The sequence below is a fragment of the Colobus angolensis genome, unplaced genomic scaffold (assembly GCF_000951035.1).
Source record: "Colobus angolensis palliatus isolate OR3802 unplaced genomic scaffold, Cang.pa_1.0 Scaffold410, whole genome shotgun sequence".
Classification (NCBI taxonomy): Eukaryota; Metazoa; Chordata; class Mammalia; order Primates; family Cercopithecidae; genus Colobus; species Colobus angolensis.
Window position 1 is genome coordinate 1,461,491 of NW_012117489.1, and position 61,506 is coordinate 1,522,996.

Sequence of the window (61,506 nt, forward strand, 5' to 3'; positions counted from 1 at the left end):
CCCACCCCTCACCTCCCACCTCAGCCTCCCGAGCAGCTGAAACTACAAGTGCATGCCACCACGTCTGGCTAATTTTTGTTATTTTTTGTAGAGATGGGGTTTCACCATGTTGTCCAGGTTGGTCTTGAACTCCTGAGTTCAAACAATCTGCCCACTTTGGCCTCCCAAAGTGCTAGGATCACAGGTGTGAGCCACCACTCCCAGCCTATACTTCACTGTTTTAAAAAACTTTTTCTGGTTGACAGCATAGAAACAAAGCCTAAAAACAAAACAAAAGTAATTATGTCTTTCCAACAGAATCATTAATGCACATTTAGGAAGAATAAGTACGTGGAACAGAAAATGAAAGTAAAAGAATAGTCACCCCTGAAGTCAACCATCCTAATGAAAATTATACTAACAATAACCCAAACTGCAAGTGATTTTTAAGTAGGAAGCTGCAGGAACTACTCATGTTTAGTGGAAAAGTAAACAAATTGTAATAAATGAAAAGAAGAATTTATAAAGTGCTACTTTTACCCAATCAAAGCTTCAGTTCCATGACATGGGAATAATTATATGAAAAAAAAACGTTCCTGAGATTTTAGAATAACTATTATTGTGTTTAAATGGTGGATAGTTATAGTGCAATAATCCCAGGATGGAACTGTCTTTATTGTGGAGCAAGATTAATCAGACAAGTTTGTTCCAATGACATTAATTATTTGAGTTCTATATCTAAATTGACTTGTTCTGATTCTGTGAACCTTGTGTTAGTTTTTGAGGACTGCTGTAACAAATACCACAGACTGGGTGGCTTTAACAACAGAAATGTATTTTGTTACAGTTCTGGAGGCTAAGAAGTTGAAGACTAAGGTGCTGGCAGGATTGGTTTCATCTTGAGGCATCTCTCCTTGGCGTGCCATCTTCTCCCTTTTACTTCATGTGTTCTTCCCTCTGTGCATGCCTGATTCCTAATCTCCTCTTTTTATGAGGACACCAGTCATATTGGATTAGGGCCCAACTGTATGACCTCACTTTACCTCTTTAAAGATCCTGTCACCAAATACATTCTGAGGTAGTGTGGGAGTTAGGATTTCAATGTATCAATTTTGAGGAAATTCAATTCAGCCCATAACAGATCCCAATATCTTTTGAATTATAACTTTAATTCTTACAAACAGCAGATTCAAGAATAGAGTATGTTTAATTAAGGCACAAATGGTATTCTTGACTACAGGACACTGATATTTCGCACAGTAGTACTAAGTTACTATTCTGATTTAACAGTGTATCACTGTACATTTGATCAATGTGAATCTGCCCATGAGGGGTTTTTCTACTCTCAGGGGTCTCAACAAATCTGGATTTTGAGTCTGCAGGGTCCTGTGTCTGACTTTCTCAAAGTCATCATTTGTCTCTTGTTTCACTTCCCATTAGAAGAATCCACTACCTAAAGTACCGTACTAGTCTAGGTTCCCCAAGCCTGCCATAAATAAACACCAACATTCACCTGCTGTCACTCTATGGGGAGTACTATCTCTGAGAAACAGAAGTGAGGAAAAAAATGGAAGTGAGGCAGTAGGAGAAGGGAACACAAACACAGGTGTTACTGAGCTGGTTATAGTTTGCAACAAGTGCAGTTAATTGCTCAGTCTTTGAGGATATTTTCATGAAGGTCTTCTGAATTATTGCACTTTAGAACACACTATCTGGGGGAAAGGAAGGGAGATTTACCTGCTAGCTTCATTTTGTGCTGTATCTCCTTGTTCAAAGTTCACTCCTTAAGTAGGGTTGCCAGATTTAGAAAAATTTTAAAAAGTCCATGCTTATAATAAAAAGTAATTTCTTGTTTGTCTGCAATTCAAATTTAACTGAGAGTCCTGTATTTTACCTGACAATCCTACTCTCAGGATATTAGCACCTAAGCATTTCCAGGCAGCAGCTGGGGAAGCCAGAACCTCCACGGACAGATCTCGTGCACAGGTACAAAGGTCAGTTTCTCCTTGTCAGTGGCACTGTGTACAGGACTAATCAACATATAGCAGTATGGCGGTGGTGGTAGTGGCAGCAGCAGCAGAAACTCCTCTTTAGGACAACAGGGTAGCGCTAGGCCACTGGCCAGGAGGCAAGGCATGAGGCAGAAGCAGTGATGGGAAGGGCATGAGGAAGAGGCAAAAGGTTTTAGGCATGGCTGCATGGATGTGGGGTAATAAAAAACATAATTTTCTATAAAAATGAGTAACGATTTATTACAATTTCTCTTTAGTATCCATCATAGACCATATTATACTAGATACTGGGGATTTAGTAGTAAATAAGATAAAATTTCTGCTACCAGGGAGTTTACAGAATAGCTTGAATATTGTGTGTGTTCTGATTTAAAGATGCTTAATGAATGCTAGTAAAATGAAATAATGTAATAAAATCAATGTAAATGGAGGTTTTTCTAAATGACTACTTCAGTAAAACAAACAAAACCCCTCCAAAACTATCACGTGTATTGCTTTCTGGATGCTTCTGAAAAGAAATAACTCAGAAAATTATTAGAAGGCCTCCATCAAATACTGGAATTATTATTCAGTAAGAAAAAAAATCCACGCGTATACAACATTTCAAAACAGAAGTTAAAGCATTAAATTACTTTTTATTTAAATGTTTATAAGGCAGTATGAGAATGATAGAAAACGTGTAATTTGATAGCAATATTTTGGAGATTACAGAGTTTTAGTAATTACCAATTACACAGTTAAAAAGAAGACAATATATTCCAAGAAGATACAAAATATCTAGTGAAAGATCAAGGCAAGAAAATGAGTATAACTAATTGACAATGGAAAATCAATTTTAATGTGAATTGCACATATTCCTTTAAAAGCTTTCAAAAGTAAGAATTATTGCAGTCTAGTTAATTCAGACAGTGTTAAACGGTATCAGGATAAAGAACTGAAGGGCAGAAAGGATTGATTTTCACGTCATGTAACAAACCCAGATTTACAATGGCTTAAACGCAGGAAAAAGCAGTGGAAGTAGGGAAGTAGTCAAGGTCTTTCTGGTCTCTGATCTGCCTTCCTCTTTTTGGGTGTGGCCTTGATCCTCTGGGGACAGCTGCCAGGGCTCCTGTTATATCCACAATGCCAGCAGCAAGATGAAGGGATGAAAAAGGACACATGCTGCCTTCCTTTGAGGAGACTTCATCTCACTAGCCAACACTCAGTCACATGTACACCTAACTGCAAGGACAGCTGAGGAATGTAATGGGCAGCAGCTTTTAAAGAAGTAGCGTCAACAGGAAGACAAATTCCAGTTCCAGCTCAGTCTGAATATCTGCAAAGCTGCAAAAGATCTTTAAAGACAATTTCAAGAGAACATTTCCTTAAAGCTGGCAATTTGGAGATCATACAAAAGCATCTGCTTTTGTGATTTAATTTAGCTCATCTGGCCACTGGAAGAATCCATACAGTTTGCCTTAATTTTGGATGAATGCACGATGGAAATTCAATAATTTAGAAAGTTAAAAAAAACTCAGTATGTTAGGCTGAACAAAACATTTTTAGTATCATATGGACAAAATCTCTGAAAATTAAGCACTGTATAATTTTCTCATACTAAAAAAAAGTGAAGAACCCATTCATTCATGTAAAATTCACTGTTTAAAGGTAAAAACAGATTGAGTTTCCACTGAAATTATTACATTTCATTTAGGGCTCATCATTTGTACTGAATATATATCAGAATTTGTTTTACTGATTGATGAACAATTGAAGGTAGGGCATCTCATTTCACAATATAAATCTTAACACTGTGAGGTGTGTTATACTATGTATGTATCCTGCTTTAAGTCATGGATTTACAAAATAATTTCAACACATTTTAGGCTGTTTACTTATTTCAAAACAGGGATTTCATAGACTGACACAGGTATAATTAGTTCAGTGTTCACAGTATTCCTAAATAAATATTTACTTATTACATTTATGATACTTTAAAATATCACATTAGAAACTTTAAATATTTCATAAATAAATCTCTTTTTTGGGGGGGAACTCTGTACAGAATTTATTATGAAATAGCTTAATGGCAAGTGGTAATTTAGAAGAATTAAGTTATCATATTAGATAGGAGATATATGAAAATATTTAAAAATTGTGTATATTCTTGAAGCCCTTTTACACAAGTAATTTCTATAATTTGATTGTAATGAAAGTATAATATACCTTAAGTTATTATTATCAGATTAATTTTTGAAAGTAAAATTCCTTAATCAAGCCAAGGTTATGCTGCTTTATAAGAAATTAATCAGGTAGTTTAACACTAGAGCTCATTAGCCAACCTGTATGTAGCACAAAATAATCATCTCTGATAAATACCTATAAATATATTTTATTCATACTTTTAAATATTTTACAGTTTAAATAAAAACCTGACATGTAGACAATCTGGGCTAAATTTCCATGTATGTTTTGAAAAATAATGTTAGCATGAATATATTAATATTTAAATATGATTTTAAATATTCTTAATAGAGGAGACATATGAAATATTTACATAAAAGCTAAGTAGCATGATACAGCTCATGGTTATTTTCCTCATAGGAAAAAAGTTACTTGATTTTTTTTTTTTTTTTTTTGCATAGGATTAAGACTGAGTATCTTTTCTACATTCTTTTAATTTTCTAAAGGGCACTTCTCAAAACACAGACCAGGTAGCAAATCTCCACTGCTCTAAGGTTCTCACCACCACTTTCTCACATCTAGCAATAGTAGAATTCAGTCCTACTTCTGAGGCCAGAAGAATGGTTCAGAAAAATAATGATTATAAAAAAATAACAATTAAGAAAAATAATCACATAGAATTAAAATAAAGCAACTAAACATCATAGTTTTGCATTTTTAGAAAAACATTTAAACATTTAGAATTATATACATTTATTCTAAAACTTCAAAATTATTCAGTTTTTGTAGTACTGAAAAGAAGATAGTGCCATTTGAAACAACAGATGCATCTTTTATACATTTTCACAAAAGTTTGTTTTTCATATTTTTAAAGGCCTCATTTATCTGTAACAGTGATATTTTTAGAGTATTGGCTACTTAATACATACATGCAACAATATATGCTTTAATAGTCATCTAACTTTTGGGAATATTTCATTTTGTTGTCACATTAAATGGTTAAGCATAGTATTAACTGGAATTTAAGGAACAAGAAAATACTGAAAATATGCTGTTATTTTCATTAGTTCACTATAAGAGAATGTTTAGGTATTTGCCCATAAAAGTTATCATTGCCCAACTGAATTCCTACCAAGAACTAACAAGTGATTATCAAGTGGGGAGAAATATAATTAAAATAAAGAAAATAGAGAGCTCAGTTAGAAAGTACAAGATAATAAAATTCACCAAGAGGAGAACATTAGAGCATCATGAGTGAATTACCAAACTGACAATGCAGTTGTAGGAAAAGAGCCACTGGTGGGAAAGGTAGTCTCTACTAAATAAAAGTCTTTTTATTGTTGGCAGCTGGATTCAGTAGTACTTATGTGGGTAAGTTTAGAAATGTTATAATTTCAGGAAGAGGAATGCATATAATTGTATCTTGTCTATAATTTTCTATTTTAATAAGGAAATAGCAAATGGGGGTGGGGGGAATGTAGGACATTCTACGGTTTGAGCAAAATGCAATTAAATGTGGAAGGACAGCACTGAAAAATTTTATGAATAATCTGTATGATTACATGTCTCTAGAGTAGATTTATAATTAGCCACTTACCCTAATATCCTTCATGCTTGTAAATTGCTACCTAATGAGTGGTTATGCAGGCAGGAGAACTTCTCAGGAAGAGAAAAGGAGAAGACCAGGTCTACAGAGATTTTTGAAAGACTCTATGGGATCTCAGCCATTTGTTAACACTGCTAGGGCCCTTCACTGCATAGGGAGGCATATGGACTGCCACGGGTCTCCAGGCTCATGTTACAAGCAAGAATAGGGTAACTGTGAATTACCCTACAAGCAGTCATAAGTTTATTATAATAATATTTTTATACAATTTTTGGATGCACCCAACCCACTCTAAAGAATGTCAGTAACTTTATACAAAAGAGGAAGCATCTAGATTGGCATTGTGAACACAATGCATAGGGGTGCGGCGGGAGCTCTAGAGCCTAGTGGTTAAAACCATGGCCTCTGGAATATGACTACCTGGACTTGAATGCTCACTCCACCATTTATTAACTGCATGACCTTTGGAAAATAACTTTTTATCCTTTGGTCCCTCATATGTAAAATGAAGATAATAACTACTTATCTCACGGGGTTGTTCTAAGTATTAAATGGGATAATACAAGTAAAGTACTTAGAACCACACCTGGCACATCACAATCCCTCAAAGAACATCAGTATAATCCCATACCATAGCAAGTGGTGACTGGTTAAGGTGCAACAAAGGTCAGCTGACAGACTATTTGTGTGCAAACTTGGTACTTTTGTTCTAAGTATGAACTATTATACAGTTCCCAGGATTGGTACTGTATTAAGAGATAGCACTTTTGGAGGCCAAATGTTACTGAATCCTCTTCCTGATCAGTATATTAATATGAAAATGAAACTGCTCTGTAACACAATAAAGAATAAAAACTTTCATGAGGTATGTATTATCAGTATGTATTTCATGTCTCCAATATATTTTAAATATAATTTCAGGTTTAATTTGTCTTTTTAAGTTGTGTCTGTTCATATAATCACATTGCTTCATACAATTAATTTCATCCTTCAAATCCTATTTTATGAGAGAAATATAGGAATGCTATCATGCACCCTTACCTAGATGCTAACATAATATGTCCTTTCTTAAAAATAACATATAATAATGCATTTCTACTTTTTAAGTTGAATATTAAAATCTTAATCTTCAGAAAAAATGTATATCCATTGAATTATTTTAAAAGCTTAAAATTCTGCTGGTTTGCAAATTGTTTTTAAAATTGTATCTATATTATTAACTGTAAGTATTTTTGCCTGATTGTGAAATATAAAGTAACAATAGGGTTACAGTTGGGCAAAACAAAACAAAACAAAACATACCTAAATTACAATAATATATTGACTAGAAAAATTCACATGGGCAAACATGACATTTGTGAAAATTAACTTCAAGAAAACTCTATCACTAATTCAGCTGAAATCTCATTTAACAAGTTTCAACCCACGATAATTTGACAGCATACTTGTAACTGAATGTAGAGGTCATAAAAATAATGGCATGAGTAGAATTTTATATGGCAGCTGTGAACACCATTTATCATCACATTACTGTGACCCTCTCTGGGGAGACATGAGGAATTGTTCCTCCAATACCTTCTTCCAGAAATTGGCTCTTTTCCCAGCCTTTTTTAATTCGTTTTAGCTTTCGGCTTACACATGGAATGAATAAAATGATCTTACCCAGAATTACAACTGAGGGCAAAACAAGAGCAAGAACGAAGTTTGGTGGTGTATAAAATCTGTAGTACTCTTCTTCAAAAGCTCGTTTCCATCCATAAATTAAAACATGGAAAGTACTTATGAGCAGAGCGACATATCCAAGTGTAGACTTGGGCCAGGAGAGAAAGGAAAAGAAACAAAGAATAAGCAACAAATGACTGAAACCCATAAATTAAGTTCAAGATATACCATGTTTATATTTTGATAAAACTATTTTGTCTTAAATTATCAAGTTAACCTTTGTCCTCTACTGAATTAAACAATATTAATATTTTTATATATGCATATATATGTATTATTTATATGCACACCTTATGTTACACAAATGAGGTGCGATTGCATACACTTCAATATTCTTACTACTTCATTTATTTTATCAAGAACATTTTCCTCATGTCATTAAGTATGAAGATGACATTAATACTGTATAATATTCTATTGAATGGATGTGCATAATTTATTCAACCATTCCTTTTTGTTGATAATTTACTGTTTTCAATTTTCCTCAACTATAAGTGTCATGTTAGGCCATTTTCCATATTTTGATTTATTTTCTTAGGACTGGTTTCTAATAGTAGGATTATTGGTCAAAACATCTAGCTTTTCCTTAAGGGTACTGATACATACTGCTAAACTCTTCTTTATAAAAATTATTCACATTCCTACCAGTTGTGTATTAAAGAAATGTGTGTGTGTGTATATGTGTGTGTGTGTGTGTACACATACACATAAATACAGTCATGTGCCACATAAGGGCATTTTGGTCAACTATGGACTGCATATACAACGGTGGTCCCATAAGATTATATACCCTATTTTTACTGTACCTTTTCTATGTTTAGATATGTTTAGGTACACAAATATTTACCATTGTGTTACAATTGCATATAGTATTCAGTACAGTAACATGCTGTACAGGTTTGTAGCCTGGGAGCAATAGGTCACGGTTTGTATAAATATGCTCTATGATCACATGACAAAATTGCCTCATTGCTCAGAATGTTCCCCATTGTTAGGTGACACATCACTGTTAATACATAAACAGATATATGATAAAATTAAATAAACTCATTTAAAATTATTAAAATTAATTAAATTAAATTAAAATTAAATGAGCATCCTCATGGGCACACGCACACATATACATACTGGTTAATAGGCAAGTATGAAAAATCCTGCAGTATTAATATAAACAATAATTCAAATACAGAGTTTAGTAAGAAAACTTCAGTTAGGCACTTTACAGGTTAAATTCTAAAAGATCACCATTCTTTAGTTTGCTAAATTATTATGTTTAAGACTGCTTACTTTGAAAAATAGTCTGTTATATAAAAGTAATATTACATCCGTATAATGATGTAATGTCTAACTTTACTGAGAAAATATCAACCCTCTGGCAGGCAAAATATTTGCAATTACTCATCTAAATTTATAATGATAATTTGCATCTGCCTAGAACCTTCTATTTCTTTTCAGGTATGTTTAAACTAGCTGTTGGGAAAGTACTCTCCCTTTTCTTCAAAAAGGAAAAATAAATTCAGATAAGCATTATGGCCCTGCTTTGAATGAGATTTTTACATGACCTTAAAAAAAAAACAAGCAAATAAGCAACAAAATGAAACAAAACTTAAGTGTACCACCAAAGGACATGAATTTGTCTACTGTGCTGTAAACCATTTGGATACAACCAGTAGAGATTTTGCAAAAATATAGGAAGGGTCTATGTTTCAGTTATATATTTTTAAAATATGCAACCTTATTATTTAGATATTATTGGAGAGAGTGAAAGTTTAACTTATTGAAGAATACAATGGTGGTTTGAAATCCCTTTACAGACATCCATACATATTAGTGTACTACTGATACACTAAATACCTGTACTAACAAAATTCTTAAGGCTGGCTGCATGTTATAATCCATTAATCTAGTTACCTAGTTTGCCACTGCTTGTGTTCGTATGTGTGTGTATATATACACACATTTCTTTAAAATATTCAGATTGACACCCCCACTTGAGTTCAAATTAATAAGATTTTTCTGGACAGATCAAGATGACTCAAAACATAAAATAATTTTTCATTAACTTGGCTAATAATAAATTGACTTTCAACATTAAATTTGATCTAGGCTCATCCTTCCCCACTTTCATTTTTTTTTCTCTTTTAAGATGACTTTTCATTCTTAACATAGTATACTGGAAGGCAGTGCTGTCAAAGTCTTCCAATACAATCATATACTGACTGGTGTTTCACTTACTTAACCAGAGCAGTCCTAAGCTGGCTTCCAGCATAATGTATCTAGATGCATAAATATACTCTCAAAGGCACCCTTTTTATAAGGAAAATATTTAAAATTCATTTGTTCTTAACAAGGAAATCCTATCCTGCACAGTCCTTCACCAAACAAAACCCCACATACCTGAATAAAACTGAATTCTCTCCAGTTTAAAGCATTGCTCACTGAAGGGATAGAAGTGACTGCCAGGAGGGAAAGTAAGCCAAGGCTCATTATGCCAAAGGAGATATACATTTCAATTCTCCAAACTTCTTCCTCATTCCAAGAGTTTTCAATATTTGCATGAACCTAACAAGAAAGCAAATGTGAACTTCCTTTGTTTAATAGAACATTAACTGATTCAGCACAGAGTTCACTCTTGGCATAAGAAGAACCTGGTCATATATGGACATATTTAAGTTGTACTAATTCAGTCTAACAAACCATTATAGAGAACATGTTACTGGATGATACTGCTCCAGGTGTAGGGGAAAAGAGAATTAAACAAAAGGAGGACAAAACTTTCTCTTTCCTTGTATACGTGCTAGAATAAAGGGGCAAAGCTTTGCCATCACATTTGTAATACATCATCATTACAGGGACTCTGGAGTCCAACACCATAAAATGCCTAGTGGTTGGTTCTAGGGTGACACAAAAGAAGTTACTGGAGTTAAACTTAGTTTTGAAGTACTTTTACAAGCTGGTTTAAACTTGGTTGAATATCTGGGATACAGTCTGGCCTTAGTTCAACTTGGATCTAGGCAGGGAATTTCTAACTACATCAGTATCTTCTTCCATCACATGAATAATATATCTCTGCTTTGTCTTTCTTCTCATCTTCTCTTCCTAGAAAGCTATGATTTCCCTGGCTATAAAGGCCAATGGAGCTCAAATATTTCTCCACTTGAACTGCCTCATTTAATATGATTCCCAACTCTCCGACTGTGTCATTTATATACAGTATTTTTCCAAACATCTTTTACTTACATTGATAATGTGTATATAATCAAGTCAGACAGTTAACTCTGAATTTGTGGTATTTTGTGTAGGGACTACCTTTAGAAGTTCTATTTACACGCAGAATATAATTAGAGTATAAATCAAGTATTGGCCTCCATCAGCTAAAATTTTTTGTTTAAATAAGTATCTATTAATGGAAACCAGATTCTAACTTAACAACAGTTTAACTTTGTCCAATTCCAGTTAACAAAACATACTTAAAATTTAACAACAACAAAAAGCTGCTTCTTAACCATTAGTTCCCTGAGGCAATCATACCATTATCTTGAAAGAGGCCCCAGAGTTCCTACCATCTTCTTATTTGATATCTATACAATACAAAATAACAGCATTACCCAGTGTACTCAGAGACTACAACCTGGATCTACCTGCTCTTCCAGCTCATTCATTCATCCCACAAATGGGCTGTTTGAGTGTCCACAATGTCTAGGCTCAGATCTAGGCACTGGGTATGTATTAGTGAAAAAGACAGACAAAGATCCCTCTTCTCATGAACTTACATTCTGATGGGAGAAGGCAAACACTGGTAAATGTATTTTTAACATGGAAATCAAGTGTGTTAGAAGATGGTAAGTGTTATTAAAAAAAGAAAGGTAGAGCAGGGTAAGTCAGCGGGATTTGGAATACTGGTTGGGGTGGAAGCAGCAGCATTTAAAATGGTATCCAGCGTAGGACTCACTGAGAAGGTGAGATCTGGGCAAATGACTGGAAGGAGATAAGGGAGCCAACTGAGCAACTATAAAAGCCTTAGTATCTCATTAAGAGAAGTGTTGTTTTTTTTTTTTTTTTCAGAAAGTGAATGGCTTAAAGGTTATCAATCTACTAATTAGAAAAATATTATTTTAGGTTTTATTGTTGAAATAAGCTTAAGTACTAGATGCCACATACTTGGACTATGATGCCTTCGATCCTTACAAAATGCACATGCTTTTACACATTTGTTTTGGTGCAATGTTCTTGGCTTTCATTGAGAAATGCTATACCAAACAGCTTCAGGGAAACCCCTTAAATTACATTTGTGGTTTGGGAATTATGGAGGAAAACCATAGTCTAGCTCATCATCAAGCCCTTTCCATGAAGTCCTCCCTAAGTTTTTTTTTTTTTTTTTTGAGAGCTAAGTGCTAGAAAAGCTTCACTCGTGGAACTATTATCTTTTCTGGTTTTTGATAACAAGAGCTTTGTAAATAATAGGGTCTCCTTTCTCATTGTGTTGAAAATCTCAAAGCCAAAAGAGAAGCTGTGTAGACACTCTCAGCAGAGGTGTATTCGACTTTTTTCTTCTGATCTTGTCTTCCTGTTCTGTTTTGTATTTTTACTTGTTCTAATTTTATTGTATATATTTACTGAGAGTTGCCTCATCATTTTGTGGAGCACGACCAATTATAAAACATTAAAATAATGAATTGTTGAATACTGAAAGCACTCATTGCAATTATAACATTGAAAAAAGGGGAGAACCCAACCCTCTACATTTCTGCTTTTATTCTGTAAGGAAAAGGATGGTAGCAGCCTTTACTGGAAATAATTTTGAATTAGCCACATAATTCTTATGCGAAAACATTGTTTAAAGAACAATTCTTTCCCCTCCCATAGTATACGAAAATCAAATTTCCATTAAAAGGCATGTAAAATTTATGTTTTATAATTTATACTAATAAAAAGTATAAAATAAAAAACTATACTAGCATCAGATAAATAACAAGCACGTTCAGTACCTGCTGATAAGCCATGTTGAGAAACAAATATCTCTCTGACCTTCTCATTGGTAAGCAGAGGCTGTAGGCAACATGGACCACAGTGAAGAAAAAACTTAGTAATCCGAGCTGTTTTCTACACTGCAACCAGGTTTCCAACCAAGGCGGAAATCTCCTATACTTAGTGCCATAATAAAGTTGATAAGCAGCTGCCAGGAGACCTGCTAGGTATACCAGGGAGAGCAAAGTAATGGCAACTATAGGTAAGGTTTTATTCACAATCTCAATAGGAATTTTGTAAAAGTCACTCTGTTGGTTTCTAGCATATGGATGAATCACATCTCTGACAAAGGAATAAAGGAAAAAAAATGTGGCCAAGCTTATAGCTACCACCACTGGCCCTCTCCAGAGAGTAAAGAGTCGTAGGGGTAAATTTTCAATCTCTCTGGCTGATGATAAGGATCCCAAGTCAACGGGAATGAAATTCAACTGGCGGGCAAGTTCAATAACCTGTTGTCGGGCTTGAATATTGTTGCTGCATATATAAACCTGTGGGAAAAATAAAAAGACTCAACATTACCACTGTTGTTTATAAAAATGGTAGCAATCGCATGCTCCACTTATGGAGCATCACCTGTGATGACCTTGAGTGATACAAATGGTTAAAGTTCAGGAGATAAGGCATTTATGAATGTATTAACCTACTATTAATAGGTTTTAAACAGTGTCATGAAAACAAAAAAGTCCTTACCACTTATGATAACAGGACAATAAAATGCAGGAAATTGTAGCTGCAACCTCGAGCGTCAGAGGGGATCCCTCAGGTGGGAGGGGGGCAGGTGGAAAGAAAAGTGTACTCTTCTAGGCCACATGGTTCAGCAGCAGCAGCCAGGTAAGGCCTCCTCTCCAGGGGTTCAGGTGGACTTTGAGCTGCTGGTCATGCTGCTGCCCCACTCCACCTCTCTAATTCCCACAGGAGACAGTGTGGGGCTGGCACTCCCTGCTGTCATGAACAATATGTAGTTTTAGGACTGTAGCAGTTCTGTCTAGTAGTATGAGTGCAAACACTGCCCTTTACAGATATTTAGCATGACTGGAAGTGGGCATGCACTTTGGATGGCCATCTGCAATTAAAATCTTTAAATTATGTCATGATGCTGTATTTTTAAATAAAATTTAGTAAGATTTTAAATAAAATTTAGGCTTAGAAACCAATACACCAAGTATCTCAGAAAAACCATAATAATCTCAGGTATACTATTTCATTGGTCAGTATATTAAATTCTTTCATCTCTAAATAATGATGATATACCTGGCAAGTAAAAAAATTATAAGGCTTAGTTAATTTAAATAGAAAAGCAACTGTCCTTTTCTAAGACAAAGATATTACTTTTACAGAAACTCTAATGGCGTGATGGGTGGAGGCAAGGGTAGGCTTTCAAACTATCGAAATCTGTTAGATACTATAATATAGTTGAAAATTCAACAAGTATTTATTGAGCCCCAAGTTCATTACTGGAGTGAGCTGCTATTACTAATGGGTAGGCCACCTCATTCAAGGCTAGAAAAATATTGCTATAAAGTCTCCAAGTAATGTTTGGGGAAAACAAATTCCTAAATATATCCCTAAAGATGTTTGTATAAGGACTCTAAAATAGACCACATAGAAATATTTGCATGTTTCTATTTATGTAATGGTGACAATATAACACTCTTTGGATTATTAATCTCAGATAACAGCCAGATGAATGACAAATCCTATTTGAATGAATATTATATAATCATTTGTGAACTTTTAAAATAGAGATCCTTTTATAACAGAAGTAAGAAAAAAGTATTCTAAATTAATTTATTACAGTTGTGACAATGGTGGAATAAATTTTTTAAAAAACTCATTTGGAAAAAATGTTGTATAAATTATAATATGATATAATAAGTCTAAAAATAAACCAAACATTCAAAATAAAGGCACAAACACTACAAAATACAAATTTAGACTATTTTGTAGCTTATTTTGAATTTCATCACTGTTCCACATTTTTTTCTGTTAAAAATTTAAATTTGGTATAAATATGGGTATATGATTAAATTCAGGTTTGTCTCACAGGTCCTGGTTCTAATTTGCTTATTCTATATCCACTGCTAAACTTTGGTGGATATGCAAAAGAAAAAAAAGATTCAGAAATAGCCTGTAGAAAAGTATATGTTCTTTTACTGGTCATTAAAATAAAGACTGGAAAGTAAATGGTTATCATGACTCTGATATACAGCATACAATGATATAATACTTAAACTTATTTTCTAAGGAATCGAATCAACTGTCTTTACGGACAAAACCAATAAAGGTGTTTATAATCATGCTTAATTATAATGCTCAAGCACATTAAAAAATTTTTTAAACATATTTTATGTGTTTATTTATGAAAGCTCATTCCACAATGGTTTTGACCGAGCGCCCCATCTGCTTTATTCTCAAGTTGAACTGGATGAAGTTCACATTATTTTCCCAGATTTCTACATCATTTTGGGAATGAGAATGTGCCCTTACAAGGTCAGAACATTAATCTTCAGGTGCTCATAATTAATTTTCAAATGATAATCATTGGAAAGTGTCAGAATTTGGTTTTAAAATGTTTGATATTTGCTTAGCTGTTTAACTACAAAATACCAGATACATAAGAATAAAAATGTAAAATATATACCTGCCGGCTGGCATCTTTAGGTCCTAACTGAAGTGCCCAAGCTGAGACAACATTAAATCCTTTGACAATCAAAGAATCTGGGAATAATGAAGCCAAATATTCAGCATTGGATTCTGGGTACTGGTTTATCCTCATGTTGTTGCTCACATCAATCAGGATTTTACCCACAAGCAGATGTCTTAGGTCCCACAGGGAGGTGTAATGTTCTCTATGTATAGCAACAAATATTATATTTGTTTTTGTGAGAGCATCTTCATGATGGGTGACATCTACCACATGAGGAAAAAATTCAGAAGCAAACTTAGGATTTCTACTTCCTATGACCACATGATAGCCACATCTAATAAGTCGAATGGTCAAGGATTTGGCAAAATCTCCACTTCCAATTACACCTACAGTGACCTTCCTTGCATCTTTGATACCATTTATGCCATTAGGTAAAAAAGTTTCACTAAGGCTCTTAGGGCTTCCCATCATAGAGATTGATTCCATGATACAGGCACTTCCAAGATCACCAAGAATATCCTAGGGGAGAGAAAATAAAATGTTCATCAGTTACCTATTGCTGAACATTAAAACACTTCTAGACATTGTAATAATGTTCTGTATTTCTAGAGGTAAAATATTTCACCACACTTTAACATAGAGCACAGTAAGACAATTTGTAAGCTAAAAAAGGATCACTATTCTGGTTTCTCTTCATACCATATAAATCTTTCGTTTTTTAAAAAAGCATCTCAATAGGAAAATTAACTGTCACAAAGGTGATGTGCTAAAGTGGAGCTTCTCAAATTTTAATGCGCACACAGATCACTTGGGAATCTCATTAAAATATAGATTCTGATTGAGTAGGTCTGGAGGGAAGCGCGATATTCTGCATTTCTAATGAAAGCAATACCAATGCTGGTCTGAGGACCCCTCTTTGAGCAGCAAGGCACTAGTGATACAGGACAGGAAAGTCCCCAAATTGGGGTTTAACTCAGGAGGGTACTTGGCTTTGCCTGGGAAAAGGACAAGCTGGTGGTGTTAAACAGCAACGTTTACTGAAGCAGCAGTTTACAGCAGCAACAGAGGTGCTGCTCCTTACAGAGTAGGCCTACCCCATAGGCAGTGTGCCTAGAGTAGCAGTTCAGCAGCAGCTCTGCACTCATATTTAAACCTAGTTTATTTATATGCAAATTATGGGGTGATTTATGCAGAAATTTCTAGGATGAGGGTTGTAACTTCTGTGTTGTTGGGATGTTGCCATGGAAAGGGGTGGCAACTTCTGGGCATTGCCATGGCAATAGTAAACTGACATGGCACACTGGTGGGCATGTCTTATGGGAAGGTGCTTCTGCCCTGACCTCAGTTTGGTCCAGTGTCTGAACCTTGCCTGAGTGTCTGAGTCAAGATCTGCCTCCTACCTCACTAGAGCACATGAGAAAAGGGACTGAGGTTTTCACTCAGAACTTTTTTGAAAAACACACTGTAACAAGCATGATTACCCAGCTTCTGAGCAGATCGGAGGCAGCAAATCACAAATGCTGCCAGAGGCAGAGAGGACTGTGATACTAAGTGACGGATCACAAGACAAGAGAAGAAAGAAAAAACATTTTTTAAAAAGCCATTTAAACCAAAACTATCTAGAGTCATTTGAGGTGGAGGTTATAAAGTTCCCTATATACTTCAGTAGCTAGTGACTTTATCATTAAATGAGAGCTAGATAAATCAGCTAACAATGAACCCTGGCACTTAAATAATATCTTAAGAAAAATAGGCATCAAAATATAACAAAAGAGTAAATACCATGGACTTCTATCATTCACTGTAGATCTTACAATGTATCATTGAGAAAGATAGCTTACCTATGGAAAAAGGGATTAGTAATACGCTTATAGTCTTAAATTATATAATATTTATGAAATCTTTTTCTTTCTCTTTGTAAGAAACATGGCGGTGCTTTGGTCAAGGACAGGCAGAGGTAAGCATCCAGAGTGAGTTTACAGCACAGGCATATAACTTCACTTGTTATCATAGCCATGTAGACATAACAGAGAAGCTCACCACCATCGCTATAACATAGGGAAAACTCATCACTTGGCTCTAAGCCACTATTGTCAGTAAAAGGTATAATTGCCCTGCTGACACTGTACAGGCACTCTCGTGCCCAGAGAAAGAGAGAGTCAGAGCTGTCTGTCTTTGTAGATGGACAGGGGGAGCCAGGATACAGCTTGGCTTGCCCATGCCCAGAGAGAGAAATAGAAATAGTTAAGGTGCTGACTCCTAAGGCAAGGGAAAGCAGGCCCCACAGCTGTGTGTGGGAGCCACCAGACTAAGCAGCCGAGACAGGATGGACGGTGTGAGAAAGTTGTTGATGAGAGTTGCTGTTGAATAAAATCATCTTTCACCTGCCTACAGCTGTTTGAGTATTCTTTCTGCTCATCCACCCACGCTCTTTGGACCTCAACATGACGCCGTTTTATTGGTTGGCTGCATAAACTATGATGCAGTTATTCTTCCTGGAAAAATCTCTCAAATTATTTTTTAGTTGAGAGACTAACATCTGAAATGTTCATATTTGGAATAATTTGCTCAAGAATACAAATCAGGTTGCCATGAATTAGTGTCAAAATTGGGTCTGAAAGAAAAATACTCTTCCATTCTACCCGCATTGCACAATTTCTTTTATGCTCATAGCAGATGTGGACCACTTCAGAGGATTTAATGGACTTTACAGGCACAGGTGGAATGTTTCAAAAATATGCTGGTTTACTAAATGAAATTTGAAATGACTAGAGCCAGGAAAATTCAACTTTTTACCCTAGAAATGAGTCACATCCAGTAACTCCAAATACATCAGTATGTTAAACTTTAGAAAGACAATAATTATAGTAATATTACTTAATGCTTATATAGGACATAATGTATTTCAGCTCTCTTGTGGTTTTTATGTATTAACTGATTGAATCCCCACAACCACTCTAAGAGACAGGTACTAACACTGTCATACCCACTTTGTAGATGAGAAAACTGAGACCTGCAGAAGAAAATTAATTTATCCAAGGACATAAGACAGAAAACAGGGGAGCCAGGATTTGAATCCAGGTAGTCAGTCCAGCTAAGACATGTGTTATTCAGGTGCATGTACAGAGTTTAGGAAAGGGTGTTTTCTTGGGGTTATAAGTATCAAGGTGTAACAATTATGGTTGTACTCAAATTAGTATGTTATTTGAGTACAAAAATTTGTCAAGTCTTATTTTGTGTTCTAACATGGTCATTCTTAGAGAATGTCCATGTGCTGATGAGAATTTGTATTCTGTAACCGTTGTATAAAATGTTCTGTGAATGTTTGTTAGGTCCATTTGGTCTAACATATGGTTTAAATCCAATTTTTCTTTGGTCATTTCATTTCTTCTCAGCATTACCTAGGAGTAACCAATCCTGGGAAAGAAGAACTTTTACTATTTTTAAATCAATTACATGTTTCATTTCACACCTTTCAAGACAGACCACTCCCTTGGTATGGTCCATGCACCCAGAAGGGCAGGCAGGAGTCAGAAGGTACCAGAGTAGGAAAAAAACTGTAAATATCCATTTGGAGATGTCACTGGCAATGTTGGGAATCAAGAGTGGTTAAAGAAACCAGAAGTAATGAAAACCATGCTCATTTCATTCAAAAGTTAATGGTAATCATGTGCATTATCTAAGGGTGAAAAAGGTTGCTAGATTCACACAAGGGAATCCAAGTTTCCTATATCCCAGCCTGGAGTTCTTCTGAGTATATACTGTAGCATCTCCCAAAATATAAGAATTGCAAAATCTTTAAATCTAACAATCATGATGGTCAAGACTTTTTCAAACAGAAACAAAAACAAAACAACATTAATTATCTGCTTATTTTACAAAGCAAGTTCAAACCCCTTCTGTAAATCAGAATGTGAACAGGTAAAAATTTTAGTTTCTGGGGGTTCCTTTATAGGTGACTAGTCATTCTTCTCTTGCTGTTTTTAGAATTCACTCTTTGTCTTTTACTTTTGACAATATGGCTATAATGTGCTGTGGGGAAGACCTTTTTGTATTGTATCTTTTTGGAGATCTCAAGTTACCGGTATCTGGGTGTCTACATCTCTCACTAGACTTGGGAAGTTTTCATTGTTGAATAACTTCAAATGCAAATGGATTAAAATTTCCACTTAAAAGATATAGACTAGCAATAGATAAAAAATCACGACCCAACTGTATGCTGGGTACAAGAAACCCATCTAACCTATAAAAACACATATAAGACTGAAAGCAAAGGATGGAGAAAGATATTCCATGCAAATGGAAACCAAAAGTCACTATACTTATATCAAATAAAACAGAGTTTGAGTCAAAAACAGTATAAAGAGACAATGAAGGTCATTAAATAATGATAATGGATCAATTCTAGCAAGAGGATATAACAATTCTAAACATATATACACCCAATAACAGACCACTCAGATATATTAATAGAAATAAAATGTTATCAGATCTAAAAGGAGAGACAGACTCCAATACAACAACGGTTGGGGACTTCAACACCCCCTGCCAGCATCTGACAGATAATCTAGACAGAAAATTAACAAAGAAACATTGGATTTAAACTATACGTTAGACCAAATGGACCTAACAAACATTCACAGAACATTTTACACAACGGTTACAGAATACAAATTCTCATCAGCACATGGACATTCTCTAAGAATGACCATGTTAGAACACAAAATAAGACTTGACAAATTTTTTAAAAATCAAATTCATATCAAGTATTTCCTCAGACCACAATGGAATAAAACTAGAAGTCAATAACATGAGGACCTTTTGAAACTGTAAAAATAAATGATTAAACAACATGTTTCTAAATGACTACGGTGGCAAAGAATAAATTAAGGAAGAAATCACAAAATTTCCCTCAACAAATACAAATAAAAATGCAACACACCAAAACCTATGAGATACAGCAAAAGCAGTGCTAAGATGGAAGTTTATAGCAATAAGCACCTACACCAAAAATCATAACAATTTCAAATAAACAACGTAATGATATACCTCAAGGAACTAGAAAAGCAAAAACAAGCCAAACCCCATATTGGTAAAAGGAAAGTAATAATAAAGATCTGAGCAGAACTAGACAAATTGTGACTTAAAAAACAACACAAAGGATGGATGAAACAAAAAGTTTTGCTTTTTGAATAGATAAAATCGATAAAGCACTTGCTAGACTAACCAAGAAAAAAAGAGGAAATACTCCAATAAAAAATCAGAAATGGAAAAGGAAACATTACAACTGATACCACAGAAATACATAAGATCGTGAGAAGTTATTATGAGCAACTACACACCAACAAACTGGAAAACCTAGAGGAAATGGATAAATTGCTACACACATACAACCTACCAAGATTGAAATGGGTAGAAACGGAAAACTTGGACAGACCAATAACAAAAAAGTTGAGGCAGTAATTTAAAAACTACCAATAAAGAAAAGTCCAGGGCCACATGGCTTCACTGTCGAATTCTACCAAACTTTCAAAACAGACCTAACACCCATTCTCTTCAAACTATTCCGAAACATTGAACAGGAGGGAATTCTGCCTAACTCATTCTATGAGATCAGCATTAGCTTCATACCAAATGCAAACAAGCCTCAACCAAAAAGAAAACTACATACTAATATTCCTGATGAGCACAAATACAAAAATTCTCAATAAAATACTAGCAAACCAAGGGCCAGACATGATGGCTCATGCCTGTAATCCCAGTACTTCAGGAAGCCAATGCAGGAGGATCGACTGAAGCTAGGAATTTAAGCCCAGCCTGGGCAACATAATGAGACCCTCATCTCTACAAAAAATTTAAAAATTAGCTAGGCGTGGTGGCACACAACTGAAGTCCTAGCTACTCGGGAGCTGAGACAGGAGAATCACTTGAGCCCAGAAGTTGAAGGCTGCAGTGATTTATGATTACATAACCGCTCTCCCTCCTGGGCAACAGAGCAAGACCCTGTCGCCTAAAAAGTGTGTGTGTGTGTGTGTCTGTAGAAGCAAACCAAATCTAACAACTCATAAAAAAACCACATCATGATCAAAGGGGATTTATTCCAGGGACACATCCCAGGGATACAAGGATGGTTCAACATCTGCAAATCAATAACTGTGATACATCACCTAAAGAGAATGAAGGACAATAACTATATGATCATCTCAATAGATGCAGAAAAAACATTTGAGAAAATTTAGCATCCCCTCATGATAAAACTTTCAACAAACTAGGCATAGAAAAAATATGCTTCAACATAATAAGGGCTTATATGATCTACATAATAATAATAATAGCTATCATTATTTTGAAATAGGGAAAAGCTCAAAGCCTTTACCCTATGAACAGAAATAAGACAAGGATGCCACTTTCACCACTTCTAATCAATATCGTATTGGAAGTCTTAGCCAGAGCAACCAGGAAAGAGAAAGAATAAAAGGTACCCAAATTGGAAAACAGGAAGGTCAAATTGTCCCTCTTTGCTGATGATATGATCTTAGATCTAGATACACCTAAAGATTTCACAAAAAAAAAACTCTTAGATCTGATAAATAAATTCAATAAAGTTGCAGGATACAAAATTGACATACAAAAATCGGTACCATTTCTGTACACCAACAAAGGAACTTGCTGAAAAGGACACCAAGAAGGCAATCCCATTTACGATAGCTATTAAAAACAAAAAACAAACAAACAAAAAAAACTAGGCATATATTTAACCAAGGAGGTGAAAGTTTGCTACAAGGAAAACTACAAAGCACTGTAGAAAGAAATTAAAGATGATATAAACAAATGGAAAAACATTCCATGCTTATGGATTGGAAGAATTAATATCATTAAAATGGCCATACTGCCAAAAGCAATATACAGATTCAATGCAATCCCTATCAAAATACCAATGTCATTTTTCATAGAATTAGAAAAAGCAATCCTAAAATTCATATGAACCAAAAAATATCCTGAATAGCTACAGCAATCCCAAGCAAAAAGAACAAAGCTGAAGGCATCACACTACCTGACTTCAAAATGTATTACAAGGAAATAGTAACCGAAAAAACATGGTACTGGTATAAAAACAGACACACAGACCAATGAATGCAACAGATTAAGAGAATCCACACAAAAAAAATCCACACATTTACAGCCAACTGATTGTCAACAAAGGCACTGGGAATATACACTGGGGAAAGGATATCCTCTTCAAATACATGGTACTTGGAGAACTGCATATCTGTATGCAGAAGAATAAAACTGGACTCCTGTCCGTCACCATATACAAAAATCAACTCAAGGTCAACTAAAGACTTAAACATAGGACCCAAAACTATATAATTTCAAGAAGAAAACATTGGAGAAATATTTGAAGACACTGGTCTAGGCAAAGATTTTATGGCTAGGACCTCAAAAGCACAGCAACAACAACAACAACAAAATAGACAAATGGGACTATATTAAACTAAAAGACTTCTGTGCAGCAAAGGAATCAATCAACGGAGTGAAGAGACAACCTACTGAATAGGAGAAAATATTTTCAAACTATTAATCTGACAAGGGACTAATACCCAGAATATACAATGAACTAAAAAAAACTCAACAATAAAAAACAAATAATCCCATAAACATGGGTAAAGGTCATGAATAGACATTTTTCTGAAGAAGACAAACAAATGGTCAATAGGTATATGAAAAAATACTCAGCATCATTAATCACCAGGGAAATGCATATCAAAACCACAATGAGATTTCAATTTATCCCAATTAGAACTGCTGTTATTGAAAGACAAAAACAACAGATGCTGACAAGGATTCAGAGAAAAGGGAACCCTTATACGCTGTTGGTGGAAATGTAAATTAGTACAGCCACTACAGACAACAGTATGGGGGTTGTTTCTCAAAAGACTAAAAATAGAACTACCATACAATCCAGTAATCCCACTACTGGGTATTATCCACAGGAAAAGAAATTAGTATATCAAAGAGATACCCGTCCTCGTGTGTGTGTGTGTGTGTGTGTGTGTGTGTGTGTGTTTTTGCGCACTATTCACACTAGCAAAGATATGGAATCAATCTACATGTCCATCAACAAAAGGATAAAGAAAATGTGGTATGTATACACAGTGAAATATTATTCAGCCTTAAAAAAATGAAATCATGTCACTTGCAGCAACATGGATAGGAGTGGAGGCCATTATGTTAAGTGAAATAACCCAGGCACAGAAAGGCAAATATCGCATGTTTTCACTCATGTGTGGGAGCTAAAAAAGTGGATCCCATGGAGGTAAAGATTAGCATAAGAGATATCAGATGCTGGAAGGATGTGTTGATGGGAGGAGGGGATGAAGAGATGTTGGTTCATGGATACAAATGTACAGTTAGAAGAAATAAGTTCTAATGTTCAATAGCAAAGTAGGTTGCCTATAGTTAGTAACAATGTACTGTGTATTTCAAAGTGGCCAGAAGAGATGACTTGAAATGTTCTTAACACATAGATATGGTAAGTACTCAAGGTGATGAATTCCCCCAAACCCCAACCAGATCATTACACATTGTACGGATATAACAAATACTCATGTGTACCCCATAAATATGTAACATGTATCAATTTGTTTTAAAAGTTAGTGTAAGCAGGCTTCTTCAAGAAATAAATCCTACTTCCCTCAATGTTCTGAAAACCCTACTGGCCAGTGAGTGTGACCTGAATATTGCTGACCTGGCTTTGCACCATGCTTATGGCAGTGAGGCAGAGTCACACTGTTTTGGCACATGGAGAAGCAGAACTGCAATCTCAGAGTTGCTTCTGAATGTAGCTACTGAAGCAGTGTTTCTCAACCCTAAGTGCATGCTCTAATGATCTGGGGAGTTTTAAAACACAGTGATCACAGGTCACCCCCACCACCCAGTTTTCATTTAATTGGTCTGGGGTTCATCCTGAGCCACAGCATTTTTTAAAAAAGATTAGCAGATGCTTTATTACGCAATCTAGATTGAAAATCACTCTACTAAAAGATTCAGAATTCAATCTAATACTTTCATCATTTGGCGATAGTAGATGTGGCTTTTTGACCTTCACTTATGTTAATTTTTATGTTTGTAGTAATGAAAAATTACTCTTGCGAAAGAGTAGCAAGCAGTTACCTTTGAATACAGGACGCTGAATAACACGCATGCAGTTCTTTCCCCTTTTCCACTCAAGGAGGAGCAGTATCAGAAGGTCCACTCACTATTTTGCAATTTCCTCTCTTCACTTTCTGGGAAGCGAAATGCCATTCCTTAAAATGCGTCACTCCTTGCACAGCACACTTTGTTCCTGTTGTTTCATAATATTCAAAATTCAGAATGTTTCTATGACTATATCTCTTCTTTCTGTTCTATAAGGGGATCCCCTTCCCGGTTCTCCAGACATCACAATCCTGCTGACCTGAGCAGACCAGTGTTTCCAAGGGAACGACTCACTAGAAAGGCACTTGTCAAACTTTAATGCAAATATTATCACCTGGGGATCTTTTTAAAATGCACATTCAGATTCTCTAGGTCTAGAGGGAGGTTAGACATTCTGCATTTCTCACAAGCTCTCAGGTGATGCCCATAGTGTCTCTACCTTTTCTTTTGATGTTATTCATAAGGAATCCAAATTAAATAACTGACAAAACTATGTCATTTATAGGCTTGGTATGGTAGCTCACATCTGTACTCCCAGCAGTTTGGGAGGCCAAGGCAGGTGGATCACTTGAGGTCAGGAGTTCGAGATCAGACTGGCCAACATGATGAAACCCCGTCTTTACTAAAAATGCACAAAAATTAGCCAGGGGTGGTGGCAGGTGCCTGTAATTCCAGCTACTTGGGAGGGTGAGGAAGGAGAATTGCTTGAACCAGAGAAGCAGAGGTTGCAGTGAGCTGAGATCACACCACTGGACTCCAGCCCGGGCAACAGAGTGAGACTCAGCCTCAAAACAAAAACAAAAACAAAAACAAAAAACAACTATGTCATTTATAGAAAGTTGTGTTTTCATGGTGTAGGGGTGAAAGAGCAGGCCTAAGCTTCTGCAATCACTTTGATCCTCTGAGTCTCGATTTCCTTCGTTAAACGGCAAATAGGTTATACTTGACTCTGGTGGTAGTTTCCAACACTAAATAAGTCTTGAAGCTGTGTGATAATGGTAATATCACCACCCTATATTTAACACTTCAACTTCGGGAGCTCAATCTAAAAGTGCGTGTCAAGGACCTAGTTTTCCTGAATGGGCATTTGACTTGCTGTACACATTTAATACTTGAGAATGTATTATTATGATAGGGAATTCAGTTACACTCAGCTAGACAGCCTCTTAAGATTTTCAGTTTAGAAGGATTTCCTGAACATTCCTGAAGCTGAATGGCAGCTGTTGTGCTATGTTAATTTTGAAAAATAGAACCTAATTTGTTTCACACACAAATAGGGCATTTATTATTGGATGACAGCAACTCTGAAAGGGCTGTCCGCAGAGGTTTTGATGATATTTCACAACCTGCTGATTTGGAGAGGCTATCAAGAAAACATAACTCTCCAGGGTCATGAGGTGGGGTGGTGTAACCTTCACTTTGTGAGCCCACATCTGAACATCTCTTCTTCATCGTCTCTCCTGCAAACACCCAGCTCCTTTGAAGCTCATGGTACTTCATCATACCCTCTCCCTGTCCTTAATGCTGTCCTCACTGCTGTCCTCTACTGATTTCTAGTTTATTCCTTATGACTGCAGACTCTGGCTCCCAGTATACACATGGTCATCCTCTCTACCCCAATAACTATCATGTTTTTCCTGGACTTTATCATTCAAGTGGATGAACCATTCAACTTCAGGGGCTCTTATTTCCTTGACTTATTCATTGGAGGTAATGAATTTTTGCCTCTACCCCACCTTAGTCATTCACTTCCTAAAATCTCCAAGCACTATCTCCAGGACTTCCAATAATCTTAGTTTAAATGTCCACACTGATAATTCTAGACAGCAAAAGAAATCTGATCTCTTGACCTCGACCTCTCTAATTGCTTAATATCCTGCACTCTCCGTCAGCCTGCTCTGGTTTCTCTTTAAACCGAGACTAGATTTATAGTCACTCCCTTGAAAAGATCCTCAACTCTCTTACTCTCCATCATCTCTGCTTGGCAAAACTCTAGTCCTGGAAGAATCCAGCTATCCATTTTCTCTGTATCTGTATCCACGTTGGTGAAGGTTTTTGGGGAAAAACCAGAAAACTGAGCTCATTAGTTTCACCTTAAATTAACAATCACCGACTTTACCTATCAAAGACCAGTCTATCCACTTACGTCCTGGAGAGCCTCCCTTTTTTGCCTCCCCAGGGGATATGGTTATGACATCTTTCTGTGACATCTCAAACTTCACAGGTTCAAACCTGAACTTTTTCCACTCAGACCTGGTCCCATTTGCCTGAAAATGTGTAACTGCCACCATTACCCACCAGTTGCTCCAATCAGAAAATTGTGAGTCATTCTTGAGTCCTTGCTGTCTCTCAGTTTTGACATAAAATCCTGCACCGACTCTTGTTCTCCAACATATTTCATAAATCCCTCTCCACCAATACGAGGCTAGTTCAGGTTTCTATCATCTCACCTGAACTCTGCAAACATTTCCTAATGGGTCAGCCTACTTTCTCTTTGGACCCTTTCCAAACCATCTCCACAGCAGCTAAGATCATCTTAAAATGTAAATCGTCATAAAAAGTCTCTCCTTAAAATCAGTGCTCCTTGTACTTAGGACTACAGCCACCTTCCTATCACATAAAAGGTCCTGAATGAGTTTGCCCGCGCTTCCCCTCTCTAACCTTATCTGTATTGTTCACCCACAGCATCCTCTTCTAGAAGGAGAAGAGAACAACCACTTTATGTACCTTGGGAACTTTTCATATACTGTTCCATCTCTATAGCAGAATAATTCACTCAGTCCTTGTTAAATTTATTTTGTAATATTTTATATAATTGTTTCTTTTCTGTTTACTATTTCTCTCATTGAACAATAAGCTGCACGAGGGAAGAACCATGTTTGTCTTGTCCTTGATCACTGCCTCCACATTGTCTGGCAGTGTAACTTAGGATGCCATAAAAATGCATTTGTTATGTAATGCATCAAAAAAATTCAGGACAAAAAGTGAATAATTCTCTAGATCAGACTTCTCTTTTTGTTGAAAAGACATGTGGGCCCTGAAGGGGTAGGTGATTTATCAATGTTATTGTTATGTTAAAGTCTCAGTTACCTTAATGTCCTGGTTTCTGGCCCAGCAGGAATAAATACATCTCCTGATGTCCTACGTCCTCTATCACACCTGGAGTCTTACTCTTTTCGCATTTTTGGTGTATCCTCTTTCTCACTTTTCTAACTCATTTACAATCCTTTCTTTAAAAATTTGTCTTCACCTGTCCTGTTTTTTTTCAGTATTAAAATACAACTATGCTCATTCACCACATTTTCCATAGCACCAGTACAATAAAAAGTGACTTGGATAAAGCTTTTCATTTCCTTACTGCAAATTTGCTCAAGTTATCATTCTCAACATTGTCTCATTTCCCCATACCCTGACAGAGTGACTAGCTAAGAGGCAGAAAGTGCAGCCATCCCAATGGCAGCATATACAGTTACTCTTATGTTTCTAAACATCCTGCAAATTATTTAGGACGGGTGCTTTGTTTTGTTTTGTTTTTCCATTAAATAGCCTCAAGCTTTGAAGCAACCGAGAGAGAATCGTAGTAAAAAAAATTATAGGGTTAAAGAAAGAAAAAATAAACAGAGATCAATAAAATGAAGAAATAATCAAGTGGAGAAAAGGAAGGATGGGGAGGTGCTTTCGAAAACAAAGAGGGTTCCAAACAGCGGGGCTGTTAAAAGGACTAGAATCTAAGTCAGGAGGTTGGGGGTTGGGGTGGGGCAGGAGTCTGAATTCTGTTTCTCCTATAGTGATGAGCAACAATTAACTATGGCCTGGACTGTCTTTCCATCTAAAAAACTAACTTCCCGAGGAGTAAAAACTGACACCAATCCTTCTCCACGGGGTGGGAGAGATAATAAATGGAAATCTCCCAACAAAAATGCTCTTTATCTCTCTGCTCTATTTTAAGAGCAAGATTTTTAGGGCATAATTTTCAACAAGTTTTGGCTGAGGCTGAACACAAGGCTCAAAGATAATTTAGGACAGTCAAAGAAGAGGCCAATTACTTTCTAACAGAAATGGCCTAAACACACCACGATTACATTACTCGGAAATAAACAAAATGACTGCTAGAAATACCTGTTCGCAAGCAGCACTGCACGATCTTCCATGAAATGCCCTGCATCAACCCAAAGTAGCAGGGAGACTACCAAGGGGGCGAAAGTAACCTGCCTGTCCTTTCTTGCTGGGACCCATCCTACCTGGGACAATGTCTCCTGGCCTTCTTTCTCTTGGGCCCAACCTCTAGGACTTGCCCTTAGCTCTAGGAGACCAAGAGGAGGAGGAGGGGGAATCAGTGGAACAGACACCCTTCTCCACCCTTCTCACTTTCCACCTCAAGGTGCCAGGAGATCAGGGACCCCGCAGTTCAGGGCGGACGCCCGCAGAGGGTGCGGAATCGGGGAGGATGGATGCAGCTCGTGGCGCCGACTGCATCTTGACCCTCAACTCTGCCGCCGCCACCTCCTTTCACGCTCCTCCCCGACCCGCTCACCTCCGCGCCCCCCGCGCCCTCCACGCCGGGCAGGGGCGAGCCTTGCAGCTCCCCGGGAGCGGCGCCGATTCCCCAGGGCCCACCCGGGGGCCAGGGCCTACGGACTGCACCTCCGACCGGCGGCTGCAGGGTGGCTGCGGCGGCGGTCCCGCTCCAGCTGCTTCCCCGCCTACCCAAGCTGGATCGCATACAGCCAGGGACGAGGAAGGAGGGAGGCGCGCGGAGGCCGGCTTGGCAGTGACGCGCCGCTAGGGGCTGCGCTTCTGGACAGCTCGTGGCACCCAGGGGCAGAGGAACGCCGACTGGAGTCGGGAAGAGCAGTGGAGAGCGGGGGAGGAGTCGAGGAGCTCGGAGGGGGTGGGGGAGCTAGGGAGGGCCCAGAGCACCGAGGGGGAGCCAGCAGTGAGTGCACTAGGGAGCCGCGCGCGCACACACACACACACACACACACACACGGCTCCGCAGCTTTGCGCACCCCTCTATCGGGAGCGGCTGAGTATCCGCCTGGCTCGTCTGCAGGGTTCCTCCCTGGTCTTCCGGAGATTCTGAAGCAGCTCTAGAAGAGTAAAGCCCATTTTTCTACTCCGTTTCTTTTTGTACTGTGGGGTCACCTTTCCGCTCTAGAAATTGCTTTTCTGACGCGATTCCTACCCCAACTCTCGCCAAAGGGCCCTGATTCCCACCTCCCCAGTCTTAGCTTCTGACAAGCCTCCAAGAAACTGCGCTTTTTTCTTTTGTAAGTGTTCTTTTGCCCTATGTTTGCCCCACCCCAAACGTCTTTTGACTAGACTGTGTCCTTGGAATAAAATGTTCCGAAATACCTTTTCATGAAAACTCCCTCGGATAGGAGGACCCTCACAGACCATGAACTGCAGAGATTATTCTGTTGACTTTGACCTTCACTCTAGCTGGTGCCCCGCGAGCTTTGGTGTGGGGGAAAGGAAAGTTAGGCCTTGAGTCAGGAGACCTGTGTTCCTGCGAAAGCCATTTACCTTCTGGGGCAGCTATGGCTTTGAATGTTTCAGGGAATCCCCTGAAAGTACCTTTGGCTCTGGGTTTCTGTACATTTTCTCCCTGCAGATTACCAAGTAAAAGTACCTTTTATCTTTTGTGTAGAAGTTGTCAGTAGAAGAAGCAAGAAATCTTTATTCCCAAATGTAAAGTCAGTTTACCAAAAATTCTGCAATTTGGGGAAATTTTTTTTCTTACATTAGTAAAGTACCATTTCAACAAATTAAGTTTAAAAATTATCCCTCTAGGTGGTTTATTAACCAGACAAACAATAACAACAACAACAACGAGAAGGGGTCTTAGGTCGATCACTGGGGCACTGCACTTTCCCCCTTTGTAGTCCATACACAGATTAACCTTTGCAAATGCTGCTTTGGAAATACATCCTTTGTTTGACTTGAAATGTAACCCCTCCCCTACCGCCAAATATTATTAAGGTTTAAAGTTTAGGCAGAAGCTAAGGTTTTAACAATGTGTCAGAGTGTGGAACCATCGACAGCTGGTAGAATACTTTCCATTTTGGTTACTGGAAACAAGTCATTAAATCTAATATCAATTTTAATAATTTCGCTTCAACAAAACTGTCAAATAATGAGATTCATGGAGTTTTTTCTAGTAGTTCTTCTGGAGAACTTGTGGAGAAAATTCATGAATCTTAGCAGTTAACGAAAAGTATATAGCTTTTCCATATATTGTAAAAAGCTATAGAATTATATAACTTCCCCACGGGGTTATTAAAACAAATTGCACTTTCTAACTTCTACAACCATAAATTATAGTGTAAAACATGTAGGTAAGCCATATATTTTAAATATTTTTAAAACCTGTCTTATCATGGGCTTTGACTATTGAGAAAATAAAGTAATGTGAAATCCCTTTTCCCAAATGAGAATCAGTGAGTCAACAATTTGCAGTTTCCAGAAGGGATATCTCTTTTTCATGCTTGAACTACTAAAATAAGCAAATATCTTTGATGGAAAATCTAATGTTACCAAATGTGTTCCAGAAGACTGTTGGTGTTAATGCAAGGCACGATTCCTTTAACTTCCATGGTAACTAATTTTGTCATTGTTTTTCAGTTGGAGATGCAGAGTATGAAAATAATTTTGCAAGACTTTTCCAGGTCATGAGGTGCTCTCTGAGAAATCTCTTCTGTTCCCTAAAGTAGTAAGTGACTCAACTGAAGCGAAGCAATAATTATTAAACGGATCTCTAGTGGCCTAGAGGCATTAATACATTTTTCTTTCCTTTGAAGTTATTATGCAACTGAATGACTTTAGAGTGGTAGTTCTCCAAATGTGTGACTTTAGGCACTAGTTTGCCTAAATGCTGCTCTAGGAACTCATTCACTATAAAAATATTTTTTGAGCCACTTCTATATGCCCTGGCTGGCACTCTACGAACAGTGGTCAAGAAGACAGATATATTTACCTGTCCTGATAGAAGTTACAGTTTGGTGAAGACGATAAATTAGTAACAAGTACAAAAAAGATTTATACAGATTTATTTACACAAAATAAATGTAAGTCGTGATGTAAATAGATTTTGAGATAAACAATAAGAGGAATCTCATTTTAGAGATCTACAATGTATGTTAATAAAGGCTCTAAAAATCCCTATAGTAAAAACATTTAACTTAACCTATTCCCCAAAACCCCAAATTTGTTTTGAACAAATTTGTTTGTAAGCAGCACTTATAATAAAATAGAATAATTTTTGTGAAATGTTGCTTTGTTTTGAAACCAAAGAATTTAATAAACATAAAATTCTGTTAACATCCCCTTACATCTATTTGTCAATGTACATTCATATACTTCAATAGATTTATACATATAAATACAACCTGTTTGAAATAGACTGTGTTTGCACATGTTTATAGCAGCACAATTCACAATTGCAAAAAATATGGAACCAGCCTAAATGCCCATCAACCAAGTGGATAAAGACAATGTAGTATATGTACACCACAGAATACTACTCAACCATAAAAAGGAATGAAATAATGGCATTCTCAGCAACCTGGATGGAATTGGAGAAGATTATTCTAAGTGAAGTAACTCAGAGTGGAAAACCAAACATCATATGTTCTCATTCATAAGCTGGAGCTAAGCTATGAGGATGCAAAGGCATCAGAATGGTATCATGGAGTTTGGAGACTCAGGGGGAAGTGGGGTGAGGGGTAAAATACTACATATTGAGTACAGTGTACACTACTCTGGTGATGGGTACACCAAAATATCAGAAATTACTAGAAAAGAATTTGTCCATGTAACAAAAAACCACGTGTTCCCCAGAAACTATTAAAATAAAAAATAAATTGTTTAAGTATGACAAAAAAAAAGAAATACACTGTCTTTGAACACAAAATGATACAGAAGGATTTATAAATCTATTAAAATGCCGGAATGTACATCTGTACAAAACACATATTTATAATTAACATTATTTCATGAACATATTTCCAGAGATCAACGTGGTCTAAAGTCTTATAATTCTTAATGGCTATATAATTTATATATTGGTATAGACTAGTTTTCTTTTTCTTTTCTTTCTTTCTTTCTTTTTTTTTTTTTTTTGAGACAGGATCTGAATCTGTAATCTAAGCTATGGCATGATCAAGGCTCACTGCAGCCTCAACCTCTTCAGCTCAAGTGGTTCTCCTGCCTCGGCCTCCCAGAAGCTGGACTACGGGCACACGCCACCATACCTGGCTAATTATTTATTACTTGTAGAGAGGGGATCTCCCTAGGTTGCCCAGGCTGATCTTAAACTCCTAGGCTCAGGCGATCTTCCCACATCACCCATCCCCCTCACAAAGTGCTGGGATTACATGTGTGAGCCACTGTGTTTGACCTAGATTAGTTTTCTGAATCCTAAATTTTAGGAAAGTACATTTTCTGATTCTTTAACTATTATAAGTAAAACAACTTTAACCTCCTTGAACAAATTACTCTTTGGGGTAATAAGTGATGGGAATATTTTCTTGGGATATATTTTTAAATGTGGTTTTCTTTAATTAAAGGAAATTTTATTTTTCTGTTTACATAGTCTCATATTTCTTTCCATAACAATTGAAAAATCATTATAAAAATATGGATGTACTTTTATCTTTTACATTCAGCGTCTCATTGACACTGAATTTTATGATTTGTATTTGTTTAAGTTGATTAAGGAAGCTTCAAAATGTGTATAATTTCAATATATCCCTAGGAAATAGCAAAAATACCTGACTGGATAGCTTCGGTCATAAATCCATAAAGGGCATCAAAGCTATTTCCCTCCCAATGTACCTCTCTGCGAATTCTTCTAAACTAATTTTGTGGTAATTTAAAAAATTTATCTAAAGTTAAAGGAATTTTCAGAAAATTTCAGCTATAAGCATTGGCTCTAGATCTGCAGTTGGTATAGACCTGCGAAGTTGACTGACAACCAGTGTTAGAAAGAGGAACCAAAATTTGAATAGGAGCTCAGTGTAAAGATAGCTGTGTTTGGGGGATCCCTGTAGGAAGGGAAAACTTTTCAGGCATTTAAAAGAATATATCATGGCAGACTATCAGCAGGGCTTTGGATTTCTTCATAGCTTTGAAGTTAGCAAGACAAAATGGAGACAGTCAATCTGACCCATGTGCTTCCAGCATTTGATGACCTGGGCTGAATTCATGGATATTGCCAGCTATAGATTTTAAAATTGTAGAGTTTTTCTGATGATAATGAGACTCTCCTTAAATATAAACATATAATCATGTCCTAGTGTCAAAACATGTCTTCATATTGATTTTTAAATCTTCAAACACTGGTCAAGCCCATTCCCTCACTCAAAGAGCACTCAGCTCCTTCTGTCTGTTGCTAAGGATTTAGTCTATGCATAGAACAGTGTTTACATTGTAGGTATTCTTGAGGATATTAGAGCTCTCTAGCAAATATTTAAAATGTATATTTTCAAAAAACAAATTATAAAACATTATAATCTTAAACATTTCATCAAATTTGATTCTGGATCTCATGGAGGACCACCTTGTAACTGAGTACAACCATGCAATTTCAAAGCCCCTGTTTTTTGCATTTATCATTGCACTGGTGTTGTATTAACCTGTCACATCTTAATGAGAGAACTCTTTCAGCTGAATAAAAAGACAAATAACCGAATTACAAAATGGCCAAAGAATTTGAATACACATTTCTTCAAAGAAGATATGTATGGCTAATACACAAGTAAAAAGCTGCTCAATATCCTTAATCCTTAGATAAATGCAAATCAAAACCACCTGAGATACCACTCACACCCACTGGGATGACTATAATCAGAAAATCAGTATCACAACATGAAGTCTTGGTGAGAAAGTGGAGAAATTAGTATCCTCATACGTTGCTGGTGGGAGTGTAAAATGTGCAACTATTTTGGAAAACAGTTGGGCAATTTCACTCCTAGTTATATGCCCAAGGGAACTGAAAACATTTTTACACAAAAACTTGCTCTCGAATATTCATCACAGCATTATTATAATAGCTCAAAGAAACAACCCAAATGTCCATTAATTGATTAAAGTATAAATGAAATGTATATGATCCCATCCACAAATGAAACATTATTCAGATATAAAAAGGGATTCAGTGCTGGCATGGATTACAACATAAATCTTGAAAAATTATGCTAAGTGAAAGGTGCCAGACCCAAAGACCCACATATTTTATGATTCCATTTATATAAAATGTTCTGAATAGGAAAATCACCACAGAAAATAGTTGAATAATTGCCAACCTACTGACTGTTGGGGAAGAGTGTGGGGCATTGCTATAAAGGAATGCCTAGGCTGGGTAGTTTATGAAGAGAAGAATTTTTTTGACTCGGTTCTACAGGATATACAAGAAGCATGGCCATGGCGCCAGCATCTGCTTCTGGTGAGGGCTTCAGGAAGCTTCCATTCATGGCAGAAGGCGAAGGGGAGCAGATTTCCCATGGCAAGAAAGAAGGAAAGAGAGGAGGGAAGTGCCAGGCTGTCTTTAACAACCAGTTCTCATGGGACGAAGAGTGAGAACTCACTGACTCCAATAAGAATGGCACCAAACCTTTCGGGGTCTGCCCCTCCATGACTAAAACACCTCCTACTAGGCCTCACCTCCAACACTGGGGATCAAATTTTAACATGAGATTTCGAAGGCAGGAATATCTAAACTATATTAACTGCTTAATGGGTGTGGGATTTCTTTTTGGTGTGATGAAAATATTCTGGAATTAGTGACGATGGCTGCACAAGTTTGTGAATATAGTAAAAGCCACTGAACTGTACTCTTCAAAAAGATAAATTGTGTAGTATGTGAATTAAATCCTAATAATAAAGAAAAATAGTAATCAGGAATTGTAAGAAAAAACTTGAGAGAACAGATGTAGACTTAATTTGTAACAAGCCATTCCCTTAAAATGAAGACCAAATGACATTAATTTGTGATGTACCAATATATATTTAGCAGTTGACAGAAGAGAAAAACAAGTGGTGGGAAAAATTAGTCACTATCCAGCTCATTTTAATTTATGTATGTTAAAGCCAGAAGATCTACAGTTAAAGTCAATACCATATTCACATTGCAAGGAGCAATTTAATTTCTGTAAAACAGTATCATTCTTCACATTTGCTTGTCTGTTAACTTTTCTGTGAAATCCAGCTCTGTTATCAGTTTTGAGACATTGGACAAGTTGTTTAACTTCTTCCAGTTTTTGGTTTCCTCATCTATTAAATGGCGATAATAATCATGTCCACCTCCTTGGGTTGTGAATATTAAGTAAGTTGATATATGCAAAGTGCCTAGATTTTATAATTTGACAATTTTGCAATTTGTTTTGGTTTTATAGTTGTGTGTAAGCTCTAATCATAAGAAATTTATAATTCATTTTATATTTGAACATATTTATGCAAATTTTAATTTAAAAATTTTAAGTCAACAGTGTAGTCACTGGGTTTTTTTCTCTTCTTTTTTCTTTAACATGAGTCATATTTTATTCAAAGTTGGGAAACACTAGTCTACTATATATAGTATAAATATAAATACTATACTGTATAAATACTATACTGTATATAGTATAAATGTAAATGTATACATATATAGTATAAACATATTTATACTATATATAGTGTATATAAATGTATAAATATATAGTATAAATCTAAATGTATAAATATGTATAAATGTATAACTATATAGTATAAATCTAAATGTATAAATATGTATAAATGTATAACTATATAGTATAAATCTAAATGTATAAATATGTATAAATGTATAAATATATAGTATACTATATATAGTATAAATATAAATGTATAAATACATAGTTACTTAAAAACACTGATCAGTTCTGTGATCAAAGTTCTACATATATAGTATACTAGATATACATATATTATATAGAGAGAGCATATATATGGAATACTATATATAGTATGTATAGTATAGTATATAGTATAGTATAGTATAGTGTATACTATATACTATTAAGTAAGTTGATATAGCAGTGGTGTGATCACACTTCACTGCAGCCTCAAACTCCCAAGCTTAAGCAATCCTCCCTCATCAGCCTCCCAAGTAGCTGCGACTACAGACACAAGCACTGCTTTATTCTTTTTAAAAAATCACAAATACATTACTTCATGGTTTCATACCATTTCATCACCTTTTTGATGCCCATTGTTAATACCTGATAAAAGAAACCAGCTTTAAGAAACAAATACAACTTTTGTTTCTAGAAACATAAATGTTTGATCTTCATGACTGTAAAGAGATCAGAAGATTAGTAATGGAGGAGATATTAAAGCAGGAGCTGATTTTAATCTCTCTTTTATTATCTTTTAAAGTACATTTAACATAGTTAACTTATTTTAAAACAAATTTAAGTGAAACAGAAATGTCCTTTGAAACTTTGGAATTTTGTGACTCTAAATCCAACTATCTCTGAAAAAGAGATTGCTGTTTATTTCTAAACAAATGTTACCAGAATTGATACAGGGTTTTTAAGCAACAAATTGCTTTATAGTACCAGTTTCATACAATACACCAAACTAATTTCTATCAGATATTTAAGTTTTAAAATTTCAAAGTCACATGGAAAAGAAAATCAGAAAAAGCAGAAATGAATGTTTGTCATATTGCTGGTGGACTACTTAAGGTTGAATAGATGACAGCAATCTCAAAGATAAAGATTTATAAATTTGACTAAATAAAATTTAAAGTTATATTTATTTTTTCCAAAACATAAACTGAGTGAAAATGTTTACTCTAAACTTAATGAAAGATTAATGTCTTAAATATTTCAAAATAGCTCACACAAATTCAGACGAGAAGCAACAGTTTATGCTTCAATAAATGGGCAAGAGAATTGAGCAAACATTTTAATAAAGAGGAAATAAAACTTTAATAAAAGAGACACTGGGATAGGTACTGTGTACAGACTTTCCATAGTCTTTTTATTTTTTCCTGTTTATTAATTTTGAACAATCAAGTATTTCTCTCTAAAAGTAAATCACCAAAGAATGTACCATTCAAAGGACTTTAAAATTTGTGGTGCATCTTAGTCAAGGCAAAAAATAAGAGGTAGGTCATTGACTTAAAAGTGCCAAGAACAACATTCTCCTGTTCTTGTTTTTATTATACAATTACATAATAAAATAATTCCCATACTTTCCAATATTTGGTACGTATGCTTAGTCTTATTATCTTAATTCCTAGGTTATTTTACAGCAGTCACTTTACCCATTTTATGAACATCATCAATGTTCTGAGGCCTTCTTTTCCAGGATTATGCCATTTAGTTTTTTTTATTTCAAAATAACAACTAATAACTTTTACCCTTTGTTTTTTTTTCACACTATTAATTTATGTTTCAAATATTTATTGGGTGTTTGTCTGCCACTCTCTAAGGGACTGGGGATGGAACAACAAGCAATAAGACAAAAAATATCTCTGTCTTCATGAAGCTTACATTCTACTTAGGGCTGTCAATCATGTGCATCATGTTCTGCCCAAAGGTACCTGTCTGAGGAGTTGAATGGGGAGGGGGGCACTGGAGGTGAATAAAATTCATCTTTTACTCTGCTCCCACCCATGCCTTTTTCTTTGCACAAATGTAGTTGCTAACCAAATCCTGTGCATGGAGTGGGATGGGCGTGTGTGTGTGTTTGTGCAAACATGCACATGCCTGAATCATTTTCTAATTTGCACCAAGATGCCAAAGATGAGGCATCAATTCTATTGAAGAAAGACAGACAATACATAAGTTGTGTAAATAAAAATATAAGCATGTTTGATGATAAATGCTACAGGAAAAATAAAGTAAGGAAGGGAAGTAAATAAGGAATGTGGCCAGGAATGGCCTTCAAGGTGACATTTTAGTGGGAATTGAGAGATAAGTAGGTGAGCCATGTAGACAGCTAGGGGAAAATGTCCTAGTAGGTGTGAAATCAAGTGGAAAGACCCTGAGGCCAGACAGGAGCTGTGTCCACAGAGCAGTCAGATTGTCTAGAAAAGACCGAATGAGACCGACTAGTGGGAGATGAGGTGAGAGAGCTTGGACAGAAGGTAGGATGTGGGGATGCAGTTGGGCTGAGATTGTTTAAGGTGTTGCAGGCTAAGTAAGGAATTTAAAAGAATGAGATGCGAAGCCATGGAAGATTTTAAGTAGATGTGATAGAATTTGATTTACATTTTAACAGACTAACTGTGGCTACAGTGTGGTAAATAGATTGAAGGGAGACAAGGATGGAAGCAGGGAAACTAGTTAGGAGGCTATTGTAATAATGCACATGGAAGGTGAGAGTGGAACAGATGAAGTGAAGGGGTGGCCTGCCCCTCCACACCTGTGGGTGTTTCTCGTTAGGTGGAACAAGGGACTTGAGAAAAGAAATGAGACACAGAGACAAAGTATAGAGAAAGAAAAGTGGACCCAGGGGACCGGCGCTCAGCTTACAGAGGACCCACGCCCGGCACCAGTCTTTGAGTTCCCTTAGTATTTATTGATAATTATCTTTACCATCTTAAAGATAAGGGAGTGGCTGGACAATAGGATCATTGTAGGGAGGAAATCAGCAGTAAGACATATGAACAAAAATCCCTGTGACATGTATAAGTTTAAAGGAAAATGCTGTGCCTTGAGATGCATATGCAAACATCTCCATAAACCTTTTATGGTTTAGCAGCATTGCTTCAGCAAGTCCCACCTTATTCCTAAAGGCGGTTTTCTCCTTGCTCAGTAAACAGAGCATACAATCGGGTTTTACATGGAGATGTTCCATTGCCCAGGGAAGGGCAGGAGACAAATGCTTTTCTCTTACTTGAGATTAAGAGAATGGTGATGACCTTTAACCAGCAAGCAGCCTTTAGGCACTTGTTTAACAAAGACACATCCTGCACAGCCCAAAATCCATTAAATCTTGAGTCACCACAGCACACGTCTCTTGCAAGGACAAGGTTGGGGGTAGGGTCACAGATTAACAGCACCTCAAATACAGAACAAAATGGAGTCTCTTATGTCTACTTCTTTCTATATAGACACAGTAACAGGCTGATCTCTCTTTCTTTTCCCCACATGAAGGTGGCAGGAGTGGAGTTGGGGAAATGTCGGATTCTCAAATGTATTCTAAAAGTAAAACCAACAGAACTTGATGGTAGATTGAATGTGGGGTCTGAGAAAAGAAAAGAGTCAAAGATAATGGCAAGATTTTAGGCCTGATTAACAGGAGGACTTGGAGTTGTCATTCACTGAGAAGGTAGAGATTGTGTCAAACAAATTAGGATGGCAAATAGATCAGGAATTCAGTTTTGGGAATGTTATGTTTGAGATGATAAGTGAAGAGTTGGATATTTGAGTCTGGGGTTCAGAGGAGAAGACTAGTCTAGAGATATTAATTGCAGTTATTGGCATATAAGATATACAAACCATGAAATCACCAATGGAATGAGAGTAGTTAGAAAAGAGGAGAACCCCTCTTTTGTTTGAAGGATTGAGTTTTGGAGTATTCCAGCGTTTGGTAGTGAGAGAGATAAGGAGTAAGGATAAAGGAAACTAAGAAGATGCCACTAATGAGGTAAGAGAAAAAGCAGGACAATTGAGTGTCCTGAAAGCCAAGTGAAAAGAATATTTCAAGGAAAGGGGAATAATCAGCTGTGTCAAATACTTTTTATTTTTTCCTTTTTTTAGAAATGAGTTCTTACTATGTTGCCCAGTCAAGACTTGAAATGCTGGCCTCAAGTGAACCTCCCACCTCAGCCTCCTGAGTCGCTTGGCCTTTGAGTGATCAAGTAGAACGAGAAATGAGAACAAGATTTAAAATGTGCAGGTCGGGGGCCCAGTAGCACATCCCTATAATCCCAGTACTTTGGGTGGCTGAGGCGGGAGGATCACTTGAGTCTAAGAGTTTGAGGCTGCAGCAGTGAGCTATGATTACACCACTGCACTTTGGCCTCAAAAAAAAAAAAAAAAAGAAGAAGAAGAACGTTATTGGTAACTTACCTGACAGGAATTAGTTCAGAGAATGGGAAAACAGAAACTGGAGACAACTCTTCTTAAGAGTTTTGTTGTAAGCTAAAGAAGAGGAATCGTGTGGTAGCTGAAGGAGAAGATAGAGTCCAGAAAGAAAGATATTTTAAAATGGAAAAACAATCCTATATATGTATGGTTATGGGAATGATCCAGCAGAGATTGAAAGACTGATGATTTAAAAGAATAGAGAATTGAGCAAGGTCATTGGGTAGGCAAGAAGAGATGGTATTTAGTGGATAAATGGTGAAGCTGGCCTTGGCTAGGAGAATGAACAGTTTAGCCTCAATAGAAGAAAGGGTTATAGATGGGTCCCTCATACAGTGAAGTGGGTAGATGTTGTGGGGGGCATGTGGAGGTTCTCTTCTTTTATCTCTGTGAAATAAGATGCAAAGTTGTCTGCTGGGAGTGAAGAAAAAGAAGGGAAATTTAGGGAAAGAGGAAAAGGCATAAAAAATGAAGCTAATAAAAATCAGTTAATAAGAAGGTGGAAGTAGGCTGGGCACAGTGGCTCATGTTTGTAAACCCAGTGCTTTGGGTAGCCAAGATGGGGGGTTATTTGAAGCCAGGAGTTTGAGACCAGCCTGGGCAACACAGCAAGACCCCCTCGTCTCCACAAAAAATAAAATATTAGCTGGGTATGGTGGCACACAACTGTAGTCCTACCTGCTCAGGAGGCTGAAGCAGGAGGATCGCTTGAGCCTAGGGGTTCAAAGTTACAGTGAGCTATCATGGCACCACTGCACTCCAGCTAGGGTGGCAGAAGAGACCCTATCTATCTAAAAACAGAAAAAGAAGGTGGCAATAATCCAAATGTATCAATAATCACCAGACATATGAAATGAATAAGCTATTCAGTTAAAAGAGAATTTTCAGACTACGTTAAAACAAATGCATACGTATGCTATTTATAAAAGTTAAGCATAAAGCTCAAGAGCACAGAACAACTAAAAATTACAGATTCAAAAGAGAAACCAGGCCAATATCAACGAAAAGAAATACAATGTCAGTATATCACTATTGAGGTAAGTGAATAGCAGAGGAAGCCAGGGGTGAGGGGGACCTGTTGGATGTAGGCTAGCTTAAGGAGAGCATGCAAGATAATAAAAGCAGAGGGCTGTGTGGTGGCTCACACCTGTAATCCCAGCACTTTGGGAGGCTGAGGTGGGTGGATCACTTGAGGTCAAGAGTTCGAGATCAGCCTGGCTAACATGGTGAAACCCAGTCTCTACTAAAAATACAAAAATTAACCAGGCACGGTGGCACATACCTATAGTACCAGCTACTCCGGAGGCTGAGTTAGGAGAATCGCTTGAACCTGGGAGGCAGAGGTTGCAGTGAGCTGAGTTCGTACCATTGCACTCCAGCCTGGACGAAGAGTGAGACTCCATCTCAAAACAAAAACAAAAGCAAAACATAAACAAAAGCAGAGCATACTAGATAAAAAGAGGCAAACAGTAAGTTGGCACAGTAAGGGAAAGGCAAGGATAAGCAATTCGCCTACAAGAGATAAAGTAAGGTTAAGGTGCAATAAGGGAAAGGTAAGGATGAGCAATTGGTCACAGAAAAAATAGAGTAAGTTAGAGTAAAAAGACATATAAAAGGCCATGAAATGTAACAAATCGGGGCTGACACCAGTTGCGGGTCAGCCCAGTCCATTGAAAATTGTACTGTGCTTAATAAATCTTTTGCTGCTGTACTGTTTGTATGTCATGTCCAGTTCTTGGTTCAGTGAAGAACCTGGGACTTTGCAACATCAGCTGGTAACATAGTATTTTTGGTAAGCTAGCCAGGAGGTAAGCGCCAATTTGGGGTTTTTATTTTTGGTTTTGCTTTCTGTTTCTTTCCTCTGATGGTGCTCTTTGGGGGCACAAGATGGGCAGTTAAGAGCCACTAGGGTGCCCCTCTGATGGAAGACTCGGGACAGGATAACCTGGTGGGGAATGGAGCAATTAGACTTCACCAGGTGCAAGACAAATCCCTGTGCCTGTGAGGTATTTGTGTGTGTGACAAGACATAATATTTTGGTTTTGGTTTCATAATGTTGAAACAAGTAATTGGTGTACCACAACCCAAAGGACCAAGGCAATAGCTAAATAAGGAAAAAAAAACCCTGCTTCTTTTGTGAGGGACCAGATCTGGATCGTTTTAGTTTAGCAGACCTGGTGCTAAGAGAAAAATCCTGGTGGAGACTCTTGGATCACTGCACAAGTTATGCAGCGGATCCATCCTGGTGGAGACTCTTGGATCATTGCATAAATTGTACAGTGGATCCATGGGGAAATCACTGCACGTAGTTTATCTGGTCAGAGGGCATTCTCTTCCCTTATCAAGAGGCCAATTTTAGCAAATTCAAGCTAGGCAGTCTGCAATTCCTTGCCCTTCAAACTACAGTTACCACAATAGTTAAGGAAGCCATTTGGGGGAAAAAAAAACTATTTAGGGCAGCTACAGGGATGCCAAAAGCCAAGGGCTGCACCTGGGGACTAAAGGGAAGCTTAATCATAGGTCACCAAGTATGCTGGAATCCTTCTTCAAGTGGTCCTGATGCCCATCTTAGGCCAGAGACATATGGCATGTCATGAAGAGGCCCAAGCAGGGGATGCCCTCTTGACCCTCAACCCCAGCATAGGCCCTTCCATGGGGGACACCCCAATGTGTGGCCCTAGGCCAGAATGTTCTAAATTTCAAGTTTTCCTTGTTGTCTACAGATAGAAGATAAGAAACTCGGTTTCAGTCTCACCCGGCTTCCCCCTTGGCTGCATCCTCAATCACTGGGGGACGGTTCAATCCCAACAGATATCCCCAGAGCAAGTGCAAACCATATGTGGATTAGACCCACCCCACACCAAACAAATTTGTTCTTTTCTGGGGATGGCTGGATTTTGCAGAATATGAATTCCCAATTTTGGATTTATAGCAAAGCCCCTTTATGAAGTCATGCGGGGGCCAGAGAATGAGTCAATTGAATGCACACCAAAAATAAGGGAGGCCTTCACTAAGTTAAAACAAGCTGTCAGCAAGTCTCCTGCACTAGACACCCCAGACTTCACCAAGCCTTTTTCTTTACATGTAGCTAAAAGGCAGTGTATGCTTTGGGAGGCCGAGGCGGTTGGATCATGAGGTCAGGAGATCAAGACCATCCTAGCTAACATGGTGAAACCTTGTCCCTCCTAAAAATACAAAAAATTAGCCAGGCAAAGTGGTGGGCACCTGTAGTCCCAGCTACTGGGAAGGCCGAGGCAGGAGTATGGTGTGAATCCAGGAGGCGGAGCTTTCAGTGAGCCGAGATGGTGCCACTGCACTCCAGCCTGGGCGACAGAGCGAGACTCCAGCCTGGGCGACAGAGCGAGACTCCATCTCAAAAAAAAAAAAAAAAAGATACAGTGGTGGGTTTCCTAACCATCAAATTAGGATTAGAACCTCGACCAATCTCTTACTTTTCAAAGAAATTGTACTGGGTGTCCTTGGGATGTCCAAGCTCCTTGTGGGCAATAGCAGTCACTGCTATTTTAGTAGAGGAAGCCACTGTGATTACTCTGGGTCAACCACTGGCAACCCCATGCCAGCTTAAATCAATACTGGAGGCAAAAGAACACATTTGGATGACAGGATAAAAGTTAACCAAATATCAGGCTATGTTTTTAAAATAATCCAGAAATTATCCTTAAAACTTGTAACACCCTGAATCCAGCTTCACTACTGCCCACAGACCCAATGATCATTCCTGCAAGCAGATAATTGTACACACGTATGTGAGCTGGCCTAATCTAAAAGATCAGCCTCTCCCAGCCCCTGAAGATGACTGGTTCACAGATGGCAGTAATTTTGTGTCAAATGGAGAATGCTAGACTGGGTATGCAATAGTAAATTACACCACCATATTGAGGCCCAGCTGCTGTCCCCAGGCACATCAGCATAAAAAGTTGAGACCATTGCTCTTACTTGGACTCCAATACTAGAAAAAGAGAAAAAGCTTAACATCTATTCAGTTTCCAAATATACATTCCTTGTGGTTCATGTTCATGCCACAATCTGGAAAGAAAAAGAATTACTAACTGGCAGGCATTCCCCCATAAAACATGGGGCTGAAATTCTTCAATTATTAGAAGTCATATATCTACCAAAAGCTATAGCTATAATTTATTGTAGGGGGCATGAGAAACACTTAAGCCCATAGTGCTGGAGAACAGGAAGGCTGATAAGAAAGCCAAAGTGGCAACCCTCAGAATACAATACCAACTAATTTTAGCTTTGTTTCCTTATCCTAATTCCCCTGTAAAACCTAACTACACAGTACAAGAAAAACAACTAATCAAAAGAGCAAGGGGGTCAGAAACAAAGACTCTGGTGACATAGATGGCCAAAATTATATCTCACTCAAGCAGCCCAGTAGAAAGCTATAAAAACCTTGCATGACTCCTTCCACAAGGGGAGGGATGCCATACTAGCCATGGTAAACAAACACTTTATCAGATGTAATCTGGCTTCAGTGGCTAAGCTGATTGTCAAACCTGTTCACTGCGTGCATTTAACAACCCAGGAGATAAAATACATCTGTTAGTAGAACCCATCTATATGCAAAGTTTCAAGAAAAGGTACTCAAAAGGAGAGTTCCAAGACAGATGTAGACATCATAAATAATTCTCTGCTACAGGGGTCACCAGTCTCTCAGAGGGAACCACAGCTGCCTCCACATAACTCTTCACCTAGCACACTGGAAGAAAAACCACAAGAGTCAACAGAAATTCTGCTGAGTCCTCTGCTCAATAGAAAGGTACCCCATACTCCACCCCCCAATCCTATTTCCTCTCAGAGAGGTGGCAGGGCCAGTGTGCCCAATGCTAGTCCAAGCCCCTTTTTAGGTAACGGATACACAGCAATGTAAAGAAAAACTAGAGAGTTACTCTGAAAATCCTAAGAAGTTTGCAAATGGTTTTCAAACCTTGTCTTTGGGTTTTTGACCTTTCATGGAAGAATGAGAAAAGGAATGACTGAGGGAAGTCACCCAGGAAAAGGAGAAAAATCATGGCTATGTTTTACAGCTGGTTAAACTAACTGTACACTAACCTAGACCCAGCCTCTCAACAAGGGAAAGCACTTATAGCTCGGCACTTCATTAGTCAGTCTGCCCTTAATATTAGATGCAAGCCTCAAAAGTTGGAAATGGGGCCTCAGACACCTCAGATACAGCTTCTGGATACTGCTTTTATGGTATACAATAATCATGACCTAGAGAAAGGGAGGGAAAATAAATGGCAAGCTGAAATTATGGCTGCTATCACTGGCAATGCCCTAAAGGCCCAAAAGATGTCAAAGGAAACCTGTGAGGGCCCAAAGGTAGTAACCCTTGCTTAAAGTGCAAAAAGAATGGACATTGGATGAAGGATTATATCCAGACCCCCACCAGGCCCCTGCCATCAGTGCAAAGATACCAGTCATGATCTCTGGCACTAGAGGATTGACTGCCCCACTCCCATATAGGGGCTTGGCCAGTCAGAACTCTAGCAATGCAAAGGGAGAAACTGGATGAACACTGAAGGGGCCCAGGGTCTCCCTCACCACCCTTGGTCCAGGAATATCATAATTACCACTGATGAACCCCAGGTAACTCTGGATAGCATGGACACCCAAATTCAGCTTCTTTTCGATACAGGGGCAAACTACCATGTCCTTACTGCTTATGCAGGAAAACTTTCCTCTTGGTCTATGAGTGTTATCAGAATGGAAGAAAAGCCACAAACTAGATTTTTTACTCCTTCTCTGATTTGTCAATTTAAAACAAAGAACCCAAATATTTCAACAAGAATTTCTGGTAGTGCCAAGTTGCCCAGTTTCCCTGCTAGGAATGATATTATGGTCAAAATAGGGGTGCAACTGCAATTCAAAACCCAGTTAACAGATTCAGAAGAGGAAAGGAACCATGGGGTCTAGGGGCCAAAACTGGAATTCTCGATAAAATGGAATATTATGACTTTGATATTCCAAAATATGTTATGTCAATCTAATCACTCCTGTAACAGTGCTGATGAAGCACTGTTATAGCTCAGCACTTCATAAGTCAGTCTGCCCTTAATATTAGAAGCAAGCTTCAAAAGTTGTAAATGGGGCCTCAGACACCTCAGACACAGCTTCTGGATACTGCTTTTATGGTATACAACAATCCTGACCTAGAGAAAGGGAAGGAAGGGAAGCATGGGGCCAAGGGACCAAAACTGGAATTCTTGATAAAATGGAATATTATGACTTTGATATTCTAAAATATGTTATGGTAATCACTCCCATAACAGTGCTGTTGAAGCACTGTTATGCTCAGCACTTCATAAGTCAGTCTGCCCTTAATATTAGATGCAAGCTTCAAAAGTTGGAAATGGGGCCTTATGTGCAGATGACTGTTATTCAGCTATGAGGCCTAAGAACTTTGACCCTTGGGGAGAGTGGGATCCAAGCATACCAGCTAATAAATCTGGGATAAACACTAATAAGCCTCATGTAGTTCTACAAGGACCTACCACAGGGATTTCCCTGGTGGGAACAGCATTCTCTTTCCTGTGTGGAAACTAGGCCTATTTGCAACATGCCAGTAAAATAGAGAATCCTGTGTGCTATTGTGGCAGCAGCTTCTGATGCACATTGCCCTATGCTTGCATCCCCTGAACTTCACACTTATCATTTTCCTTCTGCTCTTAATGATTTTTGTTCATTGGGTTGTTTAATTCTGCATCTCTCTGGGAAGTGTTGGAGGCCAGCAACCTCCCAGTTTCTAGTCTTATTTAAAAAGAAAAGAATAATTTTATGTAATTCAGGGGTTATCTAAAGGTCAACTTAAACTATGGACTAAAAATGGTTAATTATGAAGTAAGCTAGAAAGAAATCAGTAAGTAGGAAAAAGAGATATGAAGAAAGATGTAGATATGAAAATGTATTTTTTGGTAAGGAAGATTTAAAAAGAGAATAATTTTCTATAATTTTATATAAAAAAGCATCTTGTGTGGTAAACTTTTGTCCTAAAGTAAAATGACTGATTATTTAAGAAAGAGAAACGTTTAGGACAAGTCAGAAAGTCCAAGCATATCACAGATGGTCTATGCAAGTCATCATAAGGTTCATGAAGTGGACTTTATAAAAGGAATTTTGTAGGAGATTAAGTTGGCTATTATTAAAAAGAGATTATTTATAATAATCTTTCTAAGATTGGTCCCCTTTGTTAAAATAAAGTTTTCTTAAAGTATTGTTTTTCTCTCACTAAAATTGTGAAATATTTTACTTTTAATTTTATGACCTGTTTCTTTTTAAAAAAAGTTCTCAATCGTATCTCAAAAATTAAACTTTTGCTGTGTGTCACTGCTTTCAGTATTTTTTTTCCTCCCCTTTAGAAGGACCAAGAAATAACTGTTTCCTTCAGCTTTTTGGTCAGCTCCTGTAACTTTGTTCCTCTGGTTCTAACTGCATTGACAGGCTAAGGGAATAAGCTGGAGCCAGACAACCTGGCTCAAAAGCTTGTTACCCTATTTTAAAATTGGCTACCAACAATCATCTTGCCCATATGAGTTCCCCTGTTAGGCAGGGCCACCACTGAAAGCCAGCAGGAAGCTGGTGCAGGATAAAGACCATCCCCCTTCAGCATTCCATCAGGATTTATGACACTCCCTGAGGTAACATTGAATGCATGTTCTTAAATAAGAAACAGGGCAAGGATGCTCTCTATCACCATCACTGCTCAACATTGTACTTGTAGTCCTGGCTTGTGCAGTGAGGAAAGAAAAAGAAACAAAGTATAATGATTGAAAAGGAGGGGGGAAACATTGTCATTCATAAATGAAATGACTTTACGTAGAAAACTCAAGGGTCTGCAGAAAAATTATGAGATTTAATAAGAGAGTTTAACAAGATTGCTCAATTTAAAGCATTAACATAAATAAATTAATTGCATATCAGTACAGCAGCTATGAGCAGTTTAATAATGCAGTTAAGAAAGATACCATTTATTATGGCAATTGAAAATATCAAGTACCCATTAATAGATCTAACAAAAGATATGTAAGCACTTCATGGAGAAAAGTATAAACCATATGGAAAAAGACATCAAAGAATATCCAAATGTAAAGATCTTTCATAATCTTGGGTACAAAGACTCAGTATTGTGAAAATGCTGCTCTTTCCAAATATACCTAACAATTCAGGGTAGTTTCTGTCAAAATCCCATCAAGATTTTTTATGGAACTAGATATGTTAATTCAAAAATCAATATGGATGAGCAAGAGGTAAGAATAGTCACAAAATTCCCAGAGAAGAAGAGCAATATAGTATGATTTGCCCTCCCAAATAACGAGTATAATTATATAGCTACAAAATTCTATATTATAGGGTTAGACAGACTAAGGGACAGAATAGGTTGCATTAAAATTGATCCAGGCACAATAATATGCTGGCAAGAATGTGGGGAAAGGGGAACGCTCATAAACTGTTGGTGGGGATGCAAATAAGTGTAGCCACTATGGAGAACTGCATGGGGGTTCCTCAGAAAACTAAAAATGGATTTACCATATGATTCAGCAATTCCACTACTGGGTATATATCCAAAAGAAAGGAAATCAATATATAAAAGACACAGGTACACTTCACTGTTTTTTGCTGCACCATTTACAATAGCCAAAATATGGAATCAGCCTAAATGTCCACTAATGTATAAATGGTTAAAGAAATGTGTTATATATACACTATGGATTATTATTCAGACTCCTGTTATTTGCATCAACATGGATAGAACTGGAGGCCATTATGTTAAGTAAAATACAAATATCTCACATTCTCACTCATATGTGAGCACTAAAAATGTGAATTTCATGAAGTAGAGAGTAGACTGTGGGTTACCAGAGGTTAAGAAGAAGATGTGGGGGATGAAGAGGGAAAATAAAGAATGTGAATGTATTTATTACCAATGAACTGCAAGCTTAAAAATGGTAAATATGGTGAATTATATATGTATATATTTCCTCAATTAAAAAAGACTGGTGCAGGCATAGAGGGAAAAAAAAACTTCATTTATGACAGAGCAGGCCTTGTACGTCAGTGAGAAGGAAGAACTATTGTTTTTGTAACTGAGTATCTTAGCTTTAAAATGCATTTTAGACTTTATTTCTCTAATCTCAGAATATAGCTTTAAAATGTACTGTGAAGCTCTTTGTTTCTCCCTCTTTCCCAGTAGAAACTTCCTTGCACTGTGCATGCTTATCTGACTATATGCTAGCTTAGAAATTCCACCAGCTAATCTCAAAACAAACCAGGTATGGAGACCTAGCTGCAGACTTCTCCCTCTTTAGGTGGTTAATTTACAACTCATCTGGTAACCTAGATGGGGCCAGCCACACCCAGATGGGCAATAGCTCAAGATAGCCATGGGAACAACACATGCAGACCTGCACCCTGCACTACTCCCATGTGTTTTCCCTCATAAACTCCTTCACTTAGCTTAAAAATTTGAGATGGTTTCTTTGTAGCTTGAACCCAGCCATCTCCTCAACTGCTGGCATTTGAATAAAGCTGCTTTCCTTCCACCACACCTTGCCTCTTGTGTACTTGGCTTTTCAGGCAGCTACCAGCCAAACCTGAGTTTGGTTACACTATGTTACTTTGTGAAAAATAATTTTATGAAAAATGTGAAATTGTACTTTACCCCACAAAAATCAATTCTAAGAAAATAAAATACTTATTATGAAAAGGAAAACTTGAAAACATAGAAACATATCTTTCAAGTGTCACAATCATGGCTTCCTGCAGCCTGGAACTCCTGGGCTCAAGTGATCCTCTCACTTGGGCCTCTCACAGTGCTGGGATTACAGGCATGAGCCACTGTACCTAGCCAGGATAGGTCTATTAAATAAGACACATATAATAATATGAACTAGCAGAGGAAAAATGTATCCATTTGACATTAAAATTAAAAACCCTCTATAATGAATGGAAACCATAGAGGAACTAAAAAAGGTTAGTCACGTTGTGAAAAGATATTTGTTATATATCATAAACCAAAAGTTCATGATGGTGTGTACCTCTCAGGGCTGGGATGGGAAGCCAGTTATAATAAGGCAGGGCATTTAGGGGAGCTCTGAACACTGTTTTATTTCTTAAGCTGGTCTGGTACATGAGTGTTCATTTTATTATTATTATTTTAATTGTGTATACATATTTCATATACATTATATGTGATATAATTTAATTTTCTAATGAAATAAAATTTAATTCCAAATGACTTGACCAATAAAAGAAGGATATTAACTTTCATAATTGAAAGATCCAGTGATAAGGAAGCTTCAGATGTGGTTTGATCCAGAGTCCACCGCTATAACTAGGGAAGAGGTAATTTCCCTTCAGAGCACATAGACTGGATTGGGAAAGGATGAATACTAGAATAAAGAAGCACTGAAAGAGTCTAAGCAGGACAAGTTAAGAAATGTATAGAGCCACAAAGCATTAAACAGGTGCCAAAAATAGTTGTTAGTGTTTTTCATCTTATAATCAACTTTTAAAATCCTTGTTTTTCCTGTTTGACTTTTGCTAACTTGGAGTGCTAGCTGGAATGAAGCATTAAGATGAATAATGATTTTATTATACTCCCTAATCATTTTGTACCCATCACATTTCAACTTATGCTTTAACTTTTTGCCAAAAAGATATTTTGATTCAATAATAAGCCATTTTTTAAAGTGTGATGATGTTTGAATGTAGTGTTAAAACCTGTTAAAATACTCATTGCTGATCACTCATAAAAAGAAAAATTTGCTAAGTGACTTCTGTGCCTGTGTTCTTGTATTCCAGGTGTGTCTACAGGTCATAATTATGGCCACAGTGATTTTTAATGTAGTTGCAACTTTTAATTTATTTTATGTTACTTTATTATTAAATTAATTTTTCATATTTTTTCAGTTTTTGAATGTTATTGTAATATAAAACCTTTCCCAAGCCAATTAGGATGATCACAGCTTATCATTTATTCAGAATAATTATGGAATTATTTAGATAATTGTCCAATAGTTTTTTAAAATTATTCATGATAGGCTGGGTGCGGTGGCTCACGCCTGTAATCCCAGCACTTTGGGAGGCCGAGACGGGCGGATCACAAGGTCAGGAGATCGAGACCATCCTGGCTAACAAGGTGAAACCGCGTCTCCACTAAAAAAAAATACAAAAAAAAAAAAAAAAAAAAAAAAAAAACAGCCGGGCGAGGTGGCGGGTGCCTGTAGTCCCAGCTACTTGGGAGGCTGAGGCAGGAGAATGGCGTAAACTCAGAGGGCGGAGCTTGCAGTGAGCTGAGATTCGGCCACTGCACTCCAGCCTGGGCGACAGAGTGAGACTCCATCTCAAAAAAACCAAATTATTCATGATAATTATTTCTTTAAGGCCTCTTAAATAGATCAAGTGCCATTTAATTTTATGTTTTCTTCATGATGCAGGGTCATTAGGAATGTAAATTACTTTGTTATAATTACAATAATTTGTGATGCAAGTAGCTGTTTGCTTATGTACTTAAGGGAACTACTCTTAACTGGTGAATTAATTTTTTCACATCTTTTTTTGTCTCTAGTGTCAATGTTGGTTTTAACTTTATAATGTTATTAATATCACAGCACCTAGCAGCAAAACTCTTCTAAGTTGTATCTTAGCTGCTATAAACTGATACACTAGTTAAACATTGCTATAAATATGTTAAAAAATCTGTAAGTAGGTTCTGAGTGAAATTCTAACTAAAAATCAAAGAATTTAAATTTCAATGCGAAGATTTTTGATATCACTTTTGTATCACAGTAGTATTTACATTTTTAATTATATTTCTTTCTTTTCTGGTAAACTTTTAACCAAGATTCCAGTTTTATTTTATTTTATACTTTTAGAGACAGAGTCTCACTTTATCACCCAGGCTGTAATGCAGTGGTGTGATCATAGCTCACTGCAGCCTCACACTCCTGGGCTCAAGTATCCTCCTACCTTGGCCTCCTGAGTATCTAGGACGATAAGCATGCGCCACCATGTCCAGCAGTTTGTTTTTGTTTTGTAGACAGGGTCTCACTATGTTGCCCAGACTGGTCTCAAACTCCTGGTCTCAAGAGATCCTCCCACCTTGGAGTCCCAAAGTGCTGGGATTACAGGTGTAAACCCTGTTCCTGGCCCAGTTGTATTTCATATAGTTAAAATTTTTAACAAAGTTTTTAAAACAAGGATAATGAGTTGTTTTATTTTTTCTGTAATTTCTATTTTTAACTCTACATTGATAAATTATATTTGTATATATTTATGGGGTACAAAGTGATGTTATGATTGATGAATACAATGTGAAATAATTAAATCAAGCTAATTAACATATTAATCACCTCAAATACTTTTCTTTGTGAGAACATTTGAAATTTACTCAGTGATTTTGAAATATATATTATTATTTATGGTATTTACTATGGTGTACAATATAGCTCGAAGAATAAAAACCCTTATTTCTGTTGTCTAATTGAGACTTTGTATCATTTAACTATCATCTCTCTATTCCCCTGTCTCTACTGCCTCTGGCAGCTGCCATTCTACTCTCTGCTTCTTTGAGTTCAATTGTTTTAGATACTACATGCAAGGGAGAACATGCCATATTTGTTTTTTTCTGTGCCTGGCTTATTTCACTTAGCATCATGTCTTCCAGGTTTATCTATGTTGTCATAAATGTCAGGATTTCATTCTTTTTATGGTTAAATAATATTCCATTGTGTATATATACCACATTTTCTTTATACATGTATCCACTGATGAAGACTTAGATGAATTCCATATCTTGGCTATTGTGAATAATGCTGCAATGAACATGGGAGTGCAGACATCTTTTTGAGATACTAATGGCAAATATTTTGGGTAAATACCCAGAAGTGAAATTACTATATCTGGGTTATTTTATAATCAGAAAAAAAGCACTAAATGTGAATAAAGTGCTGAATCATTTTAGTTTTAATATTACCTTTCATGGTCCAGCCTCTAAAGTGCTTGAATTCTATACTTCCTACTCATGATCTTGACTTTGAACTTTATTAATTCCGTTCAAAGCTATGTGTAATTTCTATTCCAAAAGAATGTTTTTGAACTTTTTGAAAACAATCAAAAATATCTTTTTCGATTTATCTTTTTCTTCAAAATTATTTTAGTGATTTTATTTTTTTAGAAAACATATATATTTTTAAAACTGACAATTACATCTCAGTTTGGTATTAAAACACTATTTTGCTGGTGCTTGAAAACTCAAAATCTCCATTGTCTATAGTATAAAATACAGAATCTTAAAGCTTTTCTCTAGTGTATTTCCGGATTGCCTACCTTATTTTACTTATTATGCCTCTATGTAAGCCCCCTTTTTCTGTACTATTGGCCTAGAATAAGTCATTTTCAGTCCTGTCTCTTGTGGGACTCTACTAAATGGTCCATCTCTACTAAGTGATCCATTGGTTAGATCCGTTTCCTTTTGAAACCTTTCCTGAGCTTTCCAAACTCACAAAAAATTCTACCTTCTACAATTATTTGTGACACTCATTATTATTCTCTTGGAACATGCATAATATTTTGTATTGCCATCCTTTCTAGAGTAACTTCTGGATGATTTCGTATATGCAAAACACCTAGGAGTGTTTATCCACAATACTTGGAAGTGTCTTACATATTTGGTAAGGTTGTAATGATGGGTGGGCTCACTTCACTTAGACTACATGCCAATAGTCTACCTAAGAGTGTTCCCATCCTTTCATGAAGAAAGTAGTGTGTATTTCCTTCTGGCAAGGCATCCTTGCCAACAAGATACTAGGAGCACACATTTCTACCAGGAAAGCAAAATACACACTGGAAGCCAAAACTCAGGGAATTCTGGCCAAAAATGTAAAGAGCCAAATTCTCTCAGAAATGGTTTCCTAGAAGTAATTTGTGCTGACTATGCTTCAGTTCAAACAAACTCCTTTAGGAGCAAAATGGCAGTATGTGATATATCTAACCATTGTAGATAGCTAGCTTGAAGTAGGAGTATATATTTATAACTGTTGGCTAAAATAATCTAGATTATTGCTTCAGCAATCCTATTCATTTTGAAAAGTAGCAACTCGTTTTCTGCAGGTATGTAGTAGTAAGTGCACATAGTTTAAGAATTGGAGTATCTTTCTAATTACTGAACAGCTCTTGTCTGGTGTGGACTTTGGTTGAAGCTAGTGTGTTTAAGTCTTCTTTTTAAAAGTGAGTGCCATAGTATAGTGACACTCATATCTATATTCATATCTATAATTATCCAGAGATATAAATAAATGTTTATTAAATGCAAGCTATGCCTCTCATGGGATGAAAAGAAATATAAGCCATTGTTCTTGCCTTTAAGAAATTTGCAATATGGATGGCTAGACAATATGTGTTACTTATTGAAATATGAATTCATAATAGAATAAAGCAGTTCATCATTATTTAAGAATGATACAACAAAAATATCACGAGAGCAAAAGGGAGAGAAAGGAGTTCCTTCAGGCTAGGATGACTATAGAAATCTATATGAAAGTAAACTCTGACTTGCACTTGAAGAATGGGTAGACTTTGAACAGGGAAGAAGAGAGAAAAAAGGTATTCTTGGTGAATAAAGAATGTGAACAATGTGAACAAGGCCATGGAGTCAAAGTCATTTTAGGAAGAAAGTGAGTAAATTGGCATTTTTGGGAGGTACAAAAGTGTAGATTAGACTAGAATAATCTGGGATCAGATTATAGAACAGTGTGAATGCCAGGTAAGGACTAAGGACTTACCTTTTAAGTGTGAGGACCCATTTAGGGAAGATATTGAGAAGAGGAAACATATGATCCAAGTTGGGTTTTAGGAAAGTTAATTTGTCAGCTATGTACCATTTGAAAAGGAAGATAGAGACAGAGTAATATGAGGATGTTTAGAGGACCAAGAAAGCAGTTGAAGTGTGAGGCAGAATAGAGGATATATGTAGTATTTCCGTTCAGCATCCCCTCTTTTCTGATTCAGTGGTTCAGGTGAAGATGACACCATTTGCCCTCAAAAGCCATAGGTAGGCCGGGCACGGTGACTCATGCCTGTAATCCCAGCACTTTGGGAGGCCGAGGCAGGCGGATCACGAGGTCAGGAGATGGAGACCATCCTGGCTAACACGGTGAAACCCCATCTCTACTAAAAATACAAAAAAATTAGCCTGGTATGGTGGCAGGTGCCAGTAGTCCCAGCTAGTTGGGAGGCTGAGGCAGGAGAATGGCGCGAACCTGGGAGGCGGAGCTTGCAGTGAGCCGAGATGGCGCCCCTGCACTCCAGGCTGGGCAACAGAGCGAGACTCCGTCTCAAAAAAAAAAAAAAAGAAAAAGAAAAACCATAGGTAGAGCACATGACCCAAATCTGGAGTCTGATCAACTAAGGGAGTCCATTTAATAATTATTGGTTCAGGGATGGGCACATGATCTAAACTAAGCCAGTTAGAGTTATTTCTAGAACTTTTCCTTCTAGACCTATGGAGAAAGATGTCCTCTTCCCAGTGATCCTAATATTGTCGGTGGTCATCTTTTCTGTTACCTTGTGTGGTGGCCAGCCTCCATAATATTCCTCAGTGGTTCCTCCTAATATTCATGCCCTTGCATAATCTTCCCCCATATTGTATCAGAGTTTGTCTGTGTGAGCAGAAGTGATGGTATGCTGTAAACTAAACTGGGTAGGAATGGATGCTACGGAGTCCAAACTGAAATTAGCAAGACTTGATAACTGGATTTTTAAATGCAAGGGAGCACACAGTTTTTGAGTTTGATAAAATGGCTACGTCATTAACAGATGTGACAAGGTCTGGAAGGTGAATTTTTTGCTCCGTTGTTGTGAAAGATGGGTGGGGGAGATGAATTTATTTTCAGGTTGAGACCCTTGATAACAATATTAGGAACAATGACTGGTATTTACACAAATGAATAAACTACCCCACAAAATAGTGAGTTATCTGTCCTCTGTCACTGTATATATTGAGGATGTTGGAAATTGGACGTCTTTTAGTAATACAACATATAAAGTCATTTCTAGCTAAGAGATTTGGTTATTCTGTTTCTACTAGTTGTCTCTCTCTCTCTCTCTCTCTCACACACACACGAAGAAATTCTAAAAGGAAATGGAGACAACAGCCACAATCTTCCCTACCATAGACCTCTTAATGGTTTTCTCCCTGTTTCTCACTTGTTGTTTCATGTGAATTCTAATCTCTACTGGAGCATGCCCAAGGTATTAAGCCATTTTTCCCTTGCTGTAAAGCAATACCTGAGACTGGGTAATTTATAAAGAAAAGAGGATTAAGTGGCTCATGGTTCTGCAGGTTTTACAGGAAGCATGGTGCTGGCATTCACTCAGCTTCTAGAGATCTGCTCCCATGTTCCAAACACCTCCCACAAGGTCCCACCTCCAACATTGGAGATTATATTTCAACATGAGATTGGGGCAGGGACAAATACCCAAACTATATTCCTAGCATCGTGTGCAGGCTGCAACTAGGATTGGAGGCTTATGGTCACACTCAACTTTCAACTTTGCAAATTACTTCAGTTTCATTCTTACTTGATTCTATGCTGGGTAAAATTGGCCATCTCACAAAATGCTCAGAAAAACAAAAGGTACTCTGGCAATGACAAATCCATGTGTCCTCTTTCCACTAGAAATGATTTTATGCCCTGTAAATGTCTTTCTCTATATTATCCAATATCCTTTAATTCCCTCTTTCCTCAATTTTCTTTCCTTTTTAAAAATTTATAATCTATTTCTTATTTCTGAAAAAAAAACCTTTTCCTTTAACATAATCGTGAAGAAAACAAGATACATTATTTGGAAGAAAAAACAGAAACGTAGAACAATGAAGTTAGGCTAGATAACCACTAAGATTTCCTTTAGCTCATAAACTTAAATAATAAATCTTAGACATTTTGTATTCAGCATCAATTAACTCCTTGAATAATAATTGAAAATATTGTTAATGATACAATTATACAAACTATGTTTTTTGATGCTTTTTCATCTAATTGTAAAATTCTAAGAACATTTAAAAGTTATTTATGGGCTTGAAAAAACTGACATTCTTCTCTATTAAGTGTCTTATTCATAAGAGGCCAAATCTTGATATTCAATAGAGTTTGTGCAACACAGCAAACAAGGAAGTAGAACAATGCAAAGGAAACAAATTCATTATTCCCCTGCCTCCCTTGCCCCACACCTTGGAGTCACTGAATACTTTTTCTTTGAAGTCTAGAAAAACCTCTCCTTGCATGATTTGGTTGGTGCCTTCCCTAGATATTTTGCACTTACTTTCCCTACATTTAGTTGAATATTTTCATGAAAAATAGAACCTTGTTCAAAAACATTTGTTTTTGCAACTGTGAAAGATCTAGCAGAAGTACTGGTAATTTTAGTGATTTTCTAAAATCACACAGCAGAGTTTTTGTCATTGGAAATACACTATTGGACATACAAAGTTTTCTTAAGTCATGTAGGAACATCAAAAGGATCAAGCTGATGCAATATTCACATACCAATTGCTTGATGAAAGCAAGAGAATTTCCAGTCAACCATTTCTAACCGCACTTCACCTGGCTAACGTTTGGGCTATCTGACTTTTTAATTCTATTTGCATAAATAAATGCAAGCCAAGAGAGAATCATGAGTCAATTTGCTTCATAACTTTCCTTGCATGATGCTGTTCTTTTTCTCTTGTTCTCACTCTAGCTTCCCTCTTGTTGACAGTTCATCTCACATAGGCTGTTTATAATGCAGAAGAAATTATCTTTCAGGATAAAGGCAGAATGCCAAAGTGGGTGGCAAACTTTTGGCAGTATTCTGGGTTTTCTTAAACAAAATGTACATTCTTTTTCCTTTATCCCCTTAGAAGTGAAAAATGAAACTCACCAACTTTTATGGAACAAATTTAGTTCAGCCTTCAGCTGACCTAGTGTTCTTTTTCCTATAGTTACCTCAGGTAGAAGATTCCTGAGCATTCTTGTACAAGATTATTAAAAAATATATTTTACTCCTTTTTATTTTGTATGACTTTGCAGTATACTAGTGTAACTTAACAATAAAATTCCTCTTTACATGTCACAAGTTTGTTGCCCTAGTTTAAAATTATATGTTGAATTATGAAAATCAAGCATTTGTTTACTAAGGAGAAAAGAGAATTCTATTTTGGAATTGTTTATATAGGCTTAGTGTAATTTCCCACTCATATTTTTCTCCCAACAAGTTATCTGGAAAGCCATTCCTCCTCTACTAGTGATATTATACAAATGTAAAGAAAATCTGAAATAATTTTTATTTTCACTGACTTCTCATGAATGAATCCCAATTTTTGTATTATTTGCTGAAAAGAATGAAAAGATTGATTTTGTCAAAATGAACTACTGTGAGGAAAGAAACATGGTTTGCAACTGAATAATAGAGAGAGTAAAATACTGGCCTATATTAAAATAGTTGACCTTAAAGAAAATTCGGAGAGACTAGATTTGAATCGTACATATAAAAAAAAGTTAATTCTCTAGACTATGTAATATAGATTTAGAAAACTCTAGTAGGTATAGAAAGCTTAGGCAATAATGGGCTATTTTGTAGTTGCATTTCAAGTTTTTAAAACAATTTTCAATAAGTTTCACATTAGATTTGTTTTTTGGTAAGCTAAAAAATAAATCTCTAAAAGGAAGAAATAAATCTCTAAAAAAATAAATCTGTTCACTCGAAAGCATATCTCATTATCTTGACTAGTTCATGGGATTTTAATAGTTATTCTGGAAATACTTTTGAAGAGGAACTATCGATGAAATTGTGCTTAAATGTTAGGGCTGGGGATCTAAAAACTGAAGTGAAACCCAGAGATGGGTCAGGAAGTCGTAGTAGTGACTAATGGAGGTGACTAATGGAGGTGTCAGACTGTTCATGGCCTTCTGTGCCACCAGAAAGAATTTTGCCATAAAGTATTTATGAGCAGTCATTGAACAATGCCTGGATGTGGGTTTTTAAGTGTCTCTTTTCCTAGCACTGTTATATACTCTATTCCTCTGGTAACCTGAAACAGTTGCAGAACTTACTGAGCTGGTGAGCTCATTAGGCCGGGACTGAAGATTCTGCCAGGGGTGGGGAGATTTGCTTTGTTTTGCACCTCTGGACTCTTCTCCAAGCCTTCCAATGACGCAGATGTACATACTTCATCACAAACATGAGAAAACACAAGAGTATAGCAGGATTGGTGCTGAGCTGTCAGCATGACATGGTGGCACCAGTACTACTGGCTACAAAGTCAGGAGGCCTGGCTCTCAGCCCTTGTTCTGCCACTCACAAGCGCATGACTCTGGAAAAGTCTCCATATGCTGGCCTCATTGTCATTTATAAAGGAGACTTCATAGGGATTTATAATTTGAAATGATGCTAGTTAGCATTTATATATATATTATATTGGATTAAAGATATTGGATTATAGATTATATTACAGATATTGGATTATAGATGTGTAGACATTAGAATGTCTTCGTATAAAAGCTGCTTCTTACGAGAGGTGGATGTTAGCTGGATTTTAGAGAAGCAGTTGGGTGATGATACACTGGCACCAGCCCATTTATAGCTGGGACCAGAATTATAATTGCCTCTTTCCCTTCAGAACATGAAGCTTTGTGAGAAAAATGGTAATTTTAGTACACTTAACTCACTATTGATGACATCCCTTCTAGCAATACCATATACTGCCCAGCTTTTTCTAGAGCCAAATCTTAGCAATGAGCATAGTCACCTACTTAGTCTCCTCAATTATTTGGAATCAGATTCTTCTTTTCAAAGAAAAAAGTCTGTTTCTTCTCTATGGAAGTTTTTGGGATTTTTCTCCTTATCCTTGGTGGCCTGAAGTTCCGTCAAGCTTGCAAAGGCACGCATTCCTCCCCTCCCTCCTCAGCCCCTTCATCTTACAGAGCTTTTGCTCTGAAGTCTAGTGTCTTTCTCTAGCTCCAAGAAATTTCACTTCACTATTTATTTGTTTTCTTATTTTATTGCTTCTATTGCATCCCTCTGAAACTTACACAATGGATATTTGAGATCATTTGGGTCTCTTTTCATGCCCCTGAACTCTTCAACATTTTCCATTTTATGATTTTTTTCTTTTGCATTGTGTTCTGGGAGAATCAGTTTAGACATTTAGTCCTGTAAATTAATCTTCAGCTATATCTATTTTGGAAATTAGTTTCCCTATTAATATGTAAAGTTTTTTCCTTTTTGGATCCTGGGTGTAAATAGTTAATCACACCATCTTAGTTCATAGTACAGTTTTATAATTTGCCCATGTGTCTTGTTTCATTCCTTCATTCATTCATTTTTAATTTGTATAAATTTAGGGAATACAAGTTAGTTTTCTTAAATGGATATGTTACATAAAGGTGAAGTCTGGGCTTTTAGTATAACCACCACCCAAATAATGTACATTGTACCTATTAATTTCTCATCCTTTACTCTCCTCCTACCCCTCTGAATCTCCAGAGTCTATTTCGCCACAGTCTATGTCCCTGTGTGCACATAATTTAGCTCCCAGGTATAGATGACAACATGTGGTATTTGACTTTCTATTTCTGAGTTATTTTGCTTAATATAATGGCTTCCAGTTTCATCTATATTGCTGCTAAAGACATAATTTCATTCTTTTTTATGACTGAGTAGTATTCCATGGTCTATAGATACTACGTTTTCATTATCCAAGCATCCACTGATGGACACTTTGGTTGATTTCATATTTTTGCTATTGTGAAAATTTTCTCCAAATTCTTGACAACATCTGTTATTTTTTGTCTTTTCAATAACAGCCATTCTGACTGGTGCAAGATGATATCTCATTGTGGTTTTTATTTGCCTTTTTTTGATGATTAGATGATTAGTGATGTGAGCTTTTTGTCATATGCTTTTTGGCCACTTTATCCATTCTGGATATTAGTCCATTGTTGGATACATAGTTTGCAAATATTATCTCCAATTCTGTACGTTGTCTGTTTACTCTGTTGTTTTTTTTTTTTTTTTTTTTTTGAGATG

At 36.8% G+C, this 61,506-nt stretch overlaps 1 protein-coding gene across 4 annotated transcripts; it reads right to left on the reverse strand.

The window, feature by feature from the left end:
• Window positions 1-2,592: 2,592 nt before the first annotated feature.
• STEAP2 (STEAP family member 2, metalloreductase) lies at window positions 2,593-29,241 on the reverse strand. 4 transcript variants are annotated; one of them, XM_011956210.1, is made up of 7 exons: window positions 27,083-27,123; window positions 24,332-24,444; window positions 15,152-15,676; window positions 12,471-12,998; window positions 9,880-10,044; window positions 7,423-7,570; window positions 2,593-3,325 (listed from the first exon to the last, which is right to left on the reverse strand). In XM_011956210.1, exons 3-7 carry the CDS (start codon window positions 15,641-15,643, stop codon window positions 3,294-3,296), a joined length of 1,365 nt encoding a protein of 454 aa, XP_011811600.1. In that variant the 5' UTR covers window positions 15,644-15,676; window positions 24,332-24,444; window positions 27,083-27,123; the 3' UTR covers window positions 2,593-3,293. The 4 variants fall into 4 exon arrangements, with proteins under 4 accessions (XP_011811600.1, XP_011811598.1, XP_011811602.1 ...); XM_011956208.1 differs by lacking the exons at window positions 24,332-24,444; window positions 27,083-27,123 and adding an exon at window positions 28,890-29,241; XM_011956212.1 differs by lacking the exons at window positions 7,423-7,570; window positions 24,332-24,444; window positions 27,083-27,123 and adding exons at window positions 28,597-28,658; window positions 29,000-29,068.
• Between the last annotated feature and the right edge of the window lie 32,265 nt (window positions 29,242-61,506).

What these genes read in the sequence shown, in the direction of transcription:
- STEAP2 (XM_011956208.1), bottom strand. Translation starts at nt 29,078, where the DNA reads ATGCGATCCAGCTTGGGTAGGCGGGGAAGCAGCTGGAGCGGGACCGCC. An exon ending in AGGGCGCGGGGGGCGCGGAG is followed by an intron (nt 15,677 to 28,889) that starts GTGAGCGGGTCG and finishes TCTCTCCCCTAG; the next exon opens with GATATTCTTGGTGATCTTGG. An exon ending in GAGAATTCAGTTTTATTCAG is followed by an intron (nt 7,571 to 9,879) that starts GTATGTGGGGTT and finishes TCCTGGCCCAAG; the next exon opens with TCTACACTTGGATATGTCGC.